Here is a 68,189-nt window from a genome sequence, read left to right as displayed (position 1 = left end):
TTCTTTACTGCTAACTCGCCGTGATTTGTCCGGAAAACTGCTCGAAAGTGGCTAACTCGAAAATGGTTAGCCATTTTCAAGCCATTGTCCAAACAAACCACGGCAAGTTAGCCTTCCAAAAAGGTATCATTCTCTTTGTCTAGTCAAGAAGTATTATTTTTGTTTTTGAATCAATCGATTTGGTTGAGCATTGAAGAAGTTATGAATGTTTAAAGTTTACCCAGTTTCCGGCGAGTTTTCCAGTTTTCCCGCAGACCAGTCATATTTCAGGCTACTTTCCGGCTATCTTCGGCAACCATGGGGCTTACAAATAGTTATAATCTTATTCTACTCTTTCCTATCTACATTTTGATATATTATGGGTCGAATTTGGTTAAGAAACGATTGAATTACAAAACTTTGAAAATTGCCCAAAATCGTTTTTAATAGAAGGATCAAAATCATGGATAGTGGACAATCTCAAGACCATTTCTATTGATTTTTAATCTCAGTAACCATTTCTATTAATCATGCAAATCTCATGGACCATTTTGTATAATAACCCTTCGTACAATTTGAATTTTCTAATTGGCACAATGCTTCCACTATTTTACTAACTGTTAAAGAACAGAAAACGCAACAAAAGACCTTCCCCGGGCCTTTACCAAATTGTTAATGTATTATTCTTTGACACAGTCATTAGCAGTCATAAACTGCAGAGCGTTGATTACTTAAGCTGACTCAGCCTTGCCATAATATGTATTTATAAATATTAAATATTTTTGCATTCTTTGTAGTTTTTCTCTCCTTGTTGGGTAATCGCTGTAGAATCAAATAGACATAGTCTTCAGTCTTTGCTTCCCAGTTAGTCAAGAATATCACTACGATATAGAATTCAAGTCATGTTATGATCCTTCAAGTTAGCTAGTTTACAATATAGAGACAGAGTAAGAGAGACTTGGTATATATGAAGCATCTTAACACTAATTTTTAAATGCATCACATGATGTATTTAATTCACTGATATTATAATACGTGTAGTTATTCAAGAAAGTTTACTAGAGTTGTCCATAGACTAGACAAACTGTTCATACATGCAATGATCTGAATATGATTTAAGGTTTCTCTTGACATTGTTCAGGATGTTCTCATTCATGAATCCGTGTAATTATGGTGTCATTTATCTATATATCACTTTCTTTTTTAAAAAATATTGAACATATTATTCAGGATGTTTTGAGTATGAATTAAGGATCATCCTGACATTGTTCAGGACGTTTTGATTCAAGACTCATTGTAATTGTGATCTTAATTATTTATACATCGTTTGATTAGTTTTCCTTTATAAAAAAATGTTGAACACATGAATTAATAACAACACAGGACCTTACGTCTAGCTACCAGTCGCACTATAAACTTCTTGTGCTCTTCCATAGTTTTGAATTCGTGGACATTGCTCTAAGCCTGTCGAACACTTTCAAAGAAAAGGACAAGTTTCATAATTTTATAGCAACTTTTTGAAGGGAAAAAGAATAAAGCAATATAGCCACTCCTTGGTCTCCTTTCAATTCAATCACCCTAATAAGTCGCAAGAGCTTATGAGTGGATATTGCTTTGCTGATCAAGCTTTTGAAACCGACACAATCAAAGTTGGCAGCAAAATACACTCGCAGATTTGCTTCATGAGTCGAAAATGCACAACTCTAGGGTTTATCACGAGTGCCTTTCATGTTTTCCAAGAAAAAGAAGAAAAGCATGGAACATCCGTAGGTGTGCAGAAATTCGGAAGCAAAACTTTCAATAAGAGTGTGCAGTCAAAATTCACACACTGTATTGGTCTTTTTGAGCATAACTTTTTGCCGCATTTAACTTTACTTTTGTTTCCAGATTTAGGCAAACTTTTGTTCTGTGTTGGTGACAATGCATCGGCTGGTACCCAGTTATAAAGCCGGAAAAATCATGCCGTCGAGTGACAGAATAATGGCTATTTTGAGTTATGAAGGCAAAATAGTGATTTGCACACTCTCGTTTTCTCTTTATTTTTAGAATGTCAGGTGGCATCATCATGCGGTGACAAATGTACAATAGATATTAACAGTTAGTTACTAGCTGTTAAGAGTTAGAGGATTACTACAAATAGTATCTTGTAAAAGAAGAAAGGCAGTTAATGAAATCGTATTTGGTATTTTGGGAAACTATCATTCTCTGTTCAATTATGGAAGATGGAAAGCAAGAATCTAACATTGGTATCAGCGAGTCGTTTGATTACTCTCAATCCCCTCCCTTGGTCTCCTTTCCATTCAATCACCCTAATAAGTCAGCAAGTGATTATGAGTGGATATTGCTTTGCTGATCAAGCTTTTGAAACCGCATAACCCAAGTTGACAGCAGAATATACTTCTTGCAGATTTGGAATGAGGATCCTCTCCGGATCCACTTTGTGAGGATCCGAAGATCCTCAAATTACGTCTGTTTATCGTACATCATGCGGCTAGTTTTCGTCAGGTACTATTTATATTCAATTTTACATAAAAAAATTTACAATGATCTATAATCACAAGATGTACGATAAACAGACGTGATTGAAGGATATCCTCACAAAGAGGATCCTCATTCGTAGATTTGGGCATTCAAATTCACTTTTATATGTATATGTATATGTATATGTATATGTATATGTATATGCGTGTGTGTGCGTGTGTGTGTGTGTGTGTGATGTGAGAGAAGAATTGGTAAATCATGAGTCGAAAATGCAAGACTCTAGGGTTTCTTATGATTGCCTTTCATGTTTTCCAAGAAAAAGAACATAAGTATGGAACATACGTACTTGTGCAGAAACGTGGGCAGCAAAACTTTCAATGAGAGTGTGCCGTCAACATTCAAACACACATGTTGGCATTTTTCAACATAACCTTTCCACATTTAACTTTTTACTTTTGTTTCTAAAGATTTAGGGCAAACTTTTGTTATGTGTTGGTGACAATGCACCGGCTGGTACCAAGTTATCAAGCCGAAAAAATCATGCTGTCGGGGCGGCAGAATAACGGCTATTTTAAGTTATGAGCGCCGGACAGTAATTTTCACTCTTGTTTTCTCTTTATGCACTCATCTAGTCATCCCCTTGCTTATGTCCGTCGATACTCCTTTGATTCATTCGTTTCAAACCCAATTCATTGACACTACAACTCATGACCTGCTGATGCAGAAAAAAGCAACATTTTAACAAAATCAAACTACCAAAGTGTTCATATTTGTGGTTATCAACAACTTGATCTCTCAATGCAACAAAACAGAGAAAGAAAGCTACGAGAGACGTAAACAAGGTGCTTCTCCATTCATTGGTACTAATTTACAGTTATGAAGCAGTAAAAAAAAAAGGTCTCAACTCTAAGCAAAATGTAACATTTTGTAGATTTCTGAGCTTTTATCTTTTATATTCATTTCGGCAAGATAACCGCTAGTCGTCTATACTGACATTCAATCCGTATAAAATCGAAACTACCCTCAAACAGCTGAGGTTCTCCCACCACTAGTATTCTTGGAATATGCCTACGAGTCTGAACTAGTTGTTGACTGTTGTATACAAACAGGAAATACATCCTAGAGGGTTATCGTGCATCACCTTTTAAAGTATGAAAGATTGATTTGATGCTTAGGATGCATGGTCAAGAGACCAACCGATATGGCAGCGAAGTTCATGCTTCATTTGTGACTTCCGTGAAATCTCTGGCTTATCATACTTCATGTTTAAAGAGAGAAGGTATATGCTTGCATTGCTGTATCAAGATGAAAAGTAACGAAAAGGTACTTGGATATCAAGGTCGACTCATAAGATCAGCAAGGCTTATCTTTCCGCAGTTCCCAGTGTCTAGCCTATCGAATTGGGTGCCGATCTGCATAATATCTTTCTCTGATACCTTTCCCATCTCCTTGAGTTTGTATATGACATATTCCGACTTACTGCACATGTAAGGCCAATACAATTAGCCAACTTAAACATGACTATTTGCAGTTTACTGTAACTCAGAATAAGCAAAGAAATAAGTCAACGACTCCAGAAAACAGAAATAAGCCGCACCAGTGACAGATACATTTTTAAGATTAGAAATTTACAAATAAATGAAGTCAGCAGAGAAAAACTAGCACTAGTTTATAATCAAAAGTTCCTTATGATAAGAATTTTAGGCTAACAAGATTGAAACTACTAGTCAATAAGAAAAACCAAAATTCAATCACATTGTTGCCGAGCACTGAGGACAACTTATACAAGTTGCTCAACCTCCAGATTTCTAGAAGGAACTAAATAATCAATGCACGTTGAATCGAAAAGGTCACTACCCAACCATTCTTTTTATTCTTCTTCAAAATTGGTGTAACCTAGGCACTTGAATCAACTCTCGCACTCATATTCTCTTCATCACCAAGAATTTTTGGTTCCATAAGTGTTAAACTGTTTAGTACATTGACTAATTATTATTTTTGGTAAGATAGGGGTAAGAAACCCCAAACAGTACATTCACTAATTTGTAAAGATAACTGAATCAAAACTTTTACTTTACTCATTGTTAGGGGTCGAAAATGCTAAATCAAACGTCAGTTCCCAAGGTTCCAACTTCAAATGCTATACATTAAATTCCAAAAGGAGTGAAGGCAAAAGGACTATGCAGGATATCAGATTACCAGTTGCAACTCCAAGACAAAGTTCAGAGAGACTATCCCGTAAGGAATTAAGGAATAGAAACAATGTTCTATACACAACAACAACAACAAACCCTTTTCCCACGCCCAAGAAATTTGCAACAAATTTCGATAATTAGAATATGAAGGGAATACTGTGCTGAAGACAAGTGAAACGCTAAATTGTTAAGACCCGCAGAGGGGGATGAACTAACATGATAAGGAGAATGGGGAGGGGTTTGTGCACAGCCTCATTTCATAAGCGGGTACTCTATTATAACTTGTCATCCAAAAGCTAGTTATAACAGGTAGTTTCGAATGAGTATATTCATAGAATAGATAATCAAAAGAAAAACAATCTCAAACCACAACACTGATCAAAATGTCAAAAGACTCAATAATAACACATACCTCACAAAACCATTATTGTCAATGTCAGCAGCAAGAAACTCAGAAACAGTCATATCCTGACCAAGAACCCACTTCGCCATCCTCCTATGCCGCTTATCCACCCTAGCCTCAGCCAAAAACAGAAATGCTCGAGCAACTGCAAGTGTCGACACAAGCAACCAAATTGAAGCAAAGATACGTCCTGGCAAAGACTGGAAAGCCCGGTCACCATACCCTACTGTGGTAACTGACATAACCGAAAGATAAAACGAATCCAACCATCCAAGCTTTTCCACGAAATGCATCACACCCACACCGATCCCAATACAAAGAACCACAACTCCCAACGCCAATCCCACCTTCATCCTAATCCTCATCCTCCCCTTCTTAACATCAAATATGTAGGACTCCTTTTTCTCACCCACATCCTTAAGGCTCCTCAACAAATAAGTCTCTTGCAAGTCAAGCACATAACTAACCATCCCACTAAGCAAAATATCAATGAATCCAAACCCCACCAACACAAACATTATCGAAAACAACTTGGTTGCAGTAGTAGTAGGCGTAATATCTCCATACCCAATTGTGCACATTGTCACAATACAAAAGTATAATGCATCAACCACAGGGTGCGTCTCCGACGCAGCGAAATGATCACGGTTAAACCAATATATGGCCACACCCAATGCAAGATATATAACAAGAAGTACAACAGCTTGTCTTACAATCGACTGTGAACCGAATTGGGGTCGGGGAACAGAGCGCCGGTTCGCCACCTCGTTGATCACGGCCATGGCAGGAGCTGTTTTGGAGCGGTGGAGGTTGGTTTTGGTCCATGAGCAATTGGGGTCGAGGAGCCATGATTGCAGGGGTGGCTGTTGGGTTTGTGGGTCCTGTGAAATTGTGGCTACGGAGTCCAACAGAGAAGACGACGAAGGGGGTCTTGAAGTTCTTGGAGAATTGATAGGCAGAGTCAATGCATCGACGAGAGGAGAAGAATCCTGCGTCGAAGCAGTTGCAGGGCCAAAGATTATACGGTCTTTGAATTCCGAAGGGGTTAAAGGAACAGTGACTTCATCCTCTTCTGGAAGTGGGCAGAGAGTCGGTAAAGGTGACAGCTTTCTTCTAGGGCTGCCTACGTATGGGAGTAATGGCTCTTTCTCCATCTGGGTCCACCAGAAAACCGCTTCTGGTGCCGCCGGGAAACCGGAAACCGTTTTGGTTGGTTGGGAGAAATGGTATTGTGGGGAGGGTTGCAAGGAACTTGGGTCAACGTCCAATTTTTTTCACCTCTTGGGCTGCCTACGTATGGAAGCAGAGGCTCTTCTCCCTCTGGGTCTGCCGGAAAACCGCTCTTGGCGTCGCCGGGAAACCGGAAACTGGAGATTTTTTTTGCTGGTCTGGAAAAATGGGATAGAAAAGCAGGGATCTTTGGGTCAAATATTCAATAGATTCGGTCGGTTTGTTGGGAGCTGGGGGAGCGAAAGCCTAAGCGAAAAAGTGCAGGATAATTAAATGGGGTGAGAGAATCAACGTCTCAGGATTACGGCGAGCGAGAGGCAGAGTTCGACATGTGTTGCGTACTGAGATTCGGGGACCTCAGTTGAATACGATTCGACCACACACAAACATTATGGTTTTGGGGTTTATTTATTTTTGAAGGTCAAATCTTAAGTAATTTATGTAGTTTTCCAACAAACTAAACTGCAAAGTAAAAAATGATTTTTACTTTCATGTTACGTAACGTTAAACATTATCAGCATTAGATGATTTAGGTTTTTGATATCAAAATGAAAGTAAAATAAAATATCAAATCATGTCTTTCAATGTTCGTAACATGAAAGAATTTTCTGTAAACAAAAAAAAGTTGATATCTATATGTTAGTGTTGAGATTCCTAATCCTCGTGCCCACCTTCTTTTTACGATTTAACTTCCACCACATATACGGCATGTGACATTTTTTTAGTATAAATTTTACTGACTTACACATCTTAAATAATTTGTTGTGTCGAATGTAGGCATAATTAAGCAAGCTACGACAATTTATCGTCTCCTTGCTGCAACCAATTTCGCATCTTCATTTGTCCAACTTATATTCGATTGTAAATAATGAGTAATTAGTTGTGATGCATTTGTTTCCTAATTTTGTTTAAATGGTATTTGTTTTCTAGTTAACCAAACTCAACATTGTAACATGATTAGATGTGGTGGACCATGTGGTGGAACCTCAGAATTAGTTAAGCACAAAACAAATTTGTACATAAAACAACTATAAAAAACATTAACAATTGAATTGAATTATTGGATAATTTGATGAAAGTGACACTGGCAGTGGATATTGAAAGTAAATTTTTTAGGTGGAAAGCATCAATTATTTCATTGCTTCTTCTAGGTGGTCCTACAGAGATGGAGTAAAGAAAAATATTAAGGAGACTCTCTTAAAAGTGAAACTCTCTATAAACTTTTGTCATCTCATATTTCAATGTTAATTTTCGTTCTAATACTATAAAATATTGCGTTGTATGAGCGTTCATAAAGAATTTTACTTTTGAAAAAATCTCAATTAGCATTTATTATGAATATAAAACTACAGCCATCACATTCATCCGTTTGACAGAATTTGTGGTTATCATTCGTCCGTTTGACAAATTTGTAGTTATCATTGTCAGCTTGTTATCATCAAATTTGCAACCTTCCATGTCCACTAATTAAACGTCTGTCAACGGATCATTCTCAAAGCATCTCCACGTGTGACAAATTTTTAAACCAATACATAAACAACACAAATGAAATGACATAGAGCACGTATGACCGTTTTGAACTTCACACGTAAAACAAACTGCTCTGATACTATAAAAAGAGTTGAGTTTCACCGTAAAAATAATTGACAATATGAAAAATAGCACAATGTGAAATTTATTCTCAAGGAGAATAAGCTCATCACAAAATACACGACTGAGTCTTCATCGATTTGGCTTTCAGAGTACCCTTTTCTAACCAAAGAACGTCCCGCAAGGACTGCACCCATTCAACCATTCTCAAACAACATGGAGCACCTCATGTCGTGTGATGTTACCTCACATCGACAAGGATTCACAAGCTTTACCAGTTCGAAAGTATATGCATCCAAAAAATATAAATTGAACGGATATATCTGCACGTCAAGACATTACCGGAAAACGTCGAAATCACAGGCTACAAGCATGGATAGAGTTAAACATTACACAAACCAATAATCAAAGTACTTTTTCTAATATACAACCAACCAAGAACAAAATGTCCTCAACTGCAACATACAAAATCAATCATCATCCTCAAGGACGCTCCGACGCCTCTGAATCTGGAATAACGAGTGACGAAAAGATGTGTCAAAACCCAGTATATTTTTTCATGTAAAACTTCACCTATAAAAAGAAGAAACAGAATTCAGTATTATCGGTCACAACTTACAGTGACTTTGGTCTGCTTGTTTGTTTGGTTGTTGATCTGCTCCAACAACGAAATGAGTCTCTCCTCAGATACCTGAAAAATGAAGTAATGAGCACTTTGCTTCTGTTTAAACGAACTCTTGTTAATGCACTTCAAAATAATAAAAAGCCCTGCACAGAAACTATAAAGCCGACCATGACATGAAGTATCACACCATACCTTCTCAACTATCTGGCCCATTTGAGCAGCTCTCAGTATAACATCTTCAACACCCCTTGCCTTCTCAGGTTTCACCAAAGCAATTCTAGCAACTGTACAATGTATAGCAGCAAATGAATTAGACCAACAGATAAGGCTAACCCAACGTAATTCTACCAAGTACGAACATATCATCTTTCAGTCATTATTTCAAACAATCTACTTCTCGTGCCAAAATACACTAGACCAAGAATGGGTTAGTGCATGAGAGGAGAAGTGCTGATATCAGAAATTTTCTAAAGAGTACCAAGTAAAATAATCGTATTAAGTTATTAACTAATGAAAATGTTAGACGTATCAACTTACTTCTTTCACGAGCTTCGCCTGACACAATCTGACTAAGCATCATCTGCCTCCGTTCTTCGGCCTCCCTGCATTAATTGCATTATGTATTAATCAAATCAATAAGAACATTTTGGAGAAGCGTTGTCCAAATTGATCTGAAACCCAACCCAACCTCTTGGCATCTTCATTTGCCTTGTGCTGCTCTGGGTTTGGTTGTTGCCCTCCAGACCCTCCCTGTTGATCAATGTAAGGTAGTGAGATCAGCAAAAAATTGCAACGAAACGCAACCGCAGAGTTTGGCGAAAATGTTCAAATGAACTGAAGCTGATTGCTTACTACACCATGTTGAGCCATAAGCTCCTGCATTCTTCTTTGTCTGATTGCTTCTAGTTCAGGATCAGCCTAAAAGAGAGACCCACGAATTTAAAAACAACAAAAGTCTAACAACAGGCAAACAAAACACTTGAGGAAAGACTTCCCTTAATATAAATATTTTGCTAACCACGATGATATGTATACCAGAAACTATAGCTACAGCATTTAGTTCCTGCCATTCACTATCCATAAACCAACTCAGCTACCTAAATGATTCTTTTCCTAAGTATACACACACATACATGTAAATACCTGGGGATTCTTAATGGGGATCCCATTTCAATTACAAGGTGCAGAACTTGAATAGCAGCATTTGGACAGAGTTTAATGAAATCTATGAACTCATAGCTTTGTGAAAATAAAACCTGTTTCTGAGTGATATATCACAAACCCTTCTTCGACCAGCAAAGAAACATGAGGATTGAGAAATCAGAACCCATTTTCCCCATCCCTCCCAAACCCCATCGCATAGTACATCTCGCATCCCAATTCCCAGAAGCCAAATGAAAAACCAAAAGAAAAATCGTTGAACTTGTGAACCAAATCTCCCGACTTGTTCAAAAGACAGACAGTTTGGAACACCTTACGACTACCAAGACAGTCAACAAAATCTTTTGAATAGACATACAAACAATCCGCACGAATGTTCAAAGCCATGCTTATATGTATATCCTTCAATATACCTAACTCTCTTTGAGCATGTTTCACAGTTTAAGGAAGTTTTCAAATCCCATTGATCTCTATGCCTGCTCGGTGTAAAAAGCCGACATGCCCTATAACCCTGACAGCTACAACTCTCTTCCTCTCACAACATCAAAGTGTACAGGCAGCACCAATTCCTCAGTAAACATTGAACTCCCAATATTCATTTCTTAGCCAGTTGCACACCAAAATCCCAAAGAAAATCACAATCCCGCACGAAATTAAATCATCCAAAACAGCATCAAAACTTGTGAATGATTCAACTCAAACCCTAATTTTGAGAACGAAGATAAAATCGACAAGAACTCTATACCATTTACAGACAATTCCCAAAACCCTAATCTCACTACATTTGATATCTGCACCTAAAAATAGCAGCCGAAAAAAATGCAGAAATGAAATTCAAAAAAAAAAATATATATCAGAGAGAGAAGGAATACGTTACCATTGATTCGAGTTCCAGATGAGCGATCGAGTCTCCGAAACAGGTTGCGTTTGGCAGACGCGGATTCTAAAAGCACTTTTATAACTAACCAACAGACAATACTGTTTACTGTGCGTAGAGTCGCCTTTTTGTTTTATTTTTAAAATTTATTTATCAACTGCTCTTGTAAAATCGACGATGTGTGTACAGTGGAATAAATAAAACAAAACACAAAATTTACGAGGTTCCTCTACAGTCAGTGTGACTGGAGTACGTCATCGGGCAATAGTGGTGCTTTCATTATAATTGGAATAATAGGAGTACAAAGATAACTCTATGTATTCTCTCCTCTCCTTTTCCTCTCTTTCTTTTTCTGCTCTCTGCATTCAAAGCATACGGAGTGCTCTATTTATAGAGCAACTCCAAGCACACAATATAATCTCCACATATCAATATTATGCCAAGGTTTTCAACCCTTTGGCAATATTTTCAATGTTATGGCAGGTATTCAATACTGTGGGCATTCATTACCCACTAGTATTTTCAACACTCCCCCTTGAATGCTCACACATCACATCAGTTACCTCGTTAAAATTTTGATCTATTTTTGGATGTTCCCTCTTGATGAGTTTCTCCCCCTGATTTCAAATTCTTTAGGCTGATCATTGATCCTGCTGCTTTAGTCTTTTAGCAGTGATAGTTGCCGAATGAGGTGTTTCACTTGTTGTTAACTTTCCACAGGCTTGTTCTTGAACTGGGTTAGAGGGTCTTCTGCTAGACTTCCTCCAAATGTCTGAATTTACTTATTTTATCTGGAGCTGAATTTGATTCAAGGGTGGTGGACACTTGATCTTGAATCGGACTTGTGATTTCTTCAAAGACCGTCTAGGCTTGATCTTGAATGAAATTAGACCATGAGGAGCTGCATATGACAAGTGATCTTAGACTTTGTCGGGGATGAAATGACATGTGTTTGTTGTGGTTGTCTCCACAGGCTTCAATGTATCATTTTCACTTGCCTTACTTGCTCCTTTGCAGAAGTGGTATTTTCCTTATGCAGGTTTGGCATCTTCTCGTGTAGTATTTATCCTCTGATACAGGAGTGGGATGCAAACCTTGTATTTGAATGGACCATCACTTCTTGGTGGCAACGCAAGTTTGAGTGGAGGTTCCGACATATTGCTTTCTTTGTCCTTGTCTTGGCAGGTAAGAACAAGGACAAAGGAAAGGACAGGGAGATTGCATGATATGAGATACTCTTGTTCTCGTCCCTGATGATATGAGATACTCTTACTCTGGTATGACTTGTTTGTAGAGGTATTCTCAGAGAGGAAGAAAACTGAGTATTTCGAGATACTTTGTGAAAGATGCATTCTCGGAGATGAGGAAGAGTTAGATATTTTTCAGTTCTGCCTTGCCATGGAGGACAGAGGTTGACATATATATGGATTTCCCAATAGCAGGTAGTAGTGCTGTGCCTTTACTCTTGTCAGCAACTGTAGTGTAATTAGAACAGTAAGATTCACGCGTTTTCAACTTTATCAGAGATCTTTGACAAAGTTGCACGTGATATCCAAGAGCTGAGATTGCGTCTGAGAAATGTTGACAAAAGTCATGCAGGGAAATTCGGCTTTTGAAATTCGAAAATCGGTGTCTCTTCGATTTTTGAATAAGTGGTCCTGTTGCCCCTCCTTTTATAGAGATATCAATTTTGTTCAGAAACACTCAGAAAATTGTTGCCTGCAGAAATTTCCCTTTCTTGCACTTCTGAGATTTTATCTGACTTCCTTTATCATTTCTGAAAATGGCTTGCCCATCTAACATTTGCTTAGATTTGAGTCTCAGAATTGATACAGACGAGCAGCGTCAGGATAACATATGGCGCCCGTCCTTCTCATTTTCTAATGGTCCTCTTACGGTTGGTGACTCTGTGATGAAGGATAACATAACTGCTACAGTGGTAGCCAGGAATCTTCTCACTCCAAAGGACAACAGAATCATTTCAAACCGGTCTGATGAGGCGGCCGTTCAAGACTCATTGGCTCTCAGTGTTCAATGTGCGGGTTCTGTATCCAATATCGGCCAGCGCTTACTTGCTCGAACTCACCAAGTTGAATCATTAATGGCTGAGGTGGCAAGTCTTAAACAAGAGATTAGAGGGCTCAAGCATGAGAATAAAGTGTTACACATGCTTGCAAATAATTACTCTACGAGCATGAAAAGAAAGTTCGACCAGCTACTGGAATCCGAAGGTCGGACTCAAAATGACAATCGGGGTTTCGAGTCTTTATTCCAAAGACATCCATTGTCTTAGCTGTCTGGAGTTTCACCAAGTATTGAGACTCCAAATAATCAACTTCTGGTGTCTTCCCCTTCTGGGGTACTTCCGAGTACTGAGGCTTCACATGAGTAACCTTTGTGAAGGTTCCTTTCTGTTTGTTTGTTTTAACTCATGTGTATGTAATTTCTCGAAGATATTAATATATAAACTTTATTTCATTCAGTGTATAGTGTTAAATACAATAAAACATATATTTCACTAAGATGTGGTACTTCTGGATCAAATATCAATTTATCTTTACCCCTCGCGAAGATAAATGATTATTCTCAGTGTCTAAATCATTTGAGTATTCAACTCATAATTTTCAATCCATATGATTCTTTAATGTCATAAACATCATGGATAAGATTTGTGTTGGCATATTGTTCGATTCTGCAATTCGAGACAATATTTCTCTCAACACTTTATAATCTTTCTTGACTCTTCAGGAGTCCCAATTTAATATCATCAACTCTTGCAAGAGATTTTAGTATGTTGCAACAATACCATAATGGAAGTACTTACTAAGGCAATTTATACCATTCATTGGTATTGGGTACATATTTCATGCTTTACCCTTCTGGGGCTTTCTTCAAGCAATTTGAATCCTTCAGGGATTTTCTACATTTCATGACACATTTTCCTTTAGAATTTATACAGAGCAATTTGCTTCCATGTATATTTGAGGGATATATTTATGGAGATATTATGTGAGCGACTCATAACCCTTCATATATAATTCTCCATTCATATGAACTCGTTTCCAACCCTGTGTCTTATCATATGAGTGTATTTCATGGTATTACAAATGCCCATATGTAACCTTATAGGTTCAACATCTTTTGGCTATTTGTATTGTATCCAAGTATATAGGTCTATTTTTCCACGTTCTTACAAAATTATAATGGATTTGCCTTTATCCATTTTTAGCCCATAATTTTGTTGATAGAAAAAAAAACGAGGCTCAATATCACCACAGCTCATTGATGAATTTAGTAGCTACTGGTAAAAACCAAAATTACCATTGGTTATCATCAATCTGTGATCCCACATTCTCATGTGCATGCGCATGCGCATGCATAAAAGTTTTTCATTTCTTTTGGGATATCCATTGCCTCTTCAAGGGCATTACACTATCTCTTCCAGGATAATCATAATTTAGAAAATGCGGATCATAACCTCCTTTTGAGCGTTATAGAGCTTGGATTTTAATCTCCACTTCGGGAATTGAGTTATTAGAACTTATACGTCTATCATGCTTCATGCATGAGACATCAATATTCTCATGTCTGCAGATTGACCTTTCCGAGACAAGTATCCTTGCGGCAACTGTTATGTGTCTGGCTTGCGACAGTTATGTAATAGTTCAGTAGTGCCATATTCTTTTTCTTTCAAAGGACTGAACCTTTTGAGTCTAAGGATCTGCCACGCTTCAGGCGTGCAACAGATAAATCATTTGCTCCCATATTATTTTTTCCAACAGGGACATTAATTCTTATAGGCACATTTGCAGCAAGCATATGTGATTTTATCACTTTCGTTTCATCATTAAATGTATCATTCAATTATTCTCACTTCGTTTGTATATTGATTGCTTCATGAATCAAAATAAGACAAATTCTCTTCGTTCTTCTGGAACGGTTTTTTTCTTATCAATCTTCTGGAATGATATTTGTTCATCGTTCTTCTAAAACGAAGTTATTTTCTCCCCCTAACGGCGGGAAAATTGTCTTATCAAAATGATAGTCCGCAAACCACGCGGTAAATATATCCCCAGTCAAGGGTTTTAAATATTGAATGATAGATGATGTCCAACATCAATGCCTAATCCGCAATGATGCTTCATTTCAGTATGTTGTGGCAGTGCAATAGGCACATAGATAACACAACCAAAAACTCGTAAATATATAATGTTTGGCTGGTTCCCAAACACGAGTTGTACTAAGAAGTATTGATAGTTGTCATGTCTCAACCAAATCAATAATGTATCATGTAAAATGACATGTACCCATGTAAAAACTGGCAATTTTATTTTCATCAGCAGAACGCGGGTAATCAATTTCATCCGCTTAATAAATGCTTCTGCTAAACCATTTTTGAGTATGGACATAAAGAATTTCTGGTCCTTATTTAATAGTCTGCAGACTGAGACTCTTATGACTTTTATTGCAATTAAGTTGAGGCACTGCGGCACTTCAAACTTAAGGTACTTATCAAGGAACTTCATGTCCTGATCTTTTTGTTTGATGGAACTTCAGGTCCAATTATTTTTATTTGATGAGGATCAAGAAACTGCAGGTTCTGATCTGATCAATGAATTTCGGGTCCAGTATGTACTCATCGTAACAAAAAGAAGTACAATAAATAAATTAAAGCAATAGGCGGTAATTCCAACCATAATGAATAAATTGTATTTAAGTAAATAAAGCTTGTGACAATGGCTTTAATTTAGCACCATTCACATAAATCAAAACTTAAAGCAGTAGGCGGTAAAACCGTCCATGATAAATAAATTGCTTTAAAGGAAATAGAACTTGTGAAAGGGTTTTAAACTAACACCAATTCACATAAATAACAAGAAGTATCATACCTCCTTTTATTTATTATTTTTCTTTCTTTTTGTCAGCACTTATTCAAACCTTACTTTTCTTATTTCTATAGTATGGTGCCATGCACCAACAAAAACCATTTATATCATTTTGACTAAATGGTGTCATGCACCATTTTGCACCATTCAAATCCTTTATATATATATATATATATATATATTTTTTTTTTTTTTTTTTAGGTTGCAGTCAACATCTCCCTTTTTATTTTTTCTTCTCTGTCTCTGCCAATCTCGAAACGCAGGGCCAGCTGGGTAGTTATGGAGGTTGTCCAAAATTCAATTCAATCCAAAAAGGCTACCAGAGACTGGCGTGGTTCTTGCATGACCCAGGGAACATGTCATCGTTAAGCAAGAACCTCCTTACAGAGACATAGATGACAGTGGGGTTGACGAAGACACAAGAGAGGGAGGCCTGTGTGGATTCATTCTTGCCATCACCATCTCAAACAACCAAGTATTCATGGGAGTTTTCAAGATCCGTTGAAAACAACGTGATCTGGGTTTCCAAGTCTGATGAGATTCTTCTGGATCTCTGGAAACCAGTTGTCAAGTACGAGTTTTCTCATCTCGTGACGACTTCAGGTCGTAAATTTCAATTCTCACCGGAATTCGGTGGGGCGCTTCTGGCGCAGTGGGAGAGACGAAAAATAGACATACCATTTATTCTGTGAGATTTTAGATGACTGAAATGAGAGGTGGATAGTGCTTCACCGGATTTATGGCGTTGTGCTTTCCACTGACATGAGAGCTTCTCGTGCTGATAACGTGTTGTAAAATCGACGATGTGTGTACAGTGGAATAAATAAAACAAGACACAAAATTTACGAGGTTTCTCTACAGTCAGTGTGACTGGAGTACGTCCTCGGACAGTAGTGGTGCTTTCATTATAATTGGAATAATAGGAGTACAAAGATAACTCTATGTATTCTCTCCTCTCCTCTTCCTCTCTTTCTTTTTCTGCTCTCTGCATTCAAAGCATACGGAGTGCTCTATTTATAGAGCAACTCCAAGCACACAATATAATCTCCACATATCAATATTCTGCCAAGGTTTTCAACCCTTTGACAATGTTTTCAATGTTGTGGCAGGTATTCAATATTGTGGGCATTCATTACCCACTAGTATTTTCAACAACTGCAATATTTTTATTTTCAAATCAGTCACATAATATATAATATCATAACCCAACAGGATCATCTCCGCATCTTTTTTATAAGGATCTTAAGGATTCGTAAATTGTGTACGTTTATTGTATATTATGTTATCAATTTTTGTCAGGTATCGTTTGTATTTAATTTTAAATAAAAATATTTAAAATAAATTTTGACCGCACAATTAACGAATATGATTCACACATCCTGTGATCTTCATAAAGAGGATCCAGATTCTATCATAACAAATGTATCATGGCCGTCACAAGAAAAACAAAAACCAAGATTTGTTTTATCAGGTATCAAACGCAAACTGCAAGCAAATAAAATACCTTTTAAAAGTATTAACACAATCACATGAATTGTAAATGCATGGATGTATGCACATGCAAAGTATGTGTGAAACTTTTTAATTTTAAAATTGAAGGAGAGGGGCAACTTAGTACTACAGTTTAGTAGTATTCCTCTTCACTTATAAGTGAGGGGTCTTAGGTTTGATTCTCGCAAAAAGTAAATTTGAATCACATTATTGTTAGCCCATTGTAAGGCTAAGTTGACCCCCTCCCCTTAGTGTAAATAATATTGTTTGTTAAAAAAAAAAAAAAAAAAGTAAAATTTTGTTTTATAAAATTACGTTACTGCTATTAACTTTTCGTTGAGATAAAAAGTTACATGTGTTTTTATCGTACCCATTATCGTATTTTAAACCCTACATCATCTCTCTTGATGTGCCTTGTTTCATTTCTATAAGACCAACTCCAACCCTTGGAGTAAGTCCTAGATTTTCCCTTCTATTCCCCCTCCATTTCTCTCTAAAAGTTCTAAAATTGGGTTTAGTGTTAAAACCTAAAAAAAAACTCAAATTCCCTTCAAGATTTAGCCCAAAAAACTTGGTAGAGCTCGGAAAATATGACCCACCCATATAGGGGTGTCTGCCTTGATGTTTGATGGGTAACTGGGCCCAATGGCTTTTTTATGATTTGGCAGCCACAATCACTTGGGACGTTAGTTCATCCAACAATCCACATTCAAACTTTTTTTTTAGTTTTATATTTATATATCTATTAAATTCAATGGCTAAGATCGAATATAATCAAATCTAATGGTAAAAAAAAAAAATATATCTAACCATCCAAATTTAAATTCAACGGTTAAAATAATTAAAAATATATATATAAATCAAAATTAACCCAAAAACTTTATAAATACCTATGTATTTGTTCAAACATCCACACAAAACTCACTTTTCTCCTACAATTCTTCCAATTTTTCTTTCTACCATCTTCCAAAACCATTTCTTCCTGTTTACAATTCTTCCAATCTCTATTGTGTTTTATATTTTTCCATAGTGTTTCATGAGTTTCATGTGTCAATTTAGTGATTTTTCAATATTTATCGGAATTTAAATATTTTTAAGTCAAAATGTTCATAAAATTAATTTAGGATAGTCTACATATACATATATTTTTTAAAATTGAGTTAAAAAAATATTAGCCTAAATTCATTATTTAATAATTTGGGTTAAAATTTTAAGCTATAAAGATTAGAGCAGAAAAACTATTTATATGTTAAAAATTTTAGATTTTACTCTAAGACCAACTCCAATGGTGGGCTAAAAGCCAAATTACCTCTCAAAATTTCCTCCCAAAACCACTCCAACCCAAGAGGAAATTTTGGGCTAAATGCTAAACCAATGCCGAATTCCCCTCAAAATTTAGCCTAGAAATCGGAGTAGACTCCACCCAATATTTATCGGAATTTAAATTTTTTTAGGTTAAAATGTTCATAAAATTAATTTACAATAGTCTACATATTTAAAAAAAAAATAGCCTAAGTTAATTCTTTAATAATCCCGGGTTAAAATTTTAAGCTAGAACGGTTAGAGCAGAAAAATTATTTATAGGTTAAAAGATAAATTTTTCGGGCTAAAAAATTTGGTTTTTAGCCTAAGCATTGGAGATGGTCTAAATGCTAGAGATGGTCTAATAATTGAAAAAAAAAAAAAAACACAGTTTTTTTCTACTACAAAATGTCTTACAAGCCGTTGGATTCCAACAAATCAGCATCTGCATGGTCTAGGAAAGTGGAAACCCGCACACTTGTCCCAATCGAACGGTCCAGAATCCCCAAATTAAATCTCAAATCTAATACGCTGTTCATACCGAATCACACCTGACCCCGCTGAGCGCTCACTTGCTTCACTGGTAAGTCAAACAATCAGTAAGAACGTCACAAATCACAAGATTCAAAATGCTAAATCCAAAAATTTCAATCACTCTCCATTTCCCCAAAAAAAACCCAGAAATCTAGAGAGAGAGAGGGGAGAGAGAGAGAGGGAGAGAGAGAGAGAGAGAGAGATCAAAACCCTGGAGAAACAACAGAGAGTGAAGCAAATGGGAGTGACAATGGGTCTGAATCTGCTGCTGCTGATGGCTATGGTGGCCACCAACATACTCTCACTCTACCACCTCTCCTCCACTCTCCAAACCCCAAAACCACCAACTCCCCAGCCAGTCCCTGACCATCTCCTCCACCAGCTCCACACCATACGCGCCACCATCAACCACCTCACGCGCCACCACCCATCTCCCTCTACCGCCACCGCCAAAACAACCAAACCCACCGTCCCCTCGGATCTCCTCCTCTACTCTCAGCTCTCCCCCATCGCCTCCTCCTGCCACGACCACCCTGACCTCCTCCACAAGTACATGACCTACACCCCCTTCTCTCTCTGCCCGCTGGACTCCGACCTCGCCGAGTCCCTCATTCTCCGCGGCTGCCACCCGCTCCCCCGCCGCCGCTGCTTTACCAGAACCCCACCAAAGCCCACTTCTTCTCTCCCCGTGAATCCGTTTCCTCCGTCGCTTCCTGACTCCAATGTCGTGTGGGCCAAGTATTCCTGCAAAAGCTTCAGCTGCCTCGGCGGCAAAAACCCAAATTTGGGCTTCGACATGCCTCACGAATTGTCCAACTTCATGACTTACAAGTCGGAGCTCGACCTCCCGATCCCTCAGCTCTTCCAAATCGCCAAAGCAGCCAACTCGGTCCTCCGTCTCGGCATCGACATCGGCGGTGGAACTGGGACTTTCGCGGCGAGGATGAAGCTCTACAATGTCACCATTCTCACGACCACCATGAACCTTGGAATCCCCAACAATGAGGCGGTGGCGCTGAGGGGTTTGGTGCCAATTCACGCTCCGCTGCAGCAACGGTTGCCGGTGTTCGACGGAGTGGTGGATCTGGTGCGGTGCGGGCACGCCGTGAACCGGTGGATACCGGTGACGGCATTGGAGTTTTTGCTGTTTGATGTGGATAGAGTGTTGAGGGGAGGAGGGTACTTGTGGTTGGATCAGTTTTTCAGCAAAGGGGTGGATCTTGAGAAGGTTTTCGGACCGTTGATTGGGAAATTGGGGTACAGGAAGGTGAAGTGGGCTACGGCGAGTAAGAACGATTCCGGTGGGTTGAAGAATGGCGAGGTTTACTTGTCTGCTCTGCTCCAAAAACCCGTCTCGAAATGAGGCTGCAATTGGAGGTACTAATGTGCTACTTATATCCCAGTATGTTCATTGAATCTGCAATTTGTGGTCAAAATTGATAAGTGTATTTAGTTGGATCCAGCACTTGTTGGTGGTAACTGTGTAGCTACAATGTCAGCTGAATATCAAGTATACTCGAATTAGTACATTGAGAATTGCGTTGCTATCTTAGTTGGTGTGAAGTTTTGTGCATTATTGCGTGTTCTAAACATGATTGTTTGGTCCCCAACATGCATTGCTTGATCTGATTTGACGATTCATGTTGTTGGACAAAGTTCTATGAAATCTTAACGCGAACCAGAACCAGTCATGTTAGTATTGCTATCAAATAACGTGGTGTTCTAGGGATGGACTACACTTTTCGAACACCAAGTACCAAATTTTTTTTGTCAATGTGGGTTTTTTCAGTTGCTGGTTTTTGGTTGTTTCTTCACCGAACAGGACGTTTTAGGAACAATAACTTATCTTCTGAGGGAAACTAGGGAATCAAACCAAACGGAAATAAGTTATACGTTCTGCTCTTTACCAGCACACGGTTTTAAGTTTTAAGGAAGTCAAAGAGGATGAAAAACTCAGTTCACATGCATCGACTTGATGCAACTAATCTTCAGTGGAGCAATAGTAGATGGTTGAAAGAATGTAAATGAATAGCAGATGTGTTTGCTAGGTTTTGCTTTAGTCTAATGAATAATCCAAAATGTGATACCCGGCAAATATTGGGTAAATTTTTCGGAGAGATGTGGTACCCGTTAAACCCTATGAGCAGTAGTTTTTAGTCATATGTGAACCTACATTTTCTAATTGCTTGGAAGTGGTGGTGGTGGATCATCGCACTGTCTGCCACACGGTGATTCAAACTGATGAATGGTTTCAATTTTTGTTCCCTTCAAACTACAGGAACTTTTAACTGGTATTTTTGTGTGCTTACAGTAACTTACAATCCGACTGACATGGGGGTTTTGTGCTTGGGTTGCAGGCATTGCTGCCGATCATTGCTGTTCACGAATTACCTCTCCTGAGAAGGTGGGCGTCCTTCATCGAGCAATGAAACGGTATATTTACATTCTCCGATCTGAAGCGTGTTACGCCTTTTGCTACTTGTTACAGATGCAAACAATCGTCGAACATCACAAGATTTGTATGGTAGGCCGGGTGTAAATTCGAAAAGGGAACCAAGGGAGAAGCAGAAAATTAAGCGTGTTCATTGGTAACCCTTAGTTAACGTTATTTTGTAGGATTACTCTTGACAAATTGTAATATTTATTCCAATTAATTCTTCATAAATGATGCATGACTAGATGAATGCATGAAGTAGACAGAAGGAAGCTTTTTTGATGTTTTATTGAAGGATTTATTTTAAGATATTCGCTGATTGCCCCCCTTCCCTCCCCAGAACTTTGCAAGGTGCTGTCAATTTTTTTCATGAACTTTAAATCTAGCCGATTACTCCCTAAACCTTTATAATTAGTCGATTTAATCTTTGGATCATAGCTTTTAATGCATTTTACGGCATTGAAAGTACAAGTTAACAACCCCAATCTCCATAGAAAATATCCAACAAATCAAATTTATTTAGGTGATACGTACCTTTTAATTCCCCAACACTTACCAAATTATTTATTTTAAAAAGTTAAAAGTACTTTTAAATTTTTCTGTCAAACACTATTATAAACACTTTTGATGATCTAAAACTGGTTTTAGTTATTTTTAAAGAGTTTTAACGAAAATCCTACGTTATTGTTCATTTAATAAAAAACTACATATTTACATTAAGAAGTCAATCCTGATACTATTCATTTTACCCTTTATTTTGTCATTATCATTAAAACTCAAAATTTTCAAACTATTTTCATTAGTTTTCCGCACCTTCAAACATACGCGAGTACAACGCTAAATTATTGTTTGAACTCATCCATAGTAAAAAAAAATGTGACTTAACAATGACTATTCTGCGATAATAAATAGTATCCCACCTAATGAAATATTAAATAAGATAGAATGTGTCTGATGTAGATGCAAAACCACAATGTGTATATTCTGGTCATCATCCACGTCTTCGTCTAGTTGGATGGAAAAATGTCACAGTCGAGATATAAAATGAGATCCACTTTGGATTCTTTGTCCAGAGCTCGTGAATTAAAATATCGGACCATTTAAGAAAGAGATAAAGAGATATGGACCATTTCAGTGTTTGAATTTTTGTTAAGTAGACCAATTAGATAGGCTAATGAGAGTCGTAAGATTGAAATTAAGTAGTCCGGATCTCTCGGTCCACAAGCTTCTGACACAGAGATCCGAAGTGGATCTTAATCCGTCAAGATTTGGACGCATCACACATGTAGTTGGTAAAACAGCCCACAGCTTTAATAACTTGCAAAATTATAAAACCAAAATTAAAAAGTTGGAATATGAAATCTGCATCACCACAGCACAAAGAAAACGGTACCTTCGAGTATCTGCCTTCAGGCACGCTTGCTAAAAGAAAAAAGAAAACAGTATCAAACCAGGTAATCTCCTACAATGCGTCACTTCAAACCGAAGACGATGCCAAACAAAACCCGAAAACATGTCTTTCCATGGAAACATTTTCTCACACAGCTTTGACGGTTCAATTGGTAGCTTTCCGCCTCAGTAGGTGTTGCATGCTGATTCCATTGATCTTAGCAGCAAGTATGAAGTCATTCTCGGTCAATCCACCTGCACAACGCATATCACGTCAAAAACTATATCTCATGTGCATCGAACTTTTCATATGAACTGGCTCTTCAAGTACATCGAACGACTTTCAATGTTGTATTAAGGTGATCTCTAGTTGTAACATTATTAGCAAATGGTGCAGAATAGGGAACATTCAGAGTTCGGCTGGTCAGTTTTGGTGAGGTACAATTCCATCTAATTACACTGCAATTTTTTAAGGAAATATTTGGTTCACGAACGCCAGGAACCAAAACCAAACAAAAGTTTGAGCCAAATAGCTGGATTGAGTAAGCTTCAAGTACACTATGTCAAACCATATCCTCAAGGTAAAGCACGAATTACAATACCTTTATTTCCTAAAGCTTTAATGGTAGTAGGAAAACTTCATAAGCAAAACATTATATACACAGAGACTTGGGGACAGAAAAACCTCAGCCCTCCAAGGCTACCTAATGCATACTGGTCTTATTCACGAAACATGTATAAATATATAGCACCAATTAATTAATGGCGAATCCTTACCAACCGCATGTGTCCATATCTCGACTGTTACATTGTTCCATCCAACTAGATGAAGATCTGGATGATGACCTAGAACATACACAATTACACATTATGGTTTTCCATCCACATCAGACGCATTCCATCTTATTTAAATTCGAATGCATTCTTCATACATGCAGACAGCTACCGCTACTCATCAGAAAACAAAAACAATCTTAAAAATACCTTCTGCTTCTGCAAGATCAGCTATGAGCTTAAACATTTCAAGTCCTTTTGTGAAGGTCTTAACTTTCCATGACCGTTTCAGTCTCAAGGCATCACCTTCATGCACCAAATTCCATCCGTCCACCTGAACCAAATATATTAGCTTTACAAGAGAAACATACCTGTGTGTATATATATTACAAGAGAAACATACATGTGTGTATATATATAAATATTGCAGGTGATTCATTTAATCAGAAACCTTTGTGATTAATTCATTTGCTGCTTGTTCAGTCATGGGTCGCATATCCTTTGAGTCGCAAGACACACACTTCTTTATTGACAAATCTAATGCAGCCAGAAAACAGCGTCAAATAAGAAAAATAAGACTTCGCTTACAAACAAAGCTATCAAAATTAGTATTACGAAAATTCGATATAAAAAATAATAATCAATGCCAGTTTTATTAAATAAGAAAATAACAGTCATGGATAAGCCCAGCCCAGCAAATTGAGAGGCAGGTTCCTTCCCTTCAATGAATACGAGCTTCAATATTTTACTGGAAACCATACAAGCTAACTATGGAGGATAGACAGAAAAAACAGGGATGACACTTTAGACAGAAAAAACAAAGATGACACTTGAATAAATGTTTTGCATTCCCAACCCCGAATAGGACCGGGAATAATTTGAAATTTAAAATTTTGCTCATAAAGGTCCTGAACCGATTAAGCAATAACTCAAAGTTGTAAACAAGGACAAGAGTATTCCGAATGGCCAATGCAATAAATCACAGACAAATCGGCTATAGGGGTGAGTAGATAATATAGTTTTCGGCCATGTGGATTACACCTTGCGCACAAGAAAAATTAGTCTTTCCAAGCTATATCTCTACTCCTGAGAAGTCAACAGATACAGCTGATGTCCAAAATTTCGTGAATGGATGCGAATGGAACAACGACGCCTAAATGGCTTCGATAGAATTATACCAAAGTCACGGGATGTTCTACCGCATGCTGCCACTCCAAGATTACTTGGAAAGGAATCGTTACATAAATTGAAGTTCCGAGAGAAATTGCATTTGAATATCAAACTACAAAAACGACGAAAGGTCTGGACGCACCTTTGCCAGTGCAAAAAGTTCTAAATCCAGAAACCGATTTTCTACTGGATGACAATCCCACAATGACATTGTTCCGAACCATCTCAAACACTCGGCTACCGGAACTGTATTTTAAGTCCAAAATTTGTTTTCACAGAACAATCCAACGTCAAGAATGCGTGCATGTTCAAGTTATAAATAAATCCTAGAATTCTAAATTCCAAACAAGAAAATCGAAGGTAAAGCAGCAATCTTTTAACCTACAAATCTCGAATTCTCATCAAACAACACAATAAATCACATGATCGATGAAAAACCGAACATGGGTAAGTCGAGAAATTATTAAAAAAAATGAAATTGAAGATTAAAAAAAAAAACAATTGTTTTTATCATCAAACAAAAGGGCATGCAGGGAATTACCGTCCATGAGTTCCAGTGAAGCTTTGAAACACAGATGCTAATGGTACCTGTAAATTTTCCCGAGAAAATTTCAGCAAAAGGGAAAGCTGAGAGAGAGAGGAGAGAGAGGAGAGAGATAGATACCTTCTGCAACAGTCGACTCATGAATGCTTCTGCGGACTCCGGAAGGAAAGGTGATATTTGAACGGTGGGCAGAGCTCGTTTGGATGTGTTTGTCAAATGATTACGATTTTTATGGAAATATTTTTTAAATTAATTTTTAATAAAAATGAAAATAAATTCAAATGAAAAAAAATATTTTCAAATAATTTTTTTTTATTTTAAAATATTTTTAGTTATTTTAAAAGCATATCTAAAAGAGATATACTTTTGCGAAACTTTCACGGTAGGACCAGGACGTGACTGAGAAATAGAAGAGAGATAACAGAGGCTGAAGTGAAAAATCGGATAAAATTGGTGGAACTATTTTCAAATAAAATTAATTTCGGGGTTTTTTTTTTTTTTTTTTTTGGAAATAACGTAAAATTAAGTTGTGTGCCGAAAACAAAAAATTTCGGTGCTTTCTGCTGCTTCGTCGGAGACTCCGGAGTCGCTCTCCTCCGAACAAAATGGTCAGTTTCTTTCTCACTCCTCATCTTTCTCTCTCTTGAAATTCCAATTGATTTGGCAAATGTTTAGGGCTAGGGTTAGGGTTAGGGATTAGACATTGGTATCAGCTTCTTGATCTGTTTGTGAGTGGAATAGTTGGGGTCGGATCCAAGTTCCTTAGAACAGGATCTAGCAGATCCTGCAATTTTAACATAAATGAAATGCATATTTTTGAAATTAAGGTTATATCTGTATGTATGTATATATGCTAATGCATTGTTTAATTGGAAGATAATATATTGTTCAGATTTTATGTTTGTTTGTTCTTGTTGATTTGATGCTGTTAAATGACTCAAAATTAACAGATGAATGGCATACATGGTCCCATTTGAATTTGAGCTTGCAACTGAGTTACCGTAGTGGACCGTGATCCTGGGAAATGATTCTACTAGTTTTATGTGTTTGTTTGATCTTGTTCATGTTGTTATAAACAATGTAGTTGAAATTGTAAACGGATCACACTTAAGATTTTAAGATGTTCAATATAAGCTTGTAAATGAGTTAACATAACCAACTATGATTCCGCGAGATCATTTGCGTGAACTTGTAGTGGAACATATTAAGTACAATTGTGCAATCACAATGTTAGATGTACACGATAAGCATGGATGAGGGAGATATCGGACCCTTTTGTAATGGCAGTGCTAGAATCAGTTGGTGCAGTGATCCTATAATGATTCATGTTTTGCAAATCGGTTATTGGTTGTTGATTGCAGGAGTCATGCCCTTCGATAAAGAACATCCTCCTCCTTGATTCCGAAGGGAAACGTGTGGCTGTCAAGTATTATTCAGAGGAGGACTGGCCAACGAATGCTGCCAAAGAATCTTTTGAGAAAGCTGTGTTTACTAAAACTCAAAAGACAAATGCACGGACAGAAGGTAATTTAAGCTTTATTTATTTCTGTACAGGTCATATGTCATCAAATTATTTGAATCCCTATCAACTGATATCCCCTCATATGAAGCATTGTGTTGTTTTGATTCGACCTGCGTCCATATTAATTTGTTGCTTCTTCCTGTACAGCTGAGATAGCAATGTTTGAGGGCACCATTGTAGTTTACAAGTTTGTTCAAGACCTTCACTTTTTTGTAACTGGAGGTGAAAATGAAAATGAGCTCATTTTAGCCACAGTTCTCCAGGGTTTTTTTGATGCAGTCGGCATTCTCCTGAGGTCTTTGTTCCCGTCATAAAACTTGATAATTTTTGCTCTCAAGTAGTTGTAATTTGATATTAATTTGGGCTCTCTTTTGTACAGAGGCAATGTGGACAAGAAGGAAGCACTTGAGAATTTGGATCTCATTTTACTATGCCTTGATGAAATTGTTGATGGCGGGTAAGCTAAATGAAAAGCTAGAATGATATAAGAACCAAGATTGTTTTAGCAATGTATATTGCTACCTCTTGTTTAGATTGGTTGTACCTTATATCTTTTACGAATCATGACCCACTCGACCTCAAATCTCGCAGCCTGAGCCTAACTGTTTATTTTTTGTTCAGTATTGTTCTTGAGACTGATTCAAATGTTATAGCAAGTAAGGTTGCAAGTCATAGCATTGACGCTGGAGCTCCGTTGTCTGAGCAGGTATATCCGTTCGCTAGATAGTTAAACTTGACGTGTAAAAATACTGTGTCAACAACTGGATACTCCCTGCCACCAAATTTTATGTTGTTAATGTATGCGTCTCTCTTTTTGCAGACAATAAGCCAAGCATTGGCGACCGCCCGCGAACATCTAGCAAGATCACTTCTTAAATGATGTGTTGAAAGAGGAGAAGCAAGGAGAGAGGACATCAGTTTTGTATGTTTCTGTTCCATTAATGGTGTGCTTGATTTCCAGTATCGAATTAGCTTAAAATGCTGCGATGTTATCAAATTCGATTATCTTTGTAGAACTTGGTTAATCTGGACATCGGAAATGTCAATGGTTTACAATTTCACGTTAGCGATTTAAGATATACGTTTACATCTTTTTGATGAATTGAATGCCACATGAACTCACAAACGATCGTGATTGAACTATAAACTTTGTCAATAACACTTTCCAGAACTACGATATATCCGTTATACATCTATATTTCGTGAAGGCATCACCAGGAACCATACTCTTCCTATTCTCTTTGTTTCTGTTTCTGCAAAATCCGACTGTTGGTGTATAAACGGTACACCAACAATTGTATCATACTCACTGAATCATGACATAATCTGCATCACGTAGGAAAGCATCGCCGGCTGTTGGGGTTAGATTGTTGCGAGACGCATGTTTACGAACCACTTCATGATTCTCTGCCTCGTGCTGAAACATCTTAACCAACTCTTGAAGCTCCAACTTTCTAACTTCAACTTGCTCTCCAGTGACCGGTTTTTTCAACCCAAGGTAGAGCAGCCCGACCGCAATCAGCACAGTTCCTATAATGATGAGAATGGCTGAAAATACACCAAAGGCATATGGAGCGTTCTCTGCACCTGGCATTCCATCAACATTAATTCCAAATAGCCCAGTGATGACCGAGAGCACAAGGCCGCAGCCACCAAAAACAGTCAGGTTGTGCGTCACTCGAAGGCTTCGATCCTGGTTTAACATTCAGGACGATAATTTTACTGTAAAAATATCCGAACAATGAAGAGTTTTACAGTTAAAACCTAAGAATGTGTACAGACCTGTAACCATGCACGAACAGTGCTCTGCATCACGTCCTGAATGGTAAATAAGCGGCCGCGAACTGCTTCTTGTTCCTCAATCATTTCCCTTGTACTCTTTCTTATTTGCTCTAACAAGGTTCTTGCGGCATTTCCTCTCAAATGTTGGAGAAGCTCGAATACAATCTCTTCTCGTGCATGAAGTGACCACTTCACTCTGATAACCTGCAATGGAGAGTTTGCTAACAAAATCTATTAATTTGAATGGCAGGGTAACCTCAAAGGACAGTCAAACAAAATGTTTCTACTGACTGCCTAGATGCTAAACCTAAATGTTAGCCGAACTCGATTTTTCCACTTCAACAGGGAAGGGGTATTGAAGGCCATAGGGAATACGATACCACATGCATATGGTGGCTACGGGTTAAAACATTACGTATGCACCCAATCACCAAGTATACAGTTAGACCCGTAGAAATAATGGGAGTAGGGTAGATTCAGTAACATCTTAAGAAAATATATTCCTTTCCGATTGACTCAGTTTCTTGCTTCCATTTCGATGTGCAAGATCTGTACATCAGGCTGTTCATCTTTGGTAGATCCTTTCAACAAGAATAAACATAAACATATAATCGAGCGATTTTCACATCAACTGGAATTTGCTAGCAAGGAGATACAGCATACTTGTGTCGATAGCTTTCTGATTTCTTGGTTGAGGATTACAGTGAAAAGATTCATATCCTCATGGTTTCTCCTATTAAAAAAAGAAGGTAAAGTCATAAGTGAAGTACAAACTAAATAGTAATTAACGACGTAATGTTACTTTACGAGGAATGGTTGTATGCATATGGAAGAACCTGTCCATAAATTTTAATTCAACCTCATCTGCCGCTCCAAATATGGACTTACGGAATAACCTGAAACAGCAGAGACATTGATGGGAACCACAAATTAGAGAATAAAAAATGACAAACATGTAACGATGCACACATAACATTATGGACAACGGAAGAGAATTAGTTGTAGACTTGTAGTACATGCATGAGCCAACACCAATAATTGAGTGCCATTTCCACAGTAGGTAGGCTGCTGTAATGTTTGCTAAATCAGAACGATAGTGTTAAAGTTACCTGTCATCCCATCGAGAAAGGCGGCAAGCTAGATGTGCTATGACTTCATGCACTGTTCTCGGTGCATTATAGCCTCCAGTTGAAAGAAGTTCCTAACCATATCAAAGGATTAAACCACCAACTAAGTTCAATTCACAACGTAACACAGTAAGAAGATCAAAGCCACTGAAAGGATCAATCAAAGATGAACAACCTGAACTTCTGTGATACCCAACACATTTATACTTGACACCGAGCCTTTAATATGCAAAACCGTTACAAGGAAGTTTTGCGCTTGCCACGATCGAAGCACAATGGGGACATCATCCTCATCAATAAATGGATTCCCAGCAGACTGACCCAAAAGCTCAAATAGCAACCCCCCAGCAACCCTAACTGGGACCTGGATAGAGGCAGTAAAGCATGTTCAAAATCAACTCTTCAACAAAACCAGATTCCGAAAAAGTTTGAGCTGAAAGCCAGTCACTTTGTTACAATCCTGCGAATTACTGCAACAGGCTTTACAAACCAATACTACTAATTATTTAGCAATTTCAGATATAACAAACGCAATTTACCTCGTATAGCAGGTGCTTCATCCTGTCACTGATAAGTCGACTTTCATCTCTTAAAGCTAAGCCAACTGCAGGGTGAAGCCACTGGGCATTCCTGAGCCATGCTTCAACCGTGGGGTGGCCTGCAGAGACATGGCACCACCAAATGGGCCCTGCCGGACGCTCCCAATACGGAGCTGCTAAATCTGCAACAGTGAAGTCATCTTCACCATCCATCCCAACCTGCTGAGAGGGCCAACTAGCATTTGCTTGCACAGTTTGTACAATTTCTGAAATCCTAACCCACCCAATTGGAACCCATTGACCACCCTCAAATCTTTCGATATCCTGAACTTGGCCTGATTGCTGGCTTCTATCTTCCATTTGGGATGGAGAATCAGAAAATCCGTAAGAAGGAACGCACACCCTTTCTTGCTCACCATCTGCTTGTTGTTTGATCGGGATCCTTGGACCAGGTTTTGAACTGATTGGTTTCTTCCGGCTCCGAATAAACTCAAAAGCACAAATAAGCCCATCTTTCCAAAGATCACTCCCAGACATTGGATCTCTACTAGGACTATTTCTATGGTTATCCGGTTTCTTCGTGTTATTGCAATGGGAAGAAGAACCGTTCTCCCCCACCCTACTCTTTCTCTGTTCCATCAGTGCACATAGCAATCAGCTAATATTCTCAGAAGCCCAAGGAGAACGGACAATCACAATGTTCAGTTGCAATTCTTGATCACAGCTAAATACTGCAATGTTTGGAAAGATTATCAAAACCTGACTACAATTAAATAATGAATTATAATTTCAGTCCATGGATTGCAGTTTGCAGTTTGCAGTTTGCATTCATAATTTTGGACAGCATAACTGATAAAGATTCAAACTTTCCATCTCTGAGTATCAAAAATTTACAGACATTGCAACCTGCAAGGCTCCAAGTCCAAGCTAAACAAGGAAACAGAAGAACTTGCAAGCAAACAAATAAAATCTACCCATATAAGCAAACAGACCCAGAAAACAAATATAAGAAATACCCAAGAAACAAAAATCAAGTGGGAGAGAGAGAAAATTGTCCCTGAAAAATTAGAGGGCAAAAAAAATGATGAATTTAAATGGTAAATTATGGGTTTTTGAGTGAATAAAAGATGATTTCTATCTCTAGGAAATGAGATGAGGAGAGGAGCTTACCCAGGAAAGAAGGTAACAGTGTTGCTCAAATCCAAAAAGGCAATGCCTTTGTTTGATTTCTGCAGGAGAAAATGTTGAAAAACTTTTAACTATGCGAAAAAGGGAAGGACGTGGAAAGGCTACGAACGTTGTTTTCTTGTAGGTGGTGTGCATTTACACCGCCATAACTGTTCGAATACACCGCCACCCACAAAACACCCTCCAAGCCTAATGGGATAAATCCTTATGGCACGTCTTGATTCGATTTTTGGTATCACACGACTAAAATGACATTATAAGTCTTTTCGATTTTTAAAAGAGTTGGTTCTGAAAATTTGAAATCCTAGGTGAGCCTTTGAAGTGGGGTCATAGATTCTTCGACGTCTAACCCTTTATACATTGTATGTATAATAAAATATTTGTTAGATATATGAAAAATTCTATTTTCAGATCAAATATCATTAAAAATTAATATAAAAAAATATATATATACAAACATTACTTAAATATTTAGACACAAATGCACTAATTAAGTTTACATAATCTAATTTTTTAACCAATCCTTTATCAATTGATAAAATAATTAGCCCATTCAATTTTTCTTATAACATAGTTGATCGAAAATAAGATTTGAACTTTAATTTTAAAAAACTTCTTTTTACATAGGCAACTGTAATTGGTATTATAACAAATTTCTATAAACAAAGACTCAAAGACTCAAACTTTGTAAACTTGCTATTGAACCGACACAAAGTTTTAATGTTAATATATATGGGTAATGTTAGGAAGATAAAATTTATAAATAAATAATGTGTCATCAATAAGAATAAGCACGTTTATTAGTTCTCAAGTAATAAATCAATTATCAACTTACATGCTCTTTAGTTTATAAAATATTAAGAGGCCCTTAGGGCCCGACCCGTAGCACAACAATTGAAAAACCGGTAGGATCGTATACGAAGGTTAATGAAGTCTAGCGGGTCGACTACATCACGAGCCGTTGGGTAAGTTACTCCGAGACACTTTGTTACGAACCCCGGCGGTGTTTCTCTCGAGCTGAAACTCCTTTAACTTTTGAAGCTCCAACTTTCTGTCTCGAACTTGCTGTTCTGTGACAGGCTTTTTCACCCCAAAGTAGAGCAACCCGAGTGCAATCAGGACGACTCATGGAACGACGAGGAGGGCTGAAAACAAACCGAAAGCATAGGGTGTGTACTTTGTCCCGGGGATTCCATCGATATTGACTCCAAATAGGCTGATGATGGTGGAGAGGACAAGGCCGCAGCCACCGAAGATAGTCAAGTTATGCGTCACTCGAAGGCTTCTATCCTGCATTAACTTTGAGGAGACGATGAATAATAATAAAGACTTTAACGAATAATTTTCGGTAATATTCATTTTAACGAAAAATTTACATTAAAAAGTTAATTCTAGTATTATTTATTTTATTTATTTATTTATTTTTAATGTTAAACATTTTTTTATTAGTTCTCCTATAATAATGTTACTTTAGTCTAAAGAAGGGTTTTCAATTGCACTGTTTAAATGAACAGTGTTTGGGACCCGATTTCAGTTTATTTATGACCATGCCACTGAGTTTTCGTACCACTGCTTTTGCTGCTGGGTTAGTTCGTTTTAGGCTGTGTTTGCTGGGCTTACCTCAGTTGTTAATGAGGCCGGCCCTTTGGGTGTTCAAACGACGAAAATATTCATCTAGGGTTAGGATCACGCGGCTAGAATTAAAGAGTTGCTGGCCACTTTTGTCATCTTAATTTTGGGATTGGGATTGATGGTGAGGGCAGACAGAGAGGGACAGTGGCCACGCCGCTTGCAGAGGGAGAGAGTGATAGAGAGAGATTTCGTGCGGATCTTCGATTCAGGAGTGGGAGGGTGACAGCGAGAGAAACCGAGAGAGAGAGATTTCGTACGGATATTCCAAAGGTGCTACAAAGTCTTTTTCGTTGCTTTGCGTTGACAACTCCATTCTCGATAACAAGTTACTTCTCATATCGCATGGTTATTATATTGGCCTCGATATGCAACTCAGGAATGTGCTTGGAATTCACGATTTTAAAGTTGTAGACGTATGATGTACTGTCGTAGACCTTACGCCATTCCGTCCACCGCCACCAGAGCAATGAATATAAGAGACAAGCAGAGGATGCTTCTTCCTCCAATAATCATGCATGCATGAGATAGTTCGCATTTATTTTCCCTTGAGCTAATAATGGAGATGAGATTGGAGGAAAATGAGACACTTTTTACCTTTCATGTTTGATTCCGAGGGATTTGGGCTTCGATGAAATGGAGGCGTGGCTCTTTGAAATTCGAAGCGAGAGGGCGAGACTTGCGGACATGGAGGTGTGGGTTCTTTTGGTTTTGAATTGCAGGTGGAAATGACCAAAAGCGAGAGAGGCTTGAGTGGAGCAGCTTCCACAGAGAGAGGCCAACAGCTGCTATGGTGAAGAATGAGAGTGAAGCTGTTAAACCAGCTTTTATAGCTGCATTTGTTAGGGCTCCATGTGTTTCGTGCACAGCTCAGCTTGTACCCCGAGGTCTTGAGTTCGAATCCCGGTGGATTCATTCCTTTTATTTTTCTTTTAGTTTTTGTTTTGTTTCTTATTTTATATTCTGTTCAGTTTTTTTCTTTTTTCCACACCTTGAGGACAGTGTGTGATTTAATTTTGGAGGTGGGAAATAAGAAATTTTAGATTTTTTTTTTTCAGTTAGTTAAAAATTTTCGTTTTTAAGTTAGTATCTATAGATTATTTTAAATGTTAGAACAAATGGACATGATGAAGATTAATTCTATAGTAGAGTTTTTTTTTATTTATCGTTGTTTAGAAACTAATTCATGAGTTATATTTGAAAATTTGCACATTCACACCAACATGGTTTGTGGGAAGTGAAATTGAAACCCTTACTTTTAGTCCAAGTGTATTTTAATCTTTGTGAAGTTTAGTATATGTGATAAAGAAAGTAATAATTGTTCCACCCAAGGCTTTGCTTAGTAATTGAGCCAGTCATGCCTAATCAACATTGATTCTCGCGTCAAATGGTAGAGTCTTGGCATTAGACAGGGTGTAAGGTTTTGTAGCCTTTTCAGCTCGAGTTAGTAAGTCATTAAAAGTGTTCTAAAGCTTATATAGTTTGGAAGTCATTGACTTAAAGCTCGCTACATGGGTTGGTTCGAAAACTTAAGAAAACTGGCATTACACGACCACTACTTTTACTAGAAGAAAAAAAAAATATATATATATATATATATATATATCAAGTTATTATGTGTGAAGTATTAAATAAAAAAGATGAGAAGTAACGGTTTTAGTCAAGTCCCCTTAACTTTGTTGGTTTACTTTTACACCATAGGAATTTCATAAATTCTTTTCTTATTTTTTTGGAGGAGACAGAGAAGGGAAAAAGGAGAAGAAAGAACTCATTACTTTAGAAAGCATTTGGATTCAAGTTTATTTTCAAGGTAATTTCTATGTATGTTTTTAATAATATTTTGTTTTATGATTGTTTGTAACTAGTTTTATAGCAAGAATATGTAGTTTCTTTTCAATTTACTTATGATATTATGCATGCAGGTTTGAATTATTAATCACCGGTTTGTATTGTCAAATTGTCTTAATGCTTAGCTATCATTAGGATCTTTAAAAAAGTAATTTGATGCAATTTTGGTCGGAGGTTTGTCTTTGAAGTTGACGAAGGCTTATTATAGTTAATATGTGCAAGTTCACTTAAGATGAATAACACGTCTTAAAAGTTGTATGATTTTTCAAAAGGTTTTAAAACCTTAATGAGTCATGCATGTTTAGATTTCATCTGAAAACCACAGACAGGTTGCATGTTTGATATACGATCTATATTTGGAAAAAACTAACCTTCAAAATATGCATATGTAATTCATAAGTAATTGGAATAAGTAAATAGGATTGTTAAGATGATAGCATAACCCTAGGCTATTACAATTTAATTTTTAAAAAACCATTTCTTTTAGTTTATTTTATTTTATCACTTTATTTAATTATTTTCTATTAAATTCGTTCTTATTATTTGAAATCACAATATCACATTTTTCCAAAATTTTGTTTTAAGTAATTAATTAAAATTTAGTTTGATACAAAGTATTCATTCAATCAACGATATTGTTATAACCAACTATCCTACAATTATCTTGCACTGTTGTAAGTATTTAAAATATTTTTATCCCTACCTTCCTATCAAGTTTCAATGGACTGGATTGGATTAGCTAAAACTACTGGTCCGTGTTTGGTGCGAGAGAAGATTAAGCGGACTAGTTCCAACTCAGTGCTTCGCTAGGTCGTCTTAGGTATGGGATTCCTAATCCCGTCTCCAAGACCTGCGTCGTTTGCACGCCTACCTCGTCTGCAACTTCAACACCTTCGTCTTCCTCTTCCTCTTCCTCTCTTGAACCTCTTATGCGAACTGAGCGGCACCCATTAATCTACCAGAGGCAGTGAGATATGCGCCCGAGCATTGATTGTGAAATTAGACTGCTTCTGCTTCTGCTAGGATGGTTCAATGTCGATTTGGATATTGGACAGACAGAGCCATCCTGCCAAATCACGACCTTTTGATATCAGTTTCCTCAAGTCCAGCGGCGGCACCGCAATCTATCTCGTCCGTCCATCCGTACAGTCGAAACGACGGAGGCGGTTCAACAATCGGCCCGTCCTTTTTGTTCCACAAATCTTCTGCACCTTCCTTCCTTCACGGATTGGCAGGTGCCGGTTGGGGTTCATCGGGTTGTGGCCGGTTCCCGAGTTCGAAAAGGAAGAGAAAAGGAAAAGAAAATAAGAGACGCTTACCAGAAGCCTCTAGAAAAGAAAAGCATAGGAAAAAAAGGGAAAAAGTAGAGGAAAAAAAAAAAGGAGAAAAAGAAGAGAAAAGAGAGTAGGAGGGAGAGAGAAGTGGAAGAACCATGAAAAGCAAAGTAAAACAGAAGAACCAACCAACAAGCAAATAACAAATGCTAAAGTTTACCTAAAGAAACAAGAGAACAACTATGAAAAGCAAAACCATGTGAAAAGTTAGAAGAAAGGTACGTAATGAAGAAAAGAGAAGTGCTTGTGCGACAATAAAACAAGAGAGGGAGAAGCTTAGGCCATATTCAATCAAAGGAGGGTCAAAATGTTCTCTTTAGCCCTATAGTACTACAAAAAATTATATTTTAATAAACAGTGATGGGCCATATTTTATACCATCTCCTACAGAGGAGACCAAAGATTCATAGGTGAAACATAACTCTTTGATAAAAAATCATCTCCAGCTGAGGGGGCCAAATAGTCATAGGCTAAACATAATTTATTATTTTAATTAAATTAATACGGTTAAATTAAACTATCATCTTAAAATAAGATTTTCAGACATATTTTGAGTGTCACTTGTCGCCAATGAATAAGCCTCCAGATTTCTTATTTTTATATATTCTCAATAATTTTTTGGATAGGATTTCAAGTGGCATATATCGCTAATGTGAGTAACTTTTCAGATTTCTTATCTTTATGTAATCTTAATAATTTTTCTGATAAGATTTCGAGTGCCACATATCGAGATGTAATGGGTTGTGAAAATTTTAGATAGGATTCTTATCCACGTGGAACTTCTTATTTTCAGCTTTCAATGTTGTATGAATGGTGCATGTATTTATAGGAAAAAAAATTTAAAATTCGTCCAAAAAAAAAATTCAAATTCCAACACTAACCTGACGTTAGCTAGCCGTTGCTAACTGGTGTCATGATGACGCTCGGTAGGCGTTGGCATTCAAATGGGCTGAGCTAGAGTGCTGGCAAAATGTCAAGCTTAACATTCTAGAGCTGGATGGCTGGCAAAATGTCAAGCTTGACATTCTAGCGTTGGATGGCTGGTTGGAAATAGCCAGCCCACTGGCCTGATTTGAGCCTGATAGGGTCCACAAGCCCTTTGACCTAGCCTTTAATTGGAGACGGTTTTCGTGTCATTCCAAACTATTTTTAACCCTATGACTCTTTGGCCGGATCGGTTGGAAATGTTCTTGGTTACTTACCCCAAAATGAAGGTGGCAGGGTGAAGTTCAATTTAATTTCCATTCTTTTTCCTGAGAAATGTTTAAAGCTTGGAACTTTCAAGTTGTAGGAAGCTCCTCAATTCATTTGGGTTTGAATTCCTCTTTAGAAAGACAATAAGTGGATTGTCCGACAATTCTGTCCCACTTCTTAGGAAACAAGCTCTATATGTAGGTCACACAGGCCTTGCTCTTTAGTCAGTGAGTTCGAGAATCCATCCGATTCAACTGTCGAACATAAATTATTCTACCGTTTGACCAAAATTTTTTTTTATTAGATCAGGAACTTGTCTCGCTCTATACTCGATGAGTTCGACAGTTCACCTGATTAACTAGTTGAACATAAAAAATTCTTCTCCCGTTTGATCAAATGTGTTATTATTACATCAAGAACTAGTTAGTAAACCCGCAAGCGTTTTCTACGCATTGTGATTTACTCTCTAATTTGTATTTAGCTAAGAAATGCACAAATTTCATTCGGAGGAGACTACGGGAAAAACAAAAAACACAACAGAACAAGAAAACAGGAGAGAAAAGAAACGAAAAGGATCGTAGTAAAATATCCACTAATCCAAATTAGCACACTTGTTTTTACCTAAGGTAACAGGTTAAACATGGTGAGCAAGAAAACAATATCTAGAAATACAATCTCTCTCGTGGCACAGGCACAGGCACGGGGACAGGGACAGGGCAGCAGCCAAGCCAAGCTCTCTTCCTCTTATGACCAAATAATGATACATGATGACGATTATTCCGACCGCAGTAAACGCCTCTGATCGGCCACTTTCAAACTCACTACGAGACCCCAAAAAAACCTTGAGGAGAGGGAGGAGATGACTGGGAATTAGTAGCTGTTCTGCCATAGCTGCTGTTGCGACTGCTTCGAGGGTTGGCCACCTTGTGAGCCGCCCAGGGATGCGTCCCTCGAACTTTGCTGCTGCTGGTGTTCTAGGGACATCCCGGTTTGAGAGTGATAAAAGTTAGGGTAACCGAGAGTTCCAGCATACTGCTGTGAAGGCGGTGGTTGCTGAGCTTGCCGGAACCCTGCGTGCTGTTGATTCTGCCCCTGAAAGCTGTAATAGTTGCTGGCTGGAACAGCGGACATTGCTCGGGAACCAGGTCCATGAACCCACATGCCCGAGTTATCATTTTGCTGCTGACAAAGAAAAAAGAACAAGAAGAATGAGTTTTACTGATTGCAGAATAGTAGTTGTTTGCTTTGAGAATATACTGTTAAACGAACGAAAGGATAAGCACTTTCATGAGTTTTTAACCAAGATAACAAATTACCTGCTGAAGTGAGATCAAATGGCTATTGTCCTTGTACTGAGGGTTTACAACATCGTCATAGCCCATCGTAGTGCCTGTAGGTGCCGAGGGTGGATTCAAAGGAAAGTTTCCACCAGGAATGCTGGTTGAACTACTGAACCCATAACCTGGCGGAATATTAGCAGACTGAGGCAAACTGCTAACAGAGACGCTATTTTTATACTGTGGGAGAACTGCAGCCAGAGACTGATGATATGTGCTGTTACCAGCAAATTGCTGCTGGAAAGCTGACGGCATATATGTGTAGCTCTGAGGCAGGAAAGGATAACCGATCATGTTTGAAAAATGCCCTAGCGGAAGAGTAGGTTGAGAATAAGGGTGCACAGCAAGGTGTTGTGGAAGAGCTGGTCCAGTAGCAACATTAGCACCAGGCAGGCCCTGTGGAGTAGGCTGAGGTGCAGAAATACCACCAGCTCTCAATGCCTGTGTAACCACAATAAACAATTGGAAGAAAATTTGAGATCTCTAACATGTCCGGATTTGATCAGAGCAATAGAGAAATAAGTTGACCAAAAAAACCTCGAACAAGAACAATTTCGTTATATGGACTTGTCGTACATAACAAACACACGCCATACAGAAAACAGAGGCAACTAACCAAACAATTTCAAGAAGATTTCCACAGCAATGGAACATGCACACGAAATACAGAAAACAGAGGCAACTAACCAAAGAAAATGTGCAGGCTGACAAGAAATATGTAATTAGAACGGATAAGTAATGAAACTTTCCCTTAAGAAACTAAGGATATAACTTTAGCAGAATGATGATGAGTTAGCACAAGACAACCAATTTCACAAATAATCCATGGCCTCTATATAACATAATGAATACAATGCAAAATTTCAGCCAACTTAAACTAGTTTGACTATGTTACAATAAGTTTCTTGGATTTAAGCATGAATCTCAGTCAACAAGAATGTGTTAACATCTGCACGTAATTCTTTTTCTTTGCAAGCATAAGAAACGTACATCCACAATGTAAGTTGTAAAAATGTTCTAGTATTTTTATGCCAGTCAAACTATCAACTAAAAGAATAATTGATAAGCTTAATACACAATATTAAGGAAGAAACCTCTGCCATGGAGATGGCGGGACCGCTGATAGAAGAAGCCGCACTGCCATACTTTGTGGGCATAGATTGGGTCATGGGGAATGGTGAGTATGGAAAATCCTCCCTTGCAGCTTGAGCACTTGAAGCTAACAGAGTGCTGGGCAATGAATTTGTATATGCCTGCTTTAAAGAAAATATGAGAAACGAGACTCAACTAACAGTAACAAACAGGATTTGCAAAATGCAACCACATCACTCTAAGACAAACAAACACACCAACAGAACTGAATGATCTAAGGTATGATGATGCTAAAGGTTAAGCTTCATCTCATGCCCCTTTTATCTTCCCAGTTTTAATTTTCCAATGCTTATGTAATGTATATAACAATGTGAACATACAGACAAAACACACTCGCAACACTTGGTAATTAAAAAAAAAAACATACAATACATCCAGCACTAGCATTACATGTGATGTATATAATGATGTGAATCTAAAGACTCCAATGCAGTCGATCTAAAGGCTCTAACATGTAAGATCTCCAGGTCCAATGATGTTGGCATCCCAACCAACTGGCAATATATTGCTCAAACCAGAATCAATTATTATGTGGAGACTGCAATAGGACCTCAAAACAATTAACACAACAAATAAAATTAAAAAAAATAGTTCACCGCCTTACCATCACATTCGAAAAAGGAGCCATATTCTGCATCTGCGAGCTTGTCTGTTGGTGAGAAAATGCCGCATCCAATTGTTGGGAGTTCTCATATGCAAATCCAGGTGCAGAAGAGAACACATATTGATTCCCCTGATCAGGTTCATGGGTTTCTTGTTTCAAGATCTCTGCTTGTGAAACTGAAGGAGATTCATAATCTCCAGCACTGGCTACAGTTCTATGAACTAGATTTTCGTCCGAGGCATTCATGAGATGCTCATCTCCATAATACTCAAGATTTCTGCAGGAAAAAAAAAAATATTCTTAAGATGGTGCTAAACAACCAACAATAAAATCAAGGGAATTATTATCACCAGGTCATACCTTGCATCTGAGTGTGCAATTGCAGAAACATCTACGGCCCCAGATGTCTCTTCAAAGTTACTTTCCTGTGGCTCTGATGCAAATGAATCGGAGCTAGGAAGAGCAGGATCTGGGCCAGATCGGAAACTTCCAAAGCTCAAGTTCAAGACATCTGGAGTATGAAGCTGAAGGTGATTAGGAATGACCACAGGAGGTTTTTCTTCATCAGGAGCTGCTCCCCTATCATCGTTTTGTAAATTAAGTTGCTGCAAGTTTGCAGCCACTGATGACACATCTTCTTCAGCTGGGGAAAAAAAGGGAAGACAATTTCTTAAAAGCGGCATTCAGCATTCTGGAATTTATTAAACTTTAAATTAGCAACCTCGCTATCCAGAGAAAAAATTAGTTAGAATTTATGGAAAAGAAAAAAACTGTTCAGGTCAAAATCCACCAAATTAGAGTATTAAGCTTTTCTTCCCTGATTCAAGATACTAACTTCAAAGCACATGTTGCAACTGAGTTTTCAGTTACAAATAACCCCTTAAAATACTCTTTGCAGAGTAACATAAACCTTCATCACAATATTTCCATATCTTTACACAATGTTCGTATTGAAATATATAGTGGAACTTTGAGAAAAATATAGGTCAGAAAGAACAGCGGAAAAAGACGTTGCAGGACAAACCCAAGGAAAAAAAAAAAAAAAAAAAAACCATCAGGTTACCTTCATTCTCCTCGAAAGCATGCCCCTGTGGTTGGTAGGAATTTATGTCTTCATACAAGTCATTATCAAAATTAGATGCACCTCCGGAATTATCTTCTTGTAAATGTCTACCAGATACAGAATTAGGCTCATTATGGCTTGGAAGTGCCTCAACAGAATCATCTTCTTCCACCTCAACCTCATCTATCTGGGATCTTATAGGTTGACTAGCTCTATCGATGGGCAAGTTAGATGAATCAGCATACAGCTCAGAGTTTGTGGGTGCCCCAAGAACAGAAGACATGCTAACAGATGGTGGATCAATCAAGGGCCACTCATCATTGGTCGCTGACAACTTCGGAACATGATCTTGTGGTGAATGCAAATTGTAATGCAATGATGCTGCAGGAGGTGCCCCATCATGATGATTACCACTATGATTATGGGGGTTTGGCAGGGTGGTAGCCTTGGCTTGCGGCCTGCCCATCTTAACAATGTCGGCCATGGATACTTGACCTGGAACCCCTCCCCATGCAGACTGATATCCTGAAGAAGGCTGTGAGAATGACGATATTCCATCATCTGTGCTCAATGTTGGCACTTTGTTTTCACTCCCCACAGAATCGCTGCAACAGATTTACAAACAGATGAGCAACACATCGAGTATGCATCATCCCCATGTTTTTAACATGAATAGCAATCTATACCACCCCAAGGGCTATGGAAGTAATAAAAAAATGATCAGCTAGAGAAAAACTGCTAGAGACAAACAGACATGCAAACAAACCATGTATGATTAATGTAGAGCATGTTTTCACAAAGATATGAAGATGAGGGAACTTCCTCCGCAATTTTCATGTCAAGATTCGAGACATAAAAAAGGCCTAATTGCATTATTTACTTCTTTTACAATTGAAGTATGTCCAGAAGAGCATTAATATATTGAACAGAAAGTTGTTAGAAATGAAGTGACCTGTAACAGTGAAAGTTTAAGTGCGACAAGACACTCAACAGATAAAAGCTTTCTTTGAAAAATTCAAATACAAGTTTAAAAAAGAGAACCAAAGAACATGAACAAACAGATGAGGGTTAGCAACTTTCTCAAAATTAATAATTATATTATTTAGTTGCATTTTATGCTTCTAAATCAGAGAAAGAACTATCAGATTGAGGTTTTATGGTTATAACCTGTATGATGTAGGTCGTCGACCTGTGTGATGTCCTGCCATGCCAGGCGCAGAACCTGGATACGCATGTGTCCCATTTTCCTTCTTGTATGCAGACTTACCATGCGAAAAACCAGAATCTGGGGGAGAAAAGAAACAGATAGGTGAGACTAAGTTTATCAACGTTCTGTAGAAATTTTCAAACTGTGTAAACAGCATTATCCAACTTTAATTGCATCGGTCTGTCACATACCATTAGAGCTAAAGTGGTTTGATCCGCCACGTGCAGAATAACGGTCACCACCTCTAGCACCATAACTTGAAGTGTTACTTGCCCCACGGGACCTGGAATCTGTCGGCTCCTTACTCTGAAGAAAAATATGAGTGTGTGTGTTACGTTAGAAAGGATAGGATAACATAAAATCTTCTCAGTACATAAACCATGAAGAGAGCAAGGATGGGAGGTAAATGACAAAACATGAACTTGAAATTAGGCAAATGACACGCACGGACCTCTTTTTTCTTTTCTCGTTTGCTCTTCACTTCATGAAAAGGATCTACACAAGTTACAAGCTTTACATCAGAAGCAGTTTCAACAAAAACCATACACACACACACCCCAAATCACATTCATATAAGCACTAAGACCTCCACATACTCAACCTACGAAACCAAAAATTACAGAAAAGAGATCATATTTCAACTTTCAACCACGATTTTGCCGAGCAAGAATCACAAGAAGCATGCTTCAAGGACATAATTGATGTTTTAAACAACAAAACTCGTAAAAAACTCATTGATTTCATTTCTTCCAAAGCATGATTTTTCAAACAATATGAGTGAACGAGTGCGAGTGAGAAAGATGGGAACCCAGAAAATAACTAAATAAACAAAAACCCAAAAGGGGGAAACAGCCCAGCAAAGCATGACATATATATTTTTCGAAAATTGAAAGACCAAATAGTAGGGAAAGCACAAAACTTGATAAATCAAATGAACAATTTCCTTCAACCCAATAAATATTTTTCCTTTTATAATCCAGAAAATCCACTGGACTGTCACTAATACTACAGCTATGCCTCAGTCCAATACTAACTTTTTGATTTTCCCTAAAATAGAAAAAACCCGAAACTTCAAATTCAAAATAAAATTTTGACAAATAAATTTGAAAAGAGAGAAGATTTTAGAGAGAGAAAGTGAGGAGAGAGAGATAGAGAGAGAGAGAGAGGGATAGGGGGTGGACCTTGGGCCAGGAGGCGATTGACGGTTTCGTTAGGGTCCATGTTACAGTCTTTAAGCATAGCGTAGATCTCCTGCTCAGTGCAGTTATTCACAATCTCCTTCAAGCTCTGCACCATCTTCCGAGACCCCGCCGGTATGCCGGAAATCCCAGTATTGCCCTTGCCATTGCTGGCCACGCCTCCGCCGCCTCTCCCGCTCATTCTCTCTCTCTCCCCTTCTGTGAGAAAACCCTTATTAGATCTGAGACTGCCGATACGGCGACGTATTGGATTTACAGATGTTCGTCTCCCTCTCTCTGAGTTTCCGCCGCTGCTGCCAAACAGAACGCAAGGAGGAAGAAGATGAAGATAACAATCCAAAATCTCTCTCCTCTCTCTCTCTCTCTCTCTGTCTCTCGGGGCACCGAAAACCCTTTCCTTTCGCTCTTTCTTTTTTCTTTCCTCTGTGAGTGTGCAGATTTTTTAATTAATTATTATTTTCGGCTTCACAAATTTAAAACCTCACTAAAGTAAATTATATAGTGATTAGTCCTTAGGGCGGACACGGATCCTCAACATCCTATTTGTAGGATTCAAAAGATGAATCAATCATCTTCGTTTATCATAAGATCATTTTTCGTTATATATTATTTATATTTATTTTTAAATTAAAATTTTAAAATAATTTATAATCATAAGATGTACGATAAACAAATATGATTGATTGATCTGATCTCTACAAAGAAAATTCGAAGAGGATCCTATTCCCCCTAGGTCATTACTAAAACGAATTGTAAATTATAAATATTTTTTTTTGAAACACAAAAAAAAAAAAAAAAATATATATATATATATATATAAATAATTTGACTTTTTGTTAATTGGCATCAACCTATCTTTGTCTCATACCAATAATTTAGCACTACAATGTCAAATTATCTTACACATAATATGAACCGTCACAAGTGGCTCTGTGGTTGGAAACAAATTTTAAGCCCGTATTTTACGTAGTATGTTTTGAGTTTGATTCCTGACACATTTGAATCACAATATATTCCACATAGCACATTTTGTGTTTGCTTTATAACACTCTTGAATCATATGACGATGACGAATACCATCTCCAACCCTTGGGTTAAACTTAAAATTTATGATTTAAACTAACTCAATCTTTCTCCAATAGATGGGCCTAAAATAAGTTTTGGGTTAAAAACTAAAATTTGGGCAAATTTAACCCTAAATTTAGACCAAATTAAACCCTAAATTTAGGTTTTAAACTAACTCAATCATTATTCAATAGTTGGGACTAAAATATTTTTTTAGTTAAAACCTAAAATTTGGGCAACTTTAAATTTTTAAATACATTACATCTAAATTTTTAAAATTTAGGCAACTTTAAAGTAAAATGGTTGGTCCACCAAAATTTAGGTTTTTTTTTTTTTTTTTTTTTTTTGGGAACAAATGATGTATCTATACTATGAGGTTAGAGAGTAAATGTGACAGCCATTCCCGAATTATTCGTCTGTGAGTGTGAAATGATGATTTTGCCCTTGGTGGGTATTTGTCAACTGACACACCTCGACCAAAATCAAGGCGTGCTGGGCGTCACGTTTGTAAGGGTTTTGAGTCTCATCCGTACAAGTGAGAAGGAAAGAGAGAGAGACAGAGAAATATACACGGGGGAAGGAGATAATGTGGATGTGGGTGAGTGTGTGGTCTAGATGCAACCAACAAAACCACAAAACAATCACCCCAAAATGACAAATACCCACCAAGGGCAAAATCGTCATTTCACACCTACGGTGTGAATAATTCGGGACAGGCTGTCATAACTTTTCAAACTGACACACCACGACCGAAATCAAGGCGTGATGGCCTCACACCTTGATTTTGGTCGGGGTGTGTCAGTTTGGTATCAGAGCACAGAAAGCCTAAGTGCAGTCCAGAATAACGAATACTAATTACACAACACCCAAAGATGATCCTACATTTATCATCTCCTTCCCCCCGTGTATCTCTTTCTGTCTCAAACTCCCTCCTCTCTCTCTCTCTCTCTCTCTCTTTCCTTCTCACTTATACGGATGGGACTCAAAACCCTTACAAACGTGATAGCTAGCACGCATTGATTTTGGAGTTAGCGGGCATTATCTTTGCTTTGAAGATGTGGAGACATTATCTTTATGGAGATTTGTATCCTTGGTTGTTCTTCAATTACTAGTGGTTTGTTTGAGTTGTTGTTATGAATTTCGAGACGAAATTTTCTTAAGGGGGGTAGGTTGTGACAGCCAATCCCGAATTATTCGTACCGTAGGTGTGAAATGACGATTTTGCCCTTGGTGGGTATTTGTCATTTTTGGGTGATTGTTTTGTGGTTTTGTTGGTTGCATCTAGACCACACACTCACCCACATCCACATCATCTCCTTCCCCCGTGTATCTCTCTCTATCTCGAACTCCTTCTCTCTCTCTTTCCTTCTCACTTGTACGGACTGGACTCAAAACCCTTACAAACGTGACGGCCAGCACGCCTTGATTTTGATCGAGGTGTGTCAGTAAACTAAGTCTTATAATGGACTAGCAATAATATGGTTCAAATTCGCCTTTGGCGAGAATCAAAACCTAAGATATCTCACTTACAAGTGAACAGGAATACCATTAAATCATAGTGGCACTAAAATTTAGATTTTAAACTAACTCAATCATTCTTCAATAATTGGGTCTAAAATAATTTTTTGGTTAAAACCTAAAATTTTGACAACGTTAAAATTTTAAATACATTACAAACGCTTGATATCAAATATGATAAAGTCTGACAATATTTGCACAATTATTTGTACTTTTCCATTGGCTAATTTATGCTTGAAAAAGTAGGAACCACACAATCAAGTATATATTTAGCCAAGTTCCTTCTAGACAATATTCAAAATGCGATCTCCCCCAATTCATTGAGTTAAAAATGTAATGAGAATACATTTACAATTTTTTATATAAAAAGATTCACAATGATTGATTGCCACCTTAGCAATCCTTTTAAATCAAATCAAATTGACCATCCTCGCATAACACCAACACACTTGCCTCTTGTGGAGAATTTTGTCGGTGTGACTTTCGTATCTCGTAGCTTGTTAGTTCTAAAATGATATTATTAATTACAAGATAACGATGGATATATAATAATAAAGATGATGATTTAATAGATTTCGATGACTATATAATTGGTGGTTACTTCAAACAACAGTTTAGTGATATTCTTATTTATTTATAAACAAGAAGTCTTATGTTTGATTATTGTCAAATACAAATTTGAATCATATTATTGCTAACCTTTAACGCTTTTTATTTCGATTGTATTGGAATCGTATATACTCGAGGATTTTTTATTTGAACTAAGTTACTTTGGTTAAAAAAAATATATATATATATGTGTAAGTGGATGGACGCGCCTTTAAAGTGAGTATATGAAAGGAATAATATTATAACAAATGATTGCACTTATCCTAAGTTTTCATACGGCGTACTCGCATACACTGAACCAGACTAAGCTCGTCTCAATCCGGCCCAAACTAATCCAGTCCCATGTTCGACAATCCAACACTTGGCAACCGAGGGATGGACAGTCGGACACCTACTCAACAGCTGGCCCTGGCCCACCGCTGTCCGTTCTACCCCGGGACTGGATTAAACTCCCACACGCACCCAAACAGGCCCCCTTCCCACGTGTCAAACTGTCACAAAGGTCAAAACGCCGCGTATTTAAACTCCCGCGAAATTAAATAAAAAAATAAATTTTAATTTCTGATTGGAAGGAGGAGGAGAAGAAGATGAGGGTTCTGTTGCTCAGCAACACCACACTCTCACTCTCACCACCGCCCTTATCGCAAACCCTAAAATCCCCGATTCGATCTAATTTCAAGCGAAATTCGATCAATTGGGCCGAGAAAGCTCTTGTTGGAGCCCTAGGTGGGGCTCTGTCGCTCTGTCTTTTGGTCTCTTCGCCTTCGCCTTCCATAGCAATTGAGCCTTCTCCTTCTTCTTCTCCGCCGTCGACGGAGTATTGTCGCGAGGAAGAAGGAGGTGAAGCGGCGGAGTTTTTGGTGCCCGAAGCAGCGGCGGCGGTGACCAATGAGGGGATTGTGGAGGAGGCTTGGGAAATTGTCAATGACAGCTTTATCAACACCGGCCGCTTGAGCTCATTCCCTGAAACTTGGCAGGTACAAACGTGTGCATTTGTAGAACTTCGATTTTGACGCGTGCGAAAGTTGATTGTAGAGAAATGTGAAACAAAGTTAGTTGATTTCCGAATGAAAGTTAGTTAATTTCTGGAATGAAAGTTAGTTAAGGACTTGATTAGGGAGTAATTGTTCTGTTTTTGCATATGCTTATATACTTCGTTGATTCAGTTCATAATATGTGCGGGTGTGCCCGCGCTCGTGCGTTTATATTTGTATATATAATGCGTGTGTATGAGATTAATGGTTGGAGATGTTTTTCGTAGAGGAAAAAGGAAGACATAAGAAGTAGTTCAATAAAGACAAGAGCTAAGGCTCATGATATGATTAAGCGAATGTTGGCCAGCTTGGGTGACCCTTATACGCGATTTCTTTCCCCCGAAGAGGTAGTTCATTATTTGCCCCCCTCCTCAGTCTCTCTGTATTTGGAGTTTCTAGTATTTTTCCTTCTGATATCATTTCTTTACATGATCATCACGCTACAAGGTTTAGTGTTAGGACACATTGTGCTAAGGAAAGATGGGAAGAAAAATTAAGGGCTTTGCTTATGAATGTCATCCCTTAAAACATACATGTTGTCTTCACTTGGTGTTTATTTACGAACTTTACTGCGTATCTTATTCCATGGCATATGTCACTTTTGTCATGTTGAAATGAAAGTTCTCCAAGATGGCGAGGTATGACATGAGTGGTATTGGAATAAACCTCAGGGAAGTCCCAGATGAAAACGGAGATGTGAAAGTGAAGGTACTAGGACTTGTACTGGATGGTCCTGCACAATCTGCAGGTGTGAGACAGGTATTCCTATATTATGTCTGTTTCCATGTCTCCCTCTCCACTTTGGCTTTTCAACAAACTCAAATAAAGTCTTGAAGGGGTTTTGTGTTGGCTGCTGGTTATATGTTTTCTTGCATTTTATTATTTGGTAGGGGGATGAAGTACTAGCTGTTAATGGATTGGATGTGAAAGGGAAATCAGCTTTTGAAGTATCATCATTGATGCAAGGCCCTAACGAGACGTTCGTTACTATTAAGGTTGTGATACTATTTGTACTGAATACTGATGTTTTGGTTCTCTACCAAAAATAGGTTGTCATTTAAATTAAGCTTCTCAATGAGTACTGCTAATTTACCATTTTGTTGGTTTGTTTTTAAATGATTGTTGAGAATAAACATCATCATACATTTCAGGTCAAGCATGGCAATTGTGGGCCTATTCAGTCTATTGAAGTCCAAAGACAACTTGTTGCTCGAACCCCTGTCTTTTATCGGTTGGAACAAATAGAAAATGGAACCAGATCTGTTGGATACATGCGAGTAAAAGAGTTCAATGCATTGGCTAGAAAGGACTTGGTAATTGGTATGTGGTTTTAGCAAATTCAACTGAATGTTACATATCACTTATTCTTAAACTAAATTAATCAGTTGCATGTTGCTATAATGCGTAAAATTTCTGAGCATGAAAGTGTTTCTTTGCATATTTTTGGTTTTAAGCATTAGTGGTAAATGGAAAGCAAAAAGGAACTACTTCATGTTCCTTCTCTTTGGGGCTGTTCTATATCTAGGAGGAACGGGATAGTATCCAAAGTAATAAACCTATTTTACAGGAAACAACTGAATATATAGAGATTGGGCAATGTCACCATGGAAATACCTGCTTTTATGATTCATCATCAGTTTCAATTCGTTACACCTGCTGAATCATGATTATCTTCACAACCATTTGTTATTTTTCTAAATACTTAAAATTTCTCAGTTTTGTTCCCAGTTCGCTAGCTTCAATATTTTTATGCTCTACCTTATTTATAAGGGCAGTAGCAGCTTCCTTTGCTTTATACTAGACTTATATAGTGTAAGTTAGTAGTAGGGTGGATATTGAAGGAAAAATTGATTTTGCAGCTATGAAGCGGCTTCAGGACATGGGTGCCTCATACTTCATTCTGGATCTTAGAGATAATCGTGGTGGACTAGTACAGGTTTCCATTCTAGATCTTGAGATAACTTTAAGTTAGTGCTAGGTTTGATGATTACACCTTGCAGAATTTCATTCTTTGTGGATCTTTTAGCTAGTGACTAGGTTTTATTACTCATATACTCCTTAACTATAACTGCTAGTTGAGAGATAACTTTTGAGTTAATGCTAGGTTTGATGATTACACCTCGGAGAATTTCGCTCATCCTAACTACTGGTTTTGTTGGCAATGTGGATCTTTTAGCTAGCTAGTAGGTTTATTACTCATATACTCCTTAACTATAACTGCTAGTTTATCTTTGATCACATGATGTACGAATTTATTACTTCTATCCTGTTCTAGCTTCCAAAAGAATAGAGCCATTAAAAAAAGGGTAAATCTCTCTCCTTTTTTTGCTCAATCAGGCTCTATAAATACGTGAGTCATGTGAATGTTTCGATTCATCATGACTTGCCATTAGTCTTGGTCGTATTTGTCAGACTGTACGATTGTCTAAATAAATGACAATTTCAATAATATTTGAAAATGTCGCTAGATAGTCCATGTGTGGTCATCATTTATTGTTTCAATCACAGAAATTGAACTGTCGTTATCAAGTCTTTATACGATAATGCCATTGTCAATAATAAAATGAAAATTTACATATTTTTGTGGAAAATCATGCATCCTTTTTCTGTAGTTGTATTCAATCAATCATGTAACATTGATTCTTAGCACAAACTCAGTTATGTTGTATGTTCCCTGTTAGTAATTTGTTCAGATGAATTCTGCAATATAAAGATTCTTTATTTAAACCTGTTTGCATATTTTCAGGCTGGAATAGAAATTGCCAAGCTATTTCTAAATCAAGGGGAGACGGTATGCGTTTTTCCTTTTTCCTTTTTGCAGATACATTTTTCATGTTTATTTTCTCATTGTTGGTGTTTGTGTTTGGCGTTAGTCCTTTGTGTTGCGTTCTCTAAGTAGCTCCTGTATGCTAGTAGAATGATTGTGTTAATGTGGTGTTTTTTCTTGTTGATGATTATGAACAGGCGATTTATACTGACGGGAAGGATCCCGAATACCAACAAAGCATCGTTGCAGATACTGCACCATTAGTTACAGCACCTGTTATTGTACGCCCTTGTACATGTCTAAGATACTTTTTATCTGTTTCCATGAATTGTATTTGTGGCAAGTGTAATTGCAAACATCTCGAGTTTATGAGTTATGACAAGGCTCTTGACTTAAATTCTAATACAGGTCTTGGTGAACAACAATACTGCTAGTGCAAGTGAAATTGTGAGCAGCTCGATTATCCCAATTATGTATGATTTTTTTGGTTCGTACAATTCAAGCACTTACATCGGTGGCTCTCATTGCAGGTTGCTTCCGCTTTGCATGATAATTGTAGAGGGGTTCTTGTGGGTGAACGGACATTTGGCAAGGTAAAAAAATTTGCCATCGCTGTTTCAGTTTTTACTGTTGCTCAACGTTGTCTTTGCATGTTTATTGTATATGTCTTGTGACGGAACTGCATTTAGCTAGATTCCAACAACTTGCTTTCTAATGGTTAGTTCTCTCTATGATTCTGATGGCGTCTCTGATGCTTTTGACAGGGTTTAATTCAATCTGTATTTGAACTTCGTGATGGCTCTGGCGTGGTTGTAACTGTTGGGAAGTATGTCACACCAAAACACAAGGACATAAATGGCAACGGAATAGAGCCTGATTTTCGAAAATTCCCAGGTACAATACTTAACATCATTCTTTTGCAATAAATGTGCTCAAGTCCTCAAGTAATCTGAGGATCTCTTTCATCTGCAGCATGGAGTGACGTCACGCAACGTCTTTCACAGTGTAGTATGCTTCAGCGGGGATAGATCAGTGGTTGAGACGGTTCGTTCCTACCATGAAAGCGGCAGCGGTATTCGTCGATAATGTGTGCCTGCAACTGCACGAGATGGCCAATGTGTTTAGGACTCTTGAATTTTGAGTTGTGTGATGAAACATATTGCAGGAGTGCTCTGTGCTCGTATGGGGATTTTGCATTGGAGAAGAACCTGGGGGATGGCGGAATATACTAGTATAGGAAAATATGCTCTACATTTTTTTTATTTTAGTTTTATAGATAAAAGTATGTTTAAAAATAATGAACAAAATATATCTAAAACTGTATTTTAAATCGAATGGCCTGCACTAGTAAACTGCGTTGTCCGATAAAACCACGAGGTTATTTTCCGATTACCTTATCATCATGACCGTTCATCTGATTAGGTTAATTTAAAATACAAAAGTTGATAACAAAATACGTAACTATAAGAAATCAGAATTTTTTGAAATTTTTTTCTCAGAATAAGTTCGGAACACGGTTAAAAATTCGATTGGAATTGTCAAGTGCATTTTGATTTTTGTTAAAAAAATTTGGAAAATATTCGGATTGGAGAATTTTTGGATTTGGATTCGAAATTTTACTGTTAGAAAGCTGAAATCATGCCAACTTGCACTCCTATTCCATACGCAAATATTGCTGTAATTTGTGACCAAGCCATTGCTTAATGGGGGTGTTTTAACGGAAGACTCTCGGTACTATTTACTTTTAACAAAAAATCATATTTTTACCTTTCTTGATGCTATTCACTTACACTTTTATTTATCATTTTTTATTAAAACTAAAAATTTTGAAGACTTTTCGTTAATTTTTCTTAATTTTTATCATTACTATTTCAAGGAATTCAAGTACGTCCGCCTATATACCAAATCTGGAGGCTTTGCATTACATTTTAGTTAAATTTTTAGTTAAAATTGGCGATTCTGCTTTTGAGGAAGTGAACCTTAATTGCCACGAAACTCCACACTGAGCTCAAAAGAAAGCAAGCAAGAAACCCAAATATGTACTCTCACGTCATATGTTTTTTCTCCTCATCTGTGTTGGCTCACACCAAAAGTTCTGTTCTAAATTAAGTCAGAAATGCCCAATAAATAACAAGCATGATTAACTGTGCTCGTTGCACACGTGGACTTAGTCAGTAGCAACGTTGACTAGAGCATATGTGCTCCCCGTATGCGCTCAGGTTCAAATTCCCCTCTTCATTGTTTCAATTATTTTAAAGTAAAATATCGCTGTTTGTCTCTTTGTTCTATACATTGATTTGTCTAATTATGGATCAATCAGTATTGATGTTTTATTACGTTCCCTTTATATGAGATGACCAGTTTGTTAATCCTAGAGTAACTTTTATCCGTTTAACAACAACCCTCTACTCGGCACCGTTGGATCACTAAGGTCGACTTTCGTCCCTGCTCGACGGGTGAGATCTCAAGGGCGGATAGTCGTTTTAGGCAAAGTTGAAAGGCTCTTGAGCCCATATTAAGACCAAGTTTCTCCTTTTGCTAAGAAAAAACAATGCCAACTTGTTCTTTGAGAAAGCAAAACAATATCACAAGAGCAATGAACAAAGAAATCGACCAGGGGGAGACAATATTCTCGATTACAGACCACCAGATGCTACTCATAAAATCCCTCATCAACAACTTTAACTTTTTGATTTACTACCATGAAAAATAAAAAAACCACCTCAACTGAACAAAGTACACCAAAAACAGTAGAAAGAAGAGCACAAAACAATAAGGTTAAAACACAAGATTCTGCAGAGAGATTCCCAATTTATTAGCCCAAACAACAACCACGACCGAGTCTTATTCTACTAAGTGAAGTCAGGTGTATGAATCCCAAAATGTTATTGCGTTCAGTTTTGCGTCAAGTCTTCTGTTAGCTCAAAATACTTAGTATCTTTTTTTAAATTCTCTTTCCAAGTCTTCATAGGTCTTCCTAACATTCCGTCTCATAGTAGCATCTCCTAACCAGAATAAAACATGAGATTTGAATCCCATGAGCATTGAACATGAGATTTAGATCCCAACAGATCATTCTCTTTTGCCTTTCCCCATTTCATACACTTCTTTTCTTGCAACCATCTCTTGCTTGCATATCCAACTTACCCAATTCCTCCTTTGTCAAGTTTTCTATATTCTCCCTCCCCTTCTCTCTTTTCGTCTCTCTTCGATCCAAGAAAGATACGATTCTTCCTCTAGGTATATCATATATAAAATAAATATGCAGAGAAAGGACGTACAAGCTTCTTTTTTGCAGTACCTCCACCATTTCTGTTCCTCCTGGGTAGTATATCTTGGCTTCCGCATCATTGTTTCGAGCCTCAAAGAAAACCTGCAATCACAAGAGTGCAGAAGAAGAGAAGTAGCTAGGAGAGATGGGTGTTGGCTCACTTCGGCGTTCTGCTTTGCTTTTCTTGTTTTTTTGCTTTAGTTCAGGTAATTTGAATTGCTGTATGGGTCTCTGTTCCTGCCTGGTTATGCGTTTCTCCTCCTTCTGTGTGTTTCAACACGAGCCTTCGAACCACCAATCTGGATTTCCTCAATGATCATCAATTTTCCTTCATGTCTATAGATTTATGAAGATATTAAGATTACTATTTCTAAAGAGCACTGGATTCGGAAACCAGCCGCTTCTAATTTCAAAACGTCTACGGTTTGTGACATTTTCGAGTCAAAACTACATGAAGTTCTATCTAATGCTAATCCACCTCATTTCCGTATGATCCAAGCATAGGAAAAATGGTTATATTCAAGCACAAGAAGCATTTAGCATGCTCTTTTAATTCAATCTGATACCATGCTTTTCATATCTTCAGGTTCAAGTGTTCCAAAGAATCCTCTTTTGGAAGCAACCCACCAAAGAAGAACGCAAGTGAATCAAGAAAAGCATATACTTTCTGCATCTTCAGTGTATACTACGCAGCTCGATAACATTCCCACAGTCAATCCAAGTACTCTACCAACAACTCCCACACCGTTTGTGAACCCAACATACCCACCATCACCAACCACAACAGACCCAACCACAACTCCAATCCCAATACCACCGACCCTGACCCCGACAACTCCCACCACGACTCCCACCACAACTCCCACCACGACTCCATCATCGGGTGGTACTTGGTGTATTGCAAGCCAATCTGCGGCACAGAATGCCTTGCAGGTAGCTCTTGATTATGCTTGTGGCTATGGAGCTGCAGACTGTTCAGCAATTAATCAGGGCGGAAGCTGTTATAACCCAAACACTCTTCAAGGTCACGCTTCCTACGCCTTCAATGACTACTATCAGAAGCACCCATCTCCTACCAGCTGCAGTTTCGGCGGAACAGCTCAAGTCACCAACACTGACCCAAGTAAGACATTTTCAGAACATTGTTTCTATCAAGCTTATCACTTGTCCTAAAAATTTCACTTATCGCAGAAAGAAACACAGAAAGAACTCTCCATTTCTTTTTCCAAAAGTTTCAGATCCGCCACTTAACAAATTCAATTCCTGACCTTGCTGTTCTTGTTACATGTACGCTTGAATAAATACTGAACTCCTTGCTCTGCCAAATTGCAGGTACTGGTAGCTGTCGCTTTGCATCTTCCTCAGCATCAACCAGGTAACCTTTCATAGCCCTACCTCTAACTTCATTTATAAATACATAAAGTAAAACAGAGATCTTATTCTACTTTGCAAATTCAGCATGAACTCACCACCAACGCCAACAATGTCGCCACCAACGCCAATGATGTCAACAACGCCATCAACACCGACAATGCCGACAACAACAACATCACCATACACCCCAAGCATCGCTACACCAGGTGGAGGATCAACAATTTATGGTGACTCGCCAACAGATTCCCCTAACTCAGCAACCTCAATCTCATCTTGCATGTTGCTGCTATTCATCATGACTGGGATCTTGGGGTCACTTCTCGCAGAAAATTATGTCTAAAGGGAAACTACGTTTCAGCTACTCTATCTGCAATTTGATGGCAAGCCATTCACTTGCCAGCATCCTACATAAATTTCAACGAGGCCCCGAGACTCAAAACAAGCTACTATGTTACCCCTAGGCCTTGTTCCTCACCATTTAAATTACTGCCATACTTCGTCAATGTATTACCCAATCGTTGACTATTAAGCCTAAGGACAGAAAAGCATAGATATTTTTTAGGTTCTTGTACTTGTAGACATATAGGTCCCTTATCTGCAGTTTTAGTACAATAAATTATTAGTTAAGGCCACCAGGCTTCAGCCCCTCTTTCATATATATTGATAAATGCTTACTACATGATATTAACTAACGCAATTTCCCTATGATCCCAAAGCACAACACATTCATAGACATATGACAGAGTAATAGGTGTAGTAATGAATATTATTGACCTAACTAGAAAGAATGGATGTAAAGTAGTCGGTTGAAGGAATGACCTATGTCTTATCTGGCATACCCTATTAAGATACTACAGAAGAATCAATGTATTCAATATCGGGTACGTTTCCTGTTTATCAACAAACACATAAGAAACTTACCTAACTTGTAAGCTACTTTCTTGGAAGACGAAGACAACAGATACCTAAGCTCTTCTTCATTTGCTACTCATAAAATGTTAATACAAGTTATTTCAACAGTAAAATTTTGCTTAATTCATATTATTGTACTTTCAGTCTTTCATTATAGATCCCAAAAATGGCATCAGTTTACTCAAAAGTGAAGCCTTCCAAAAAGCACCTCCCGCAACGCAGGGTTAAGACACTCCAAAAGAAAAATACTAGAACAAGGAAAGAAGACAATTCTTGTGTGCATGGAAAGATCAACTTGAACACTAACTTGACAAACGCGAAACAGGATGCACAATGCACAAAGATTGATTTATGTAAATGTATCTCGGTGGTCTAAAGTGAACCCTTTGATGTGTCTTGGCATCAGAAAATTATGATTGAAAATGAAGAGCAACAACCTGGCTCTTAGCTGATAATATCTCTTTTATTACCATACATACGAGTGATTCAAGAGTACAAAATCAGATGATAGATCACACTGACAGTAATTCCTTATAATAAACAAACATAAATACAAATTTAGAACTTTATTATCTTGTTTGCTAAAGAAATCTAACAGGCGAACGAAAGGTAACTAATGACTATTATCAGACTTGCTCCTTATTTACAATAAACTCAGAACAGGAACAAGCATGACAGAACAGTGATGGAAATGATGGCTATGGTAGCAATAATTGAACCTCGCTCAAATGATCTCTGCAGGCTTCCTATTCGTGAGAAGTGCTGGAAAGCCATATATGCTGCAACGACCAATGCAATAATAGCACCTTCTTGTCTTCCCCTGCCAATGGAACACATTGAAACATAAGAACCAAGAAAATCACTGCTAATTGGCAAAAGTTCGTCTTAAACGATGCATTTGCGCACCTTATTCGCAGAACTTGGTGAGGAGCCACAATCACCAGGAGTAATGCTGTCAATGGCAACTCAAGTTCCCCTGAGAAAGAACAAAATAAGACCATATATAATATTAATTGACAGAGGATAATTGATATGGCAAGTGCACCACTATATTAACACAACTCAATAAGACTTAGAGTAGTGCCAATTTCAGACCAAACTTATACCTATGACCCGGACATGGTTCAAAATATGACTCCCAATTTCAGACCAAACTTAAAAAGTCAGTATATTGAAAATAAGGGCATCTTCAAATACTATAACATCCCCAAAGATGGGTAGATTACGAGAAATGGGTTGTTCACCACTAGTGAATTGAATAAAACCAACAAACCATGTCGTAATTAGAACCTATCATTTGAGAAAACCAGATAACTCTCCCCGTTTAGCATTGTCTAGCCCAACACTCAAACCAAGAACTCAGAATTCAGAAGAGAACCTACCGGGAATAAAGAAGAAGAGACGAACAAGAAGGGCTAGGAACGCAGTCCAGAAACCATATTCACTCCTACAAGCCAAAGTAATGAATGTCAGCCAAGTTATACATTTAAGCTTAGACCGCAAACGTGCTCCACAGGATACCAAGAAAAAAACTTTCTAGCAATAAAAAACAAGAAACGGAAAGAAGAAAACCCCAAGTTTTTGAAATGCTTACTTAATCCATGAGATGACGGCATCCGGTGCTTGTAGAAGAAATAAGGGAACAAGAAATGATTTCTGAACAGCAGTCCCTTTTGCAAGCAACAGAATCCTGGAAATGTAAGAAATTTGAATACCCAATTACCCATTAAACCATTAATCCATCTCATTCAACATCTCAATACTGAAAGCAGAAAACTTTCATGGAATCTCAAAAGATTTATTTAAAAAACACCCCACAACAACAATAAAATCAAATTTATAAATAAAAAAACCATCTTTATCAATTGTCATGCTCTAATTGACTCTTAGTTTTGAAATTTCTTTTTCCCATTACAAAATCAGCTGGATTTTTTTTTCTCTAAAATATTGAGTTTGAAGGGTTTTTACTAAAATCCAATGCTGTCGAGAGAGAGAGAGAGAGAGAGAGAGAGAGAGAGAGAGAGAGAGAGAGAGAGTTACGCAGAAGAGATGGTGGAGACAAACTGGAGGGTGTTGACAGAGAGAGGTGCAGCGTAACACATCGCACCCGATCCCCTCCTCTTACCCTTCATCACCATGAACTCCTTCTTTCCACCAATCGAAACTCTGCGCCAAACAAAAACAACAGCGTTGCACTCTCAGATCGATTGATATCTGCAGCATTGAGAGTGAAATTACGAGATTACCTGAGAGGGTTGCGGTGGAGTGAGCTCAGACGAAGACAAGAGAGCTTGGCCGACCTCAGTTGAAAGGCGGAGAATTTGGAGGTGGCAGTGCCGCTGTTGCTGACGTTGTAGAGAGAGACAGTCGGTGGTGAAGTGGAGGAGAGTGAAAAAGTCGCCATTTTTGTAGTTTTCGAACTCTGCTTTCTGCTTTTTTGTGCTTTCTGCTTGCTGCTTCTGGCTTCGAGGGTACAATAAAGAGACAACACTAGAGTGCGGTTCACTATTTCGCGGCAAATAATTTGGATCCACGGCCACCGTACACGTGCGGGGTTTGCGGTTCTAGGTCACATCATACACAGGTAGGATGAGAGATATTTTCGAAATATCAGGTTTGAAGCAGTACTTTACATGAGAAAATAAAATGATATAATTTTTGTATATTCACTTATTTTATGACATGTAGAATTTATGCTTGAATACTTGGCATTTGAACAAATTTCTTTAGCTGGATGGGAAATTACAATTTTTTGGCTTAGATCGATATCAAATGAATGAAAAATATTTTTATTCTTCGTTAAGCTAATATTGTTGCGGATACTTTTAGTACCTGTAATGTTTAGGTGTGTTCTTATCATATGGCCGTCTTCCTTGCTTTTAACTTTGAGGTTGAGATTAGGTTTTTGTTGTTTGTTTAATCTGATTAAGTGATGAAACAGTTTGTATTATAGATTCATTTGATTTACTTCAATATGATAATTTTAATTGATGTGATTGTGTTAACATGTTTAGGCATCAACATGTATCGAAAAAATTAACAATTTTGGTAACAATTGAGATTCTTACACCGCTTTGGCTAAAAAAAAAAAAATTAATTCTCATAATTGTTAACTCATGGTCTTTTCCGACCCGTCAAGGTTCAAAGGAACACAGGCTCAAAGGAAAACCATGGAGCACTATGAATGATCACTCAACGGTTTGGTTTGTTTGCAAGCAACAAAATCGAGCGCTTCCTCATAAAGTACTTTTCAACTGCTGGGAATGAGTTGGTGTACTGACAACTTTATAACACAAAGTCTCAGGGACAAGCCTACTCAGACATCAACTTCAGGGCACGTGATGACTATCAAAAAGAACATAAGCCTATAAAGGGACTAAAGGCTGACAGATTAAGCACTCAAGTGTGGACTCTCACCAACTTCAGGGTCAAGCAAGGCACTCTGTATGCGTTGCCCAAGAAAACATACAAGTGGACCTGAATGGATGTCATTTCGCTGCCACGTGTTGATTAAAGAACAAAATGGTAGTTAGCAGGTTAGGTCTACGTATTTGGCGCATTAAATACAAAGGTGGCGGAAGACTCGAGTCCAAAGATTTGGGGCTCAGTGAGGGCCTATTTAAGGACGGGTACTCCTTAGAATGGGTTGGACTAATTGAGAGATGCAGTGGACGTAACCTAGTTTTGAGGGGTGAATTAATTAAATAATGTTGTTCAGTTCTTATCATTCTGATCTTGAGGCCAACAAGGACCACCTAGACGACTATACTAGTCTTTGTTAGCCCCACCAAATTTAAGCTTTAACAATAATAAGTTGTGCACTTGTGTGATACATATAAATAACTAAACGATTTCTAATTTAATTTAATTTGTAACAGAGGCAATCTTGAGATCGTGAGCTATTACAGTTTCAATTATAACACGGAAACAACGAGGATTCACTAATTTCAACTCGGTGGAAAATGAGACGCATCTAAATATTGTGCAATATGATTCCTTTGGTGGATCTTAAGTTTTTCTTCATGGTTGCCTTGAACCTTTTCCTATTAACAATAGTATAAACTGAATAAATTTAATCTCACATTTCACTGAAAAATAACTACGAGAAAATTTACTAACAAATCAAGCCAAAAATGGTGCATAGTCGTATGCAGATTATAACATAGGACAGAACAAATAATTTTTTTTTTCTCAGAAATGGCCTCCTCAGACTCCTCCTCACCAACCCAACCCATCCCCACTCTCCCTAGTGTCTCCAATTTTCTGACGGTCAAGCTTGATCGTACAGATTACACACTTTGGCAAGCACAAATGTTGCCCCTGCTTCGCAACAGGAACCTTGTTCCCATCGTCAATGGCACTAGCCAGTGCCCTGCCGCATTTTTTAAAAACGGTGACGTCAATATTACTGACACCGTCAATTCGGCCTTTAAGGCGTGGATTCAGTAGGATGCCATAGGGTCCCGCTGGATTTAGGCCTCAAAAGTCGGATTGACAATGTCATGTAATATTGCCATCACTATCCTTAAAGAAATGCGGGAGGGTATTGACCGGAGAAATTTTTGGTTGTGACGGGGATAAAAATGGGGTACATCACGTGTTTTTATGTAAATTGTGAAAAATTTTATTTTTTAAGTCATTAACTTTTTAACACACATATCCCATCATTTGTATAGTGATACGTGGTGTACCACCTCGCGTGCCAGTCACACTAAAAAATCTCTCCACTGATTGTAGAGATTTTTTAGTGTGACTGGTATATAAGATGGTACACCACGTGTTACTATACAAATGATAGAATATGTGTGCTAAAAGTTTAATAACTTAAAAAATAAATTTCCCACCACTTCTATTAAAACACGTGATGTACCACTTGTGTTCCCGTCACAATGAAAAATTTCTCCACTGACTGGTGCCATCGACGATGGGAACAAGGTTCCTGCTGCGAAGCAGGGGCAGTATTTGTGCTTGCCAAAGTGGGTAACTTTGTACGATCAAGCTTGATCGTCATAAAATTGGAGACATTAGGTATTTGCTCATGGATACCATATAACAGAAATATTCACGCATAAAAGTTTGAAAGCTAAAGAGTTGCTGATGCTCAACTCAGTTAATTCTGAGTGAGTTCAGATCATTGTATTTATAGACGTAAATTACATAAATTAAGGAAACTTATCTCGAATTACAATTTTACAAAACTGAAAAAAATACAAGATAATACAATGAATTATCAGTTGAAGAGTTGGATATGAATCCCAACTCTTCTAGCCAGGGCCGGCCCTAAGGGTAACCCAAGTAGCCGCCCGTCTAGGGCCCCCACTTCATAAGGGCCCAAAAAAAAATTTATATCCTGTAATTAGCATATAAATACAAAAAAAAGGTAAGAAATATCATAATTCATTTGTTAGTGCAGTGGAAATGTTGTCTTCATTTTTCTTTGGGGTGTTGAGTTCGAAATACGAAGCTGCCTTTCAGTTACTAGATTTTTCTTAACTTTTCTTGTTTTTCAAATTTACTGTCAATCCATATGTCCAAATGCATATAAAGTTATAAAACTCAAGTCTCTTTGCAATCTTTTTTCTTTCAACTTCCCATTCTCTCCATTTCTATTGAATGTTTAAACCAACTATTATATGGTCTTAAAGATTGTACTTTAAGGTAATCAAAACTTTGAATTATATATTGTTCTTTTCAATAACTTTTTATTCAATGGATTATTTTAATATTCAATGCGTTAGTGTGATGTTGATTTTAGAAGGACAAAAAAAAAAAAAAAACACAAGAGAAACAATTGGCGTTGAATTTATTATACTTGTCAATCTAGTTTTATTATTATTTACTCTCTTGATCATTGATGCGAGAATTATACGACACACAAATTAAACCCTATTTGTGACAATTGTAGTAATGATGTAAGTAGGGATCGTTCTAACCGGGGATTAACTAGGGGTGCTAATCTACTTTGAATTGACTCAAAAACACAAAAACTAAATGTAAAGACTCTTAACAAGACTACTATGACTTAGAAAAGCTTTGAAACACTCAAACTGCCTAAAACAATCAAATTGACTCAAACAGAAACTAGAACTAAATTTGGACGAATTTGAAAGTGTTTATGACTCCAAATGCTTAAGAACACAAAATAAACAGAATTGAATGACTAAGACTCAACAAAATATGGGGGGATTGTGTTTGGATGAGATTAAATTAAATGGACAGATTATAATTAAGGGCAAAATGTAAATATGAATGTGATGAAAATATGGATGATGGAATAGCCAAGGGGTTCTTCTCCACACATGTTACACTTGCATACAAGATGATTTTCAGTTGGTCTTTCGATAAATTATGAAACTCAACACCCCGGGTTAATTAGGTCCGCTTAAATTAACCGTCAAGTTCTCCTTTAAGTTAATGAATTGGATGGGTTTGCGCAACGCAATTCACAACATTCTCCAAAAGTCCTTTACGTGAAAAGCACAATAAAGATACAATCAAAGATCATTAAGCATCATGAAAACTATAAGTGTTGACGAGACATTCGTTACTATGATGAGCATGAAACTAGTGCCAAGAATTCATTTAACGCGATTATTTATAAGCAACCTCCACTACTTGTGAATATAAGTTCATAACTATTAGGTGAAACTCACTTATATTCTAGCGTCATATTCATGCATGAAAATTAAGCGTGCACTCTCAATAAACATACATAAATAAGTTATCAATCAAACGGTTAAACAAATTGAATCCACAACTTATGAAATTCCAACCAAAGGTAATCAATTCATATTGCAAGCATAAACATGGTTTCGAATCACCCCCTAGCTAAAGGGGGTTTAGTTCCTCATACTTACAAGACAAAGAGAATTGAAATTAAACATTGAAATCAAAGAAACATCTAAACATTCCAACAACTCAAACTTGAATTGTATGAACGTTTAGGCCCTCTTCTCTTCCTCTTCGTTGCGGCACAAGGTCTAAGGATAGGTTTTGGGGGGATGAGGAGTGGTTGGAGTGGCTGCAATGAAGAGAAAATATGCAAAAAATGGAAGGGATATGCACGGCACAAAGGGATGGCTGTTTTGAGTTGGTGTGTTGTGTGATTGATTTGTGGTGAATTGAATGGTTTGTATGAATGCATTGCATGATTTGATAGGGAAAGAATGGATGAGAGAGCATGTGAATGGCAGCTAGGAATGATTAAAGAAGGGAATGCATGTGGAATGACAACTAGATTGGTTGGTGGAAATCTGAAAATGCAAAGGGGAATGCTGGAAATGGGATGGAAGGCACGACAATGGGGGGTTTGGTGTGCATGTGACTGATTTGTTTGTTGGGAAAACATGTGAGTGAAGGGTTAAAGATGCATGTGGATGAATTATAGAATGGGAAAGCATGTGAGTGACAACTAGGGTGAATGGTGGCTGCAATGATGAAGTGTGATGGCTGAAATTGCAAGGGAGTGTGCACGGCAATGATGGTTTCTTTGGTGATGAATGTAACTGCAAGGTGTAGATGATTATGGCTGCAAGGTGTAGATGATTATGGGTATAATAAGTGATAAGTGTATGGTTATGATAAGTGATAAGTGTATGGTTATGATAAGTGATAAGTGTATGATATTGATAAGTGTATGATATGTGGTGATGATAAGTGTATGATATGTGGTTATGATAAGTGTATGATATGTGGTTACTATGGTTTGGTCTTCAATTTCGTCCATCTACTTGGCTTTAAGCATATGCAATCCATTTAATGCCCCAAACTACTCCAAAATGCACCAAAATGCACTTTCTTGCTCCTTTAGCCCTTTGAACCTACAAACACATGAAAATAGCTTAAAGTACTAAAATTACTAAGTACTAGTAACATAAATGCAAGAAAACAAGCAAACTAAGGCGCATAAATATGCTCCTATCAATCATCAAGTTTTATTGTTCTTCACTCTCAATCTTAAACTCTTGATTGCAAATATTTAGTACATTTATGTCTAAAAATGTGAATCTATGTAATGTTTAAATAATGTTTGTATATTTATCTTCTTTTGATATTAAATTTTAATGATATTTGATGTAAAAATAAAACTTTTTATGTATTTAGCGAATTGTTTTTTATACAAATCAATATACAAAGAATCAGAAATCAGAAAATTTTAGAACCCTACTTCGAAGGCTCGCCTAGAGCTCCCAAATTCTAAGGGCCGGCCCTGCTTCCAGCTAACACAGACCGTCCATTCTTAGTCGCGGCAACCTGAGCGGGAAACCTCCTTGGTGAAACCGTTTGAAACTTATGTCTTGTCAATAACAGAATTAACCTTTTTGACATCCTAAAGCACTTCTAGGGAAGTTACAGACGGTAAAAAGGGGTGGTGACCGTTACTCTGTTAAAAAACTTGTTCATGACAGCTTTCTCGCTAAACCTAGCTAACACAGACCGTCCATTCAAACTATTACTGTTGCACATGTAAATACCATATATAGACTAGCTCTTAGTTTGTTGCTACGACATTCTTTTTAGAGTTGGAAGGGGTTTCAAATTCGAATCTCATCTTCTTGGTCTTCTAGTGGAGCAGTGGCGAAAATTCGTACCAAGAAAAAATGAATAATGTGATTCATCATCCTGTAACAATATGCACGGTATTTCCGAGTCGTGTTAATTCAATAGGCATATGGAATGCATCACAAACTAGTAGGGTGAGTGTTAAGGCATCGCTATTGCATTTCTCGTTTCCGTTGCAGAACTACACCCTCCCAGTTCTGGAATTTGAAATGACTCTCATCTACGTCGTCACCCAACTCACCCATTTGTTTCTCAATATGTTTGGCCTCCCAGTGCTTGCCGCTCAACTTGTGGTACGTACGTTCCACATTTATCATGTGCCTTTAGTTCCCATGCATTCAAGTTTTCTTTCATCTCTATGGTCGGTCTAGGTTAAATAATCATAGATATATCGATCTCACCTGATGCAGTACATATAGTTGATCGATAGTCGTCCATGAATGTCCGAATTGTCTTACGCGGTCATTTAATTAGGCTTTATTAGAAAGAAAATAATAGTAACAAACAGGTGGATTCAGGAACGGAATTTTGTTTTGTGTGAGATATGAGACAGCTAGCCGATCGCCCTACTGTCACAAATCCCACAAAAACAAACTCCCTCTCCCACTACCAGAAAATAGGGTTGCCCTACAAATCTTTCCCGACAAACCACATTTTGTCGGGTAAAGTACTTTACTTGACAAAATTTTCAGTTGTAGGGCAAAACCAATCAACATTTAGGATTTACTCAAAATCTTTACAAGAAGGAACAGAGTAATAGGGCAAGGTTATATTCGTTGGACAAGTTTTTGGCGCCAAGTTTAATATATAGCGATTGACAAAGCTAAAATGGTCACACCAAATATGTTTGGTTTTTTTTTTACCTAGAGACCATGAGTTTTTTTAACTTCGTTAATTAACTCATGAGTGATGCTACATTTACCACATATTTGTACATTCATTTGCATTATCTCTCTAATAGAGTAGAGCCCGCAAACGCATGTGGGTCCTATCTGATGGTATAACTAGGTAGTAAGAGTAGCATTTTTGGTGAATTATATTTACTATAGCGGTGACATTATTTGACCAATTAACGGACACCTATTTTCTCAATTTTTGTTGAACCATACAGACTGGAATACTCCTTGGTGATGCAGGACTTGACAGAGTGATCCAACATTTTCGTCCTGAACAAGAGAATCCCATATTTCCTTTTACTAATCAAGAAGTGCTCAACGTAATATCACTGTTTGGATTCACACTCTTCAGCTTCTTGATCGGAGTCAAAATAGATTTGGGATTAGTATCGAAAACCGGAAAAAAGGCTATCTACAACGGCGTTTTAGCCTTGGTGGTGCCTCTAATAGCAGGCTTCTTAACGCTGCTCTTCCTCTCCTGGGAATGGTCCTTAGACGCGGACGAGGTCGTGCAGCTTATTTTCGTAACAGCAATTCATATTCAGGCTCCGTCTACCGTCATTGCTTGCCTCCTCACCGAGCTCAAGATCCTAAACACCGAACTTGGCCGGCTCGCGTTATCTTCTGCACTCGTCTGTGACTTCTTTAGCATTGCCCTAACTACTGTTGCGACGTTGGTGAAAGTCTTGCAGAACGATGCATGGAGGGGCATGATGGACATTGGGGTGATGATAGTCTATACTTTATCTGTTTTCTGTGTTTTCCGTCCAATAATGTTTTGGATTGTGAAAAGAACCCCTGAAGGCAGCCCTGTTAAGGATTCATACATTTTCTTCATCCTGCTGGCATTTTTGGGATCTGGATTGTTTTCCCACTGGTGTGAGCTCCCGATCATGATCGGCCCTTTGATCTTAGGGTTCGCTGTGCCAGATGGGCCCCCACTAGGAGCTACTTTGGTCAAAAAGCTTGACTTTATGGTCAATAGGGTTTTCATGCCAGTTTTTGTGACCACGTCCTTGATGAGGGTTACAGTATCCTTAGAAATGCCTCCGGCTCATAGAAGGGTGGTATTAGGCACCGCCATTGTTACTTTTGTGATTTTCTTGAGCAAATTTGCAGCCTCTATGGTGACTCCTTTGTGTTGCAAGATGCCTCTGAGGCATGCAGTGGCACTGGCTCTCATAATGACCAGTAAAGGCGTTGTTGAGATAGCTGCATACACCATCGCTAAAGACACTTGGGTATGTAAACTTTTACATCAATTCTATAATATTACGTGACATGTGAATATGGTGTTAGGAATCAAGATATAATCTATAAATAATACTTGTTTTAGTCTGAATAGATTTATTAGACTACGTAATTGTTGTCGCAAATTGATTTTTCTATATTGTTGACCACATCTTTAATAATAGTAGAATTCAAATGCACATTCATATTTTGGTAACGATATTACAACAAAATGCTATGAAAATATTAATGATAACATGTCATATTGTTACGGTACGCTATATTTCTTTATTGCTATCAATCTCTTTATTGCTAATAATCTCTCTAATAGAAGTAGAACCCGACCTCTAACACATTCATGTTCTCCATGGTTTTCTTTTGTTATGTGCAGGTTATAGTTTCTGGGGTCTTTAACCATATGATGTTCACAGTTTTATTGAGTGCAATTGTCGTGCCACCTCTTGTGAAGTACTTGTACGATCCTAAGAAAAAATATGAAGGCTACTACAGAAAAACCCTTCTCAATTCCAAACCCAATTCGGAGCTCCGAATTCTCGCATGCATCAACAGAGCTGATAACACCCCGGCCATAATCAACCTTATCGATGCCTCGTGCCCGACTCGAGAAAGCCCCATCGGCCTCTACGTTCTTCACCTCATCGAGCTAGTTGCTCGAACCACCTCCGTCTTAATCTCGCACAACTTACAAACGAGAGCCCTTTCTAATTATTCCTACTCCGATAACATCATCCGTTCGTTCGTTCAGTTTAAAAAAGAGAATGAAGGAGCAGTCTTCGTCCATGTATTTACGGCTATATCTCCACCCCTATACATGTACGACGACGTATGCACCCTCGCGCTGGACAAAAACACATCGCTCATAATCCTGCCGTTCCATCGAAAGTGGTCGGTTACTAACGGGTCTATAGAGTTGGAAAACCAAGCCGCAAGGACGCTCAATTGTCGGGTGCTCGAAACCGCGCCGTGTTCAGTTGGCATTCTTGTGAACCGGGGTCACGTAAAATGCACCAACTCCTCAGTATCACCTACAGAAACGTATCGAGTTGCATTGGTTTTCATCGGAGGGAGTGACGACTGGGAGGCGCTTATGTTCGCGAAACGCATGGTTAGGGACGCGTGCATTAGCCTGACGGTGATTCG

General features: G+C 37.8%; 10 protein-coding genes across 20 annotated transcripts in view; 4 read left to right on the top strand and 6 right to left on the bottom strand.

Annotated features, from left to right (window-relative positions):
- Nucleotides 1-2,745: 2,745 nt before the first annotated feature.
- On the bottom strand, nucleotides 2,746-6,670 carry LOC137724551 (two-pore potassium channel 3-like). 4 transcript variants are annotated; one of them, XR_011067453.1, is made up of 3 exons: nucleotides 5,068-6,670; nucleotides 3,602-3,939; nucleotides 2,746-3,172 (listed from the first exon to the last, which is right to left on the bottom strand). XR_011067453.1 is itself a non-coding variant. In XM_068463316.1 (2 exons), exons 1-2 carry the CDS (start codon nucleotides 6,210-6,212, stop codon nucleotides 3,795-3,797), a joined length of 1,290 nt encoding a protein of 429 aa, XP_068319417.1. In that variant the 5' UTR covers nucleotides 6,213-6,670; the 3' UTR covers nucleotides 3,182-3,794. The 4 variants fall into 4 exon arrangements, 1 of the variants encoding a protein (XP_068319417.1); XR_011067454.1 differs by having other exon boundaries at nucleotides 2,746-3,175; nucleotides 3,658-3,939; XR_011067455.1 differs by having other exon boundaries at nucleotides 3,658-3,939.
- Nucleotides 6,671-8,168: 1,498 nt separating this feature from the next.
- On the bottom strand, nucleotides 8,169-10,635 carry LOC137724550 (uncharacterized). The gene is made up of 7 exons (XM_068463315.1): nucleotides 10,542-10,635; nucleotides 9,356-9,421; nucleotides 9,192-9,253; nucleotides 9,041-9,105; nucleotides 8,696-8,787; nucleotides 8,498-8,569; nucleotides 8,169-8,387 (listed from the first exon to the last, which is right to left on the bottom strand). The coding sequence occupies exons 1-7, from the start codon at nucleotides 10,542-10,544 to the stop codon at nucleotides 8,349-8,351; spliced, it is 399 nt and encodes a 132-aa protein (XP_068319416.1). The 5' UTR covers nucleotides 10,545-10,635; the 3' UTR covers nucleotides 8,169-8,348.
- Nucleotides 10,636-18,919: 8,284 nt separating this feature from the next.
- Nucleotides 18,920-21,499, top strand: LOC137724549 (probable methyltransferase At1g29790). Of its 3 annotated transcripts, XR_011067452.1 has the most exons (3): nucleotides 18,920-20,131; nucleotides 21,112-21,158; nucleotides 21,243-21,499. XR_011067452.1 is itself a non-coding variant. In XM_068463312.1 (2 exons), exon 1 carries the CDS (start codon nucleotides 18,993-18,995, stop codon nucleotides 20,115-20,117), a length of 1,125 nt encoding a protein of 374 aa, XP_068319413.1. In that variant the 5' UTR covers nucleotides 18,920-18,992; the 3' UTR covers nucleotides 20,118-20,131; nucleotides 21,112-21,499. The 3 variants fall into 3 exon arrangements, 2 of the variants coding, with proteins under 2 accessions (XP_068319413.1, XP_068319415.1); XM_068463312.1 differs by having other exon boundaries at nucleotides 21,112-21,499; XM_068463314.1 differs by having other exon boundaries at nucleotides 21,066-21,499.
- Nucleotides 21,500-22,528: 1,029 nt separating this feature from the next.
- LOC137724548 (pterin-4-alpha-carbinolamine dehydratase 2, mitochondrial) lies at nucleotides 22,529-25,269 on the bottom strand. The gene is made up of 7 exons (XM_068463311.1): nucleotides 25,186-25,269; nucleotides 25,063-25,109; nucleotides 24,664-24,767; nucleotides 23,803-23,888; nucleotides 23,562-23,685; nucleotides 23,355-23,423; nucleotides 22,529-22,832 (listed from the first exon to the last, which is right to left on the bottom strand). The coding sequence occupies exons 1-7, from the start codon at nucleotides 25,204-25,206 to the stop codon at nucleotides 22,744-22,746; spliced, it is 540 nt and encodes a 179-aa protein (XP_068319412.1). The 5' UTR covers nucleotides 25,207-25,269; the 3' UTR covers nucleotides 22,529-22,743.
- A 331-nt stretch (nucleotides 25,270-25,600) lies between these two features.
- On the top strand, nucleotides 25,601-27,730 carry LOC137724547 (coatomer subunit zeta-2-like). Its single transcript, XM_068463310.1, has 6 exons — nucleotides 25,601-25,673; nucleotides 26,427-26,589; nucleotides 26,735-26,882; nucleotides 26,967-27,044; nucleotides 27,209-27,293; nucleotides 27,408-27,730. Exons 1-6 carry the CDS (start codon nucleotides 25,671-25,673, stop codon nucleotides 27,465-27,467), a joined length of 537 nt encoding a protein of 178 aa, XP_068319411.1. The 5' UTR covers nucleotides 25,601-25,670; the 3' UTR covers nucleotides 27,468-27,730.
- On the bottom strand, nucleotides 27,720-31,395 carry LOC137724545 (uncharacterized). 3 transcript variants are annotated; one of them, XM_068463307.1, is made up of 8 exons: nucleotides 31,206-31,395; nucleotides 30,036-30,665; nucleotides 29,672-29,860; nucleotides 29,479-29,570; nucleotides 29,206-29,265; nucleotides 29,033-29,102; nucleotides 28,370-28,573; nucleotides 27,720-28,280 (listed from the first exon to the last, which is right to left on the bottom strand). In XM_068463307.1, exons 1-8 carry the CDS (start codon nucleotides 31,356-31,358, stop codon nucleotides 27,894-27,896), a joined length of 1,785 nt encoding a protein of 594 aa, XP_068319408.1. In that variant the 5' UTR covers nucleotides 31,359-31,395; the 3' UTR covers nucleotides 27,720-27,893. The 3 variants fall into 3 exon arrangements, with proteins under 3 accessions (XP_068319408.1, XP_068319409.1, XP_068319410.1); XM_068463308.1 differs by having other exon boundaries at nucleotides 30,036-30,766; nucleotides 31,206-31,342; XM_068463309.1 differs by lacking the exon at nucleotides 31,206-31,395 and adding an exon at nucleotides 30,902-31,172 and having other exon boundaries at nucleotides 30,036-30,766.
- A 6,395-nt stretch (nucleotides 31,396-37,790) lies between these two features.
- Nucleotides 37,791-44,243, bottom strand: LOC137725297 (uncharacterized). Of its 4 annotated transcripts, none has more exons than XM_068463936.1 (10): nucleotides 43,773-44,243; nucleotides 43,043-43,086; nucleotides 42,783-42,897; nucleotides 42,552-42,669; nucleotides 41,385-41,989; nucleotides 40,682-40,964; nucleotides 40,322-40,598; nucleotides 39,660-39,821; nucleotides 38,545-39,006; nucleotides 37,791-38,410 (listed from the first exon to the last, which is right to left on the bottom strand). In XM_068463936.1, the coding sequence occupies exons 1-10, from the start codon at nucleotides 43,969-43,971 to the stop codon at nucleotides 38,099-38,101; spliced, it is 2,577 nt and encodes an 858-aa protein (XP_068320037.1). In that variant the 5' UTR covers nucleotides 43,972-44,243; the 3' UTR covers nucleotides 37,791-38,098. The 4 variants fall into 4 exon arrangements, with proteins under 4 accessions (XP_068320037.1, XP_068320039.1, XP_068320038.1 ...); XM_068463938.1 differs by having other exon boundaries at nucleotides 37,791-38,407; XM_068463937.1 differs by having other exon boundaries at nucleotides 39,660-39,818.
- Nucleotides 44,244-47,558: 3,315 nt separating this feature from the next.
- LOC137725659 (carboxyl-terminal-processing peptidase 1, chloroplastic) lies at nucleotides 47,559-52,118 on the top strand. Its single transcript, XM_068464429.1, has 12 exons — nucleotides 47,559-47,959; nucleotides 48,244-48,363; nucleotides 48,638-48,775; nucleotides 48,907-49,011; nucleotides 49,168-49,336; nucleotides 49,876-49,952; nucleotides 50,763-50,807; nucleotides 50,981-51,064; nucleotides 51,192-51,230; nucleotides 51,314-51,376; nucleotides 51,548-51,677; nucleotides 51,756-52,118. Exons 1-12 carry the CDS (start codon nucleotides 47,570-47,572, stop codon nucleotides 51,809-51,811), a joined length of 1,416 nt encoding a protein of 471 aa, XP_068320530.1. The 5' UTR covers nucleotides 47,559-47,569; the 3' UTR covers nucleotides 51,812-52,118.
- Nucleotides 52,119-56,784: 4,666 nt separating this feature from the next.
- Nucleotides 56,785-58,816, bottom strand: LOC137725882 (cold-regulated 413 inner membrane protein 1, chloroplastic-like). The gene is made up of 6 exons (XM_068464713.1): nucleotides 58,587-58,816; nucleotides 58,381-58,506; nucleotides 57,935-58,030; nucleotides 57,723-57,787; nucleotides 57,247-57,316; nucleotides 56,785-57,160 (listed from the first exon to the last, which is right to left on the bottom strand). Exons 1-6 carry the CDS (start codon nucleotides 58,742-58,744, stop codon nucleotides 56,995-56,997), a joined length of 681 nt encoding a protein of 226 aa, XP_068320814.1. The 5' UTR covers nucleotides 58,745-58,816; the 3' UTR covers nucleotides 56,785-56,994.
- A 6,124-nt stretch (nucleotides 58,817-64,940) lies between these two features.
- LOC137723648 (cation/H(+) antiporter 4-like) overlaps nucleotides 64,941-68,189 on the top strand; it is a 5,970-nt gene continuing 2,721 nt past the window's right edge. Inside the window, exons 1-3 of the mRNA XM_068462849.1 lie at nucleotides 64,941-65,195; nucleotides 66,014-67,039; nucleotides 67,420-68,189. The exon at nucleotides 67,420-68,189 is cut by the window's right edge and continues 2,721 nt beyond it. Coding sequence (XP_068318950.1) covers nucleotides 64,941-65,195; nucleotides 66,014-67,039; nucleotides 67,420-68,189 — 2,051 coding nt within the window. The remainder of the gene's footprint in view (nucleotides 65,196-66,013; nucleotides 67,040-67,419) is intronic.

Source organism: Pyrus communis, chromosome 2, assembly GCF_963583255.1.
Source record: "Pyrus communis chromosome 2, drPyrComm1.1, whole genome shotgun sequence".
Classification (NCBI taxonomy): Eukaryota; Viridiplantae; Streptophyta; class Magnoliopsida; order Rosales; family Rosaceae; genus Pyrus; species Pyrus communis.
This window is presented reverse-complemented; position numbering and strand designations above follow the sequence as displayed.

Excerpts from the sequence above, each read along its gene's own strand:
- LOC137725297 (XM_068463936.1), bottom strand. The coding sequence starts at position 43,971 with ATGAGCGGGAGAGGCGGCGGAGGCGTGGCCAGCAATGGCAAGGGCAAT. Across the intron at positions 42,670-42,782 it reads AAACCACTTTAGCTCTAATG|ATTCTGGTTTTTCGCATGGT; the intron begins GTATGTGACAGA and ends TTTCTCCCCCAG. Across the intron at positions 39,007-39,659 it reads CCGCCATCTCCATGGCAGAG|GCATTGAGAGCTGGTGGTAT; the intron begins GTTTCTTCCTTA and ends GTGGTTACACAG.
- LOC137724551 (XM_068463316.1), bottom strand. The coding sequence starts at position 6,212 with ATGGAGAAAGAGCCATTACTCCCATACGTAGGCAGCCCTAGAAGAAAG. Across the intron at positions 3,940-5,067 it reads GACAATAATGGTTTTGTGAG|TAAGTCGGAATATGTCATAT; the intron begins GTATGTGTTATT and ends TTACATGTGCAG.
- LOC137725882 (XM_068464713.1), bottom strand. The coding sequence starts at position 58,744 with ATGGCGACTTTTTCACTCTCCTCCACTTCACCACCGACTGTCTCTCTC. Across the intron at positions 58,507-58,586 it reads CTCCACCGCAACCCTCTCAG|AGTTTCGATTGGTGGAAAGA; the intron begins GTAATCTCGTAA and ends TGTTTGGCGCAG. Across the intron at positions 57,161-57,246 it reads CACCAAGTTCTGCGAATAAG|GGGAAGACAAGAAGGTGCTA; the intron begins GTGCGCAAATGC and ends TTCCATTGGCAG.
- LOC137724550 (XM_068463315.1), bottom strand. Across the intron at positions 9,254-9,355 it reads TTATGGCTCAACATGGTGTA|GGAGGGTCTGGAGGGCAACA; the intron begins GTAAGCAATCAG and ends ATTGATCAACAG. Across the intron at positions 8,388-8,497 it reads ACAAGCAGACCAAAGTCACT|ATTCAGAGGCGTCGGAGCGT; the intron begins GTAAGTTGTGAC and ends TCGTTATTCCAG.
- LOC137724545 (XM_068463307.1), bottom strand. The coding sequence starts at position 31,358 with ATGCACACCACCTACAAGAAAACAACGTTCGTAGCCTTTCCACGTCCT. Across the intron at positions 29,266-29,478 it reads CTTTCTCGATGGGATGACAG|GTTATTCCGTAAGTCCATAT; the intron begins GTAACTTTAACA and ends CTGCTGTTTCAG. Across the intron at positions 28,574-29,032 it reads TCAGAAAGCTATCGACACAA|GTTATCAGAGTGAAGTGGTC; the intron begins GTATGCTGTATC and ends TCTCCATTGCAG.
- LOC137724549 (XM_068463312.1), top strand. The coding sequence starts at position 18,993 with ATGGGAGTGACAATGGGTCTGAATCTGCTGCTGCTGATGGCTATGGTG.
- LOC137724548 (XM_068463311.1), bottom strand. The coding sequence starts at position 25,206 with ATGAGTCGACTGTTGCAGAAG. Across the intron at positions 24,768-25,062 it reads TTCACTGGAACTCATGGACG|TTCCGGTAGCCGAGTGTTTG; the intron begins GTAATTCCCTGC and ends CTTAAAATACAG. Across the intron at positions 23,424-23,561 it reads TGATCTTGCAGAAGCAGAAG|GTCATCATCCAGATCTTCAT; the intron begins GTATTTTTAAGA and ends TGTATGTTCTAG.
- LOC137725659 (XM_068464429.1), top strand. The coding sequence starts at position 47,570 with ATGAGGGTTCTGTTGCTCAGCAACACCACACTCTCACTCTCACCACCG. Across the intron at positions 47,960-48,243 it reads CATTCCCTGAAACTTGGCAG|AGGAAAAAGGAAGACATAAG; the intron begins GTACAAACGTGT and ends TGTTTTTCGTAG. Across the intron at positions 48,364-48,637 it reads GATTTCTTTCCCCCGAAGAG|TTCTCCAAGATGGCGAGGTA; the intron begins GTAGTTCATTAT and ends TTGAAATGAAAG.
- LOC137724547 (XM_068463310.1), top strand. Across the intron at positions 26,883-26,966 it reads GCAGTCGGCATTCTCCTGAG|AGGCAATGTGGACAAGAAGG; the intron begins GTCTTTGTTCCC and ends TCTTTTGTACAG. Across the intron at positions 27,294-27,407 it reads GAGCTCCGTTGTCTGAGCAG|ACAATAAGCCAAGCATTGGC; the intron begins GTATATCCGTTC and ends CTCTTTTTGCAG.